Source organism: Phyllobates terribilis, unplaced genomic scaffold (genome assembly GCF_046119375.1).
Source record: "Phyllobates terribilis strain yellow unplaced genomic scaffold, ASM4611937v1 Scaffold_13__5_contigs__length_258822181, whole genome shotgun sequence".
Lineage (NCBI taxonomy): Eukaryota > Metazoa > Chordata > Amphibia > Anura > Dendrobatidae > Phyllobates > Phyllobates terribilis.
In genome coordinates, this window is record NW_027362773.1 from 100,515,528 (window position 1) to 100,586,995 (window position 71,468).

At 46.1% G+C, this 71,468-nt stretch overlaps 2 protein-coding genes and 1 non-coding gene across 3 annotated transcripts in view; 2 read left to right on the forward strand and 1 right to left on the reverse strand.

Annotated features, from left to right (window-relative positions):
* The first annotated feature begins 25,136 nt into the window (after positions 1-25,136).
* EIF4G2 (eukaryotic translation initiation factor 4 gamma 2) lies at positions 25,137-43,069 on the forward strand. Its single transcript, XM_073658297.1, has 22 exons — positions 25,137-25,365; positions 28,468-28,584; positions 29,003-29,065; positions 30,994-31,221; positions 32,145-32,306; positions 32,643-32,745; positions 33,972-34,103; positions 34,223-34,289; positions 34,385-34,536; positions 35,299-35,409; positions 35,579-35,662; positions 35,777-35,875; positions 36,006-36,147; positions 36,225-36,388; positions 36,901-37,005; positions 37,305-37,520; positions 38,465-38,680; positions 38,758-39,016; positions 39,851-40,055; positions 40,166-40,374; positions 40,463-40,584; positions 41,718-43,069. The coding sequence occupies exons 4-22, from the start codon at positions 31,142-31,144 to the stop codon at positions 41,781-41,783; spliced, it is 2,694 nt and encodes an 897-aa protein (XP_073514398.1). The 5' UTR covers positions 25,137-25,365; positions 28,468-28,584; positions 29,003-29,065; positions 30,994-31,141; the 3' UTR covers positions 41,784-43,069.
* LOC141174738 (small nucleolar RNA SNORD97) lies at positions 37,043-37,223 on the forward strand. The gene has a single exon (XR_012252979.1). It is a non-coding gene; the product is annotated as a small nucleolar RNA SNORD97 (small nucleolar RNA).
* Positions 43,070-62,257: 19,188 nt separating the features above from the next.
* CTR9 (CTR9 homolog, Paf1/RNA polymerase II complex component) overlaps positions 62,258-71,468 on the reverse strand; it is a 17,516-nt gene continuing 8,305 nt past the window's right edge. Inside the window, exons 7-25 of the mRNA XM_073658298.1 lie at positions 71,017-71,124; positions 70,693-70,800; positions 70,378-70,614; positions 69,601-69,690; positions 69,386-69,514; positions 68,970-69,153; positions 68,556-68,644; positions 68,288-68,473; positions 68,030-68,117; positions 67,581-67,729; positions 67,358-67,474; positions 66,017-66,162; positions 65,858-65,929; positions 65,641-65,776; positions 65,346-65,492; positions 64,997-65,163; positions 64,476-64,554; positions 64,240-64,355; positions 62,258-64,049 (exon numbers count right to left, since the gene is read on the reverse strand). Of these exons, the coding sequence (XP_073514399.1) occupies positions 63,659-64,049; positions 64,240-64,355; positions 64,476-64,554; positions 64,997-65,163; positions 65,346-65,492; positions 65,641-65,776; positions 65,858-65,929; positions 66,017-66,162; positions 67,358-67,474; positions 67,581-67,729; positions 68,030-68,117; positions 68,288-68,473; positions 68,556-68,644; positions 68,970-69,153; positions 69,386-69,514; positions 69,601-69,690; positions 70,378-70,614; positions 70,693-70,800; positions 71,017-71,124 (2,739 nt within the window). The 3' untranslated portion in view covers positions 62,258-63,658. The remainder of the gene's footprint in view (positions 64,050-64,239; positions 64,356-64,475; positions 64,555-64,996; positions 65,164-65,345; positions 65,493-65,640; positions 65,777-65,857; positions 65,930-66,016; positions 66,163-67,357; positions 67,475-67,580; positions 67,730-68,029; positions 68,118-68,287; positions 68,474-68,555; positions 68,645-68,969; positions 69,154-69,385; positions 69,515-69,600; positions 69,691-70,377; positions 70,615-70,692; positions 70,801-71,016; positions 71,125-71,468) is intronic.

Here is a 71,468-nt window from a genome sequence, read left to right on the forward strand (position 1 = left end):
GCTCCATACAGAATGGGCCCCATATATAGCTCCATACAGAATGGGCCCCATATATAGCTCTATACAGAATGGGCCCCATATATAGCTCCATACAGAATGGGCCCCATATATAGCTCTATACAGAATGGGCCCCATATATAGCTCCATTCAGTATGAGCCCCATATATAGCTCCATTCAGTATGGGCCCCGTACATAGCTCCATTCAGTATGGGCCCCGTATATAGCTCCATACAGAATGGACCCCATAGATAGCTCCAGACAGTATGGCCCCAATATATAGCTCCATACAGAATGGGCCCCATATATAGCTCCATACAGAATGGGCCCCATATATAGCTCTATACAGAATGGGCCCCATATATAGCTCCATTCAGTATGAGCCCCATATATAGCTCCATTCAGTATGGGCCCCGTATATAGCTCCATACAGAATGGACCCCATAGATAGCTCCAGACAGTATGGCCCCCATATATAGCTCCATACAGAATGGGCCCCGTATATAGCTCCATTCAGTATGGGCCTCATATATAGCTCCATACAGAATGGGCCTCATATATAGCTCCATACAGAATGGGCCTCATATATAGCTCCATACAGTATGGGCCTCATATATAGCTCCATACAGAATGGGCCCCATATATAGCTCCAAACAGTATGGGCCTCATATATAGCTCCATACAGTATGGGTCCCATATATAGCTCCATACAGAATGGGCCCCATATATAGCTCCAAACAGTATGGGCCTCATATATAGCTCCATACAGAATGGGCCCCATATATAGCTCCATTCAGTATGGGCCCCATATATAGCTCCATTCAGTATGGGCCCCATATTTAGCGATGTACAGTATGAGCCCCATATGTAGATCCAAACAGTATGGGCCCCATATATAGCTCCAAACAGTATGGGCCTCATATATAGCTCCATACAGTATGGGCCTCAAATATAGCTCCATACAGAATGGACCCCATATATAGCTCCATCATTCAGTGTGGGCCCCATATATAGCTCCATTCAGCATGGGTCCCATATATAGCTCCATTCAGTATGGGCCCCATATATAGCTCCATACAGAATGGGCCCCATATATAGATACATTCAGTATGGGCCCCATATATAGCTCCATACAGAATGGGCCCCATATATAGCTCCATTCAGTATGGGCCCCATATATAGCTCCATTCAGTATGGGCCCCATATATAGCTCCATTCAGTATGGGCCCCATATATAGCTCCATTAAGCATGGGTCCCATATATAGCTCCATTCAGTATGGGTCCCATATATAGCTCCATTCAGTATGGGCCCCATATATGAAAAAAAAAATCAAATGCTCACCTCTCCTCGTTGGCGGCAGGTCAGGACTCCTCAGCGTCTTCTGGCACTCTGCGGAGGATCGAGGTGAGGTAAGTATGGCAAGTGCCAGAGCCCTGAGGTAGCGGCATCGGGCTTTACCGACTCACCATGCCCATAGCGTGCCAGAGTCCCCGACGGCGAGTGGGTCTCTCCCCCCGCCCCGCTTCCTCAGAGCGTAAAGAAAATGATACATTGGTTTTCTAATTATTTTACAAATATAAATCTGAAAATTGTGTCGTGCATTTGTATTCAGCCCCCCTAAGTCAATACTTTGTAGGATCACCTTTCGCTGCAATTACTTCTGCAGTCTTTTGGGGTCTGTCTCCATCAGCTTTGCACATCTAGAGGTGACATTTTGCCCATTCTTTGTACACTTGCTCTCGCTCAGTGAGATTGGATGGAGACATCTGTGATCAGTAATTCTCGAGTCTTGCCGTAGATTCTCAATGGGATTTCGGTCTGAACTGTGACTGCGCCGTTCACACACAGGAATATTCTCTGATCTAAACCTTCCATTGTAGTTCTGGCAAGATGTTTACGGTGGTTGTCCTGCTGGAAGGTCAACCTACGCCCCAGTCTCAAGCCTTTTGCAGTCTCTAACATTTTTTCCTCCAGATTTGCCCTGTATTTTGCTCTATCAATCTTCCCATCAACTCTGACCATCTTCCCAGCCCCTGCTGAAGAAAAGCCTCCCCACATTAGGATGCTGCCACCACCATGTGTGACTGTGGGGATGGTGTTATCAGAGTGATGTGCAGTATTATTTTTCGGCCACACGTAGCGTTTTGCATTTAGCCTAAAAAGTTCTACTTTGGTCTCATCAGACCAGAGCACCTTCTTCCACATGCTCACTGTGTCCCTTACTTGGCTTTTTGCAAATGAGACTTCTTATGGCTTTCAAAAATCATTTCTTCTTGCCACTCTTCCATAAATGCAAGAAGAAATGTGGAAGACACGACTAATAGTTGTCCTGTGGACAGATTCTCTCACCTGAGCTGAGGATCTCTGCAGCTCCTCAGTGACCATGGGCTTTTTGGCTGCTTCTCTAATTATTGCTCTTCTTGCTTGGGATATCAGTTAAGGTGGACTGCCATGTCTTGGTAGATTTGCAGTTGTACCGTACTTCTTCCATTTTTGAATGATGGATTGAACAGTGCTCCATGAGATGTTCAGAGCTTGGGATATTTTTTTTATAACCTAACCCGGCTTTACTCTTCTCTACGACTTTATCCCTGACCTGTCTGATGTGCTCCTTGGTTTTCATGATGCTGTTTGCTCCTTAATGTTCTCAAACCTCTGAGGCCTATGCAGAACAGCTGTAGTTATACTGAGAATAAATTACACACAGGTGGACTCAATGTACCAATTATGTGACTTCTGGAAACAGTCGGTAAGGCTATGTGCCCACGATGCAGAAATGCTCAGGATTTTTTCCTGAGCGTTTCTGCATCTCCCTGGCAGAAAAAAACGCATGCGGACTGTACATGCGGATTGTACATGCATTTTCCTGCCAGGGACATGCGGAAATGGAGCGTTATTCACTGACATTTCCGCATGCGGATTGACAAGCGCTTTCCAAGCGATTAGCATCACTTGGAAAGTGCTTGTGACAACTAGGTCACACTATATAAATCCATGCAACCGGCATGGATTTATATAGTGTGACCCGAGAGAGTGGTAAAAATAAAAAAATAAATGTATACTTACCCTCCGATGGCCCCCGGTGTCCTTACACTCCGTTCTCCCTTGTCGACAGCGGTGGATTGAAAGACCTGCCGACGTCAGCGTCGCGTGACCCGTCACATGACTCTGACATCAGCGCAGGTCCTTCAATCCACCGGTAAGCAAGCAGGAGCGGTGCGCGGGCCGCCGGAAGGTAAATATACATTATTTTTTATTTTATTCTTTTTTTACAGATTTTTTAATGGTACCTGGGTGTGGATAAGACTCTCCTCTACACCCGGGTACCATCCGCACATTAGAACGCGCCAATTACGCAAGTACAGATGCAGTCTTGCGGAATTGCCGCGTTCTAATGCAAGTAAATGGCGGCGAAGACGCAGCACTTCCGCAAAATAATTAGTAGTTTTTTTCCGCAATGATAATCCGCAGCGGAAATTTCCGCAGCATGTGCACAGCACATGCGGATTATCATTGGGGAACATGGCAGACCTTCTACCATGAGTTTTTAATGTGTTTCCGCAGCTGCAAAAACGCTGCAGAAACGCATTAAAAACGCATCGTGGGCACACAGCCTCACACAGGATTTTATTTAGGGGTATCAGACTACAGGGGGCTGAATACAAATGCACATAAACATTTTCAGATTTATATTTTTTAAATATTTAGAAAACCATGTATTATCTCTTTTACACTTCACAAATACTTGCTACTTTGTCTTGAGATTTCACAAAAAATCCCAATAAAATACATTTAGGTTTGTGGGTGTAACGTGAAAAAAATGTGGAAAAGTTCACAGGGTATGAATACTTTTTCAAGGCACTGTATATACACTTGTGCACCAGTCTGGAATGTAAATAGCACTAGACTACAGTATCAAACAGGCGGCTAATTGGTCCGAATCTGTGTGAGATCAGTTTTTTACGTGGACAGCTCTCGGAGGGAAAAATACATTTGTGTGAACAAATCCTTAGGAGTAAGCAAATGGGAATAAACATCGAGTGAAGCAAATAAATTACAGCAAGCGGAGGTCTTGAAAACCATGAGAAATTCAAACAAAAAGTATATTGAAAAATTCTAGAACTCTTCATGATACAAAGAATAACCCTAGTTTCTGATACTAGAATACCTCTATACTGAAGCAGGGTCGCCTCTTATAAATCCTCATAATAGTAACCAGGGCCTGCCTTCACTGATTTACCTGGATGGATTCCTGTTTCATTGTGACTTTCGTTGCCGAGGAGAACACGGATATTATCATGTTATAAATATCCTCCCTGATCCTGATATTCCAGTCTCAGCAGAATAAACAGCATTGTATCCAGATGTGTCATACAAATGCCGAATGATTGCAGATTCCTGCACCTAATGTGGCCCGAAGATAATAAACCTGATGCAAGAGGTATCATAAATACTGAAGGTTCGGAAAGGATAGATAGATAGATAGATAGATAGATAGATAGATAGATAGATAGATAGATAGATAGATAGATAGATAGATAGATAGATAGATAGATAGATAGATAGATAGATAGATAGATATGAGATAGATAGATAATAAATAGATAGCTAAATAGATAGATGATAGATAGATAATAGATTGAGATAGATAGATAGATAGATAGATAGATAGATAGATAGATAGATAGATAGATAGATAGATAGATAGATAGATAGATAGATAGTGTAAGGTTGCAGCTGGACAGGTTGTGGACGGGAGGTATGTGTCCCCAAAGTGCCAAGCCTTGGTGATGTAAACCTCGGAAAAGCAGACTCCAGCACACATAGTGCTGAGAGGAGTTTAACCCCTTAATAACATCTGACGTACTAATACGCGTCTATGCCCTGGGACTTAAGAGCCAGACCCGTATTAGTACGTCATATCTTTAATGCGGCACCGCGACTTAAGTCGCGGTGACAGCATTAAAGTTACGGTGCCATCTTACCTCCTGGTAGATGGCGTCATCATCCCGGGGGCTGTCGCCGCCCCCCCGCACCAGCGATCGCTGTGATTGGCTGTTCAAATCTGAACAGCCAATCACAGCATTTCTCACTGTTTCCGGCAATGTGATTGCCGGAAACAGTGATCTGCAGCCTAGGATCGGTGCTCCTATGAGCACCGATCCTAGACTGTTGCTAGGACACCCCAGCCCTGGCCCCGGACTGCTATGATCGGTACGATCGCCGATCACATCGATCGCACCGATCGTAGCGCGACCGCGCGGTGACAGGGTGGTCATGGGGCGGTGACCGGCTTGTGACCTGCCTGTCACCGCCCCATGACCCCCTGTAATGTGACTCAAGCCCCCAGACTGCTGTGATTGGAGCGATCGATGATGACATCGATCGCTCCAATCAGAGTACCTGAATACAGGTGACCAGGCGGTCACAGGGAGGTGTCACCCCTCTGTGACCCCCTGTGGTGCGTGCTCTGCTCCAGCCATGTCTGATTGGTGCAATCAGTGTCACCAATCAGATGGCTGGGGCACAACATGCACCACAGGGGGTCACAGAGGGGTGACACCTCCCTGTGACCGCCTGGTCACCTGTATTCAGGTACTCTGATTGGAGCGATCGATGTCATCAATGATTGCTCCAATCAGATTACCTCCACCTGTCACCACCCTATCATCACCCTGTGACCGCCCTGCAGACCCTCACATTTGGTGAGGATTTCTACAGAGCGATCACATCTGATGTATCTGTGCTGGGCCTTGTAGTGCCACAGAATATTCTGTGACACCACAAGACCATCTTCTCACTGTTCCAGTCGCTGCTGCTGCCGCTGCTCCTGGATCTTCTGTTCCAGCGTCCTGGATCTTCTGCTCCAGCTCCTGGATCTTCTGCTCCTGACCTGCTGTGGTTCCTGCTCCAGAGCCTGCTGCTGATCCTGCAGAGAAGACTTTGGTAAGTCTGTTCTCCCCTCATCCACACCACAATCCCCCCTCCCCCCTCTTTTTACCCCCCCTTACCTTTTTTTTCTGCGTCCTGCAGCGGTCTCCAGCTCTGGTCCGAGTCTCCAGCTCCACTCCCGGTCACCAGCGCCGGGCTCCTGGTCACCAGCGCCGGGCTCCTGGTCACCAGCGCCGGGCTCCCGGTCTCCTGCTCTGGGTCTTCTGTTCCAGTCCTGCTGACCCTTTGGTAAGTCCATCTCTGATCTCCCCTCATTCACCCCAATCCCCCTCTTCCCACTCCCCTGTCTTTTTACCCCTCTTCCCACTCCCCTGTCTTTTAACCCCCCTTCCCACCCCAGTGTCCCTGTTAATTCTTTTGCTTATGATCTCCAGCTCCAGTACCGGTCTCCTGCACCGGGCTCCTGGTCTCCTGCACCGGGCTCCTGGTCTCCTGCACCGGGCTCCTGGTCTCCTGCTCCGGGCTCCTGGTCTCCTGCTCCGGGCTCCTGCTCCGGGCTCCTGGTCTCCTGCTCCGGGTTCCTGGTCTCCTGCACCGGGCTCCTGGTCTCCTGAACCGGGCTCCTGGTCTCCTGCACCGGGCTCCTGGTCTCCTGCTCCGGGCTCCTGGTCTCCTGCTCCGGGTTCCTGGTCTCCTGCTCCGGGTTCCTGGTCTCCTGCTCTGGGTCTTCTGTTCCAGTCCTGCTGACCCTTTGGTAAGTCCATCTCTGATCTCCCCTCATCCACCCCAATCCCCCTCTTCCCCCTCTTCCCACTCCCCTGTCTTTTTACCCCTCTTCCCACTCCCCTGTCTTTTAACCCCCCTTCCCACCCCAGTGTCCCTGTTAATTCTTTTGCTTCTGATCTCCAGCTCCAGTACCGGTCTCCTGCACCGGGCTCCTGGTCTCCTGCACCGGGCTCCTGGTCTCCTGCACCGGGCTCCTGGTCTCCTGCTCCGGGCTCCTGGTCTCCTGCTCCGGGCTCCCGGGCTCCTGCTCTGGGTCTTCTGTTCCAGTCCTGCTGACCCTTTGGTAAGTCCATCTCTGATCTCCCCTCATCCACCCCATTCCCTCTCTTCCCACTCTCCTGTCTTTTTACCCCCCTTCCCATCCCAATCCGCCTCACCCCAGTGTCCCTGTTAATTCTTTTGCTTCTGATCTCCAGCTCCAGTACCAGTCTCCTGCTCCGTGCTCCTGGTCTCCTGCTCCGGGCTCCCGTCTTCCTGCTCCGGGCTCCCGGTCTCCTGCTCCGGGCTCCCGGTCTCCTGCTCCGGGCTCCCGGTCTCCTGCTCCGGGCTCCCGTCTTCCTGCTCCGGGCTCCCGTCTTCCTGCTCCGGGCTCCCGGTCTCCTGCTCCGGGCTCCCGTCTTCCTGCTCCGGGCTCCCGTCTTCCTGCTCCGGGCCCCCGGTCTCCTGCTCCGGGCCCCCGGTCTCCTGCTCCGGGCTCCCGGTCCCCTGCTCCGGGCTCCCGGTCTCCTGCTCCGGGCCCCCGGTCTCCTGCTCCGGGCTCCCGGTTTCCTGCTCCGGGCCCCCGGTCTCCTGCTCCGGGCTCCCGGTCTCCTGCTCCGGGCCCCCGGTCTCCTGCTCCGGGCTCCCGGTCTCCTGCTCCGGGCTCCCGGTCTCCTGCTCCGGGCCCCCGGTCTCCAGCGCCGGGCTCCCGGTCACCAGCGCCGGGCTCCCGGTCACCAGCGCCGGGCTCCTGCTACGGGCTCCCGGTCCTGAAAGAACAGAGAGAACTTTGGTAAGTAATCTGATCTCCCCTCATCCAACCCAATTCCCCTCTTCCCACTCCCCACACATTTGTGCGCACATCCAGCAGCCGCCGAGTATTGATCGGTGGCATAGTTCACCAATCCACACTCGTGCTCGCTGTTTGCACCACATACAGTATTTCCTTTTTCCACACACTCTAAATAAAGTACTGACACACACGCACCACATACATAACAAACAATGTCCTGCTCATCCCAAACTCATTATTCAGCGGAGGAGGCATACGCTATTCTTGCCTCCGACACTGACAGTGAGGGTGAGGATCCCACATTTCTTTGTTTTTCCGACTCCTCGTCGTCTTCCTCCTTCTCTTCTTCCTCCTCTTCCTCAGGTTCTGCTGGCCCGCCCCGCCGTCGTCGCAGGAGAGATGTTCCAGCGCCCCCAACTACTGAGCCTATATGGACTTCGCCCCCCGAAAATTATGAGCCGCTGATTCCTGATTTCGTAGCGGAATCAGGAATCAAGTTTGACACCACCGGCCTCACAGAAATAGACTTTTTCAAAGTCTTTTTCTCTGAGGATTTTATAAACCTCATGGTGGGCCAAACTAATTTATACGCTCATCAATTTTTAGAACAAAACCCCTCTTCATCATTTTCTAACTGGTCTCCTGTAGACGCAGTAGAAATGATGAAGTTTTGGGGCCTGGTCCTTCTTATGGGGATCTTGAAGAAGCCCGAGCTTCGGCAATACTGGAGTGTTGACGTTTTGTATAACACTCCAGTGTTCCGAATGGTCATGCCTCGGACACGTTTTCAGGCCATCTACAAGTTCTTGCATTACCAAGATAATGCAAGGTGTCCTGCACGCGATGACCCGAACTTTGATCGTCTTTTCAAAGTTCGGCCGGTCATCGAACACTTCAACAAGTTTGGTGAAGTGTACGTGCCCCAAAGGGACATTTGTGTGGATGAGTCCTTAATTTCTTTTAAGGGGCGGCTTGGATTCCGGCAGTACCTGCCCAGTAAGAGGGCAAGGTATGGGATCAAGCTGTATAAACTTTGTGAGAGTACCTCAGGATACACTCACAAGTTTAGAGTTTATGAAGGGAAGGACTCCCGGATTGAACCCCCTGAATGCCCCCCTGTTCTGGGAGTGAGTGGGAAAATTGTGTGGGACTTGGTGCACCCACTGCTTGATAAAGGTTATCACCTCTACGTGGATAACTTTTATACAAGTATCCCGCTCTTCCAGTCCCTCTCTGCGCGACGTACCGCAGCCTGCGGTACTGTCCGCAAAATTCAGAAAGGCCTCCCAAAGACGCTAATTGGGCAGCTGCTCAAAAGGGGTGAGAGCAGAGCCCAATGTAGCGACCACCTGTTGATGGTCAAGTACAAGGACAAAAGGGATGTCCTTTTCTTGACCACCATACATGGTGATGGCAGCACACTCAGCACTGTACGAGGTTCCACTACACAGGTCGTCAAACCAGACTGTGTAGTGGGGTACAACAAGTACATGGGGGGAGTTGATCTCTCTGATCAAGTCCTCCAGCCATACAGTGCTTTGAGAAAGTCCAGAGTGTGGTACAAGAATCTGGCCGTGCACATTGTACAGATGGCAATGCACAATGCTTTCCTTCTGTCACAATGTGCAGGCCAGACTTCTGCGTCGTACCTTCAGTTTCAGGAAACAGTTATCAAGGCCCTGATATTTGGCAGCGGTGACAGAGAGGGCCCCAGTACTTCTGGAATTGAAGGACCAAGAATTGTACCAGGCCAGCATTTCCCAGGGCAGATCCCTCACAGCGGAAAAAAAGGAAAGTCACAAAAGAGGTGCCGAGTGTGTTATAAAAGTGGAATACGCAAGGACACCATTTATCAATGTGACACCTGCCCTGACAAACCTGGCCTGTGTATGAAAGACTGCTTCAAAAGTCACCATACTTCGATGGACTATTGAATTAATTTCTGAAGTATAACAACCTGACGAACACTGCACAGCTGACGTAGTGTTCGTCAGGTTGTCATACATCAGTTGTGTAGAGTTCGTCAGATTGTCCTACACAACTGATGTATAACACTACATTACAAAATTCAAAAATCAACTAACACTACCAAAAAGGGGGCACTTGTTAGGCATTTCACTGTTTATGCACATCAAGGGCTCTGAGAACATGACATGACGCCCGCAGACCATTCCATCAAAGTCTGCGATCAAAAGCGTCACTCCTTCCCTTCCGAGCCCTTACATGCGCCCAAACAGTATTTTTTTTCCAACACATGGGGTATATGAGTACTCAGGAGAAATTGCACAACAACTTATGGGGTGCAATTTCTCCTAGTACCCTTGTGAAAATATTTTTTTTTGCATTTTTGTGGAAAAAATGTTTTTTTTTATTTTCACAAGTCAACATTATGATTTTCTGAGAGGCACCTGGGGGTTCAATGGGCTCACCACACATCTATATAAGTTCCCTGGGGGGTCTAGTTTCCAAAATGGGGTCACTTGTGCGGGAGCTCCAATGTTTAGACACACAGGGGCTCTCGAAACGCAACATGGTGTCCGCTAACAAATTGGAACCATGTCGCGTTTGGAGAGATCCTGTGTGTCTAAACATTGGAGCTCCCCCACAAGTGACCCCATTTTGGAAACTAGACCCCCCAAGGCACCTATCTAGATGCATAGTGAGCACTTGGAACCCCCAGGTGCTTCGCAAATTGATCCATAAAAATGAAAAAGTGTTTTTTTTTCACTTATTCAATTTTACGAATCAATTTGTGAAGCACCTGGGGGTTCCAAGTGCTCATTATGCATCTAGATAGGTGCCTTGGGGGGTCTAGTTTTCAAAATGGGGTCACTTGTGGGGGAGCTCCAATGTTTGGGCACACAGGGACTCTTCAAATGCAACATGGTATCCGCTAACAAATTGTCGGCTCAAATTGTTAGCGGATACCATGTTGCATTTGAAGAGTCCCTGTGTGCCCAAACATTGGAGCTCCCCCACAAGTGACCCCATTTTGGAAACTAGACCCCCCAAGGCACCTATCTAGATGCATTGTGAGCACTTGGAACCCTCAGGTGCTTCACAAATTGATTCATAAAAATGAAAAAGTGTTTTTTTTTTCACTTTTTCATTGTTACGAATCAATTTGTGAAGCACCTGGGGGTTCCAAGTGCTCACTATGCATCTAGATAGGTGCCTTGGGGGGTCTAGTTTCCAAAATGGGGTCACTTGTGGGGGAGCTCCAATGTTTGGGCACACAGCGGCTCTGCAAACGCAACATGGTGTCGCTAACAATTTGAGCCAATTTTGCGTTAAATTTGTTAGCGGACACCATGTTGCATTTAGAGAGCCGCTGTGTGCCCAAATATTGGAGCTCCCCCACAAGTGACCCCATTTTGGAAACTAGACCACCCAAGGCACCTATCTAGATGCATAGTGAGCACTTGGAACCCTCAGGTGCTTCACAAATTGATTCATAAAAATGAAAAAGTGTTTTTTTTTTCACTTTTTCATTGTTACGAATCAATTTGTGAAGCACCTGGGGGTTCCAAGTGCTCACTATGCATCTAGATAGGTGCCTTGGGGGGTCTAGTTTCCAAAATGGGGTCACTTGTGGGGGAGATCCAATGTTTGGGCACACAGGGACTCTCTAAATGCAACATGGTGTCCTCTAACAAATTTAACGGAAAATCGGCTCAAATTGTTAGCGACAACATGTTGCGTTTGGAGAGCCGCTGTGTGCCCAAACATTGGAGCTCCCCCACAAGTGACCCCATTTTGGAAACTAGACCCCCCAAGGCACCTATCTAGATGCATTGTGAGCACTTGGAACCCTCAGGTGCTTCACAAATTGATTCATAAAAATGAAAAAGTGTTTTTTTTTTCACTTTTTCATTGTTACGAATCAATTTGTGAAGCACCTGGGGGTTCCAAGTGCTCACTATGCATCTAGATAGGTGCCTTGGGGGGTCTAGTTTCCAAAATGGGGTCACTTGTGGGGGAGCTCCAAAGTTTGGGCACACATGGGCTCTCCAAACACAACATGGCGTCCGCTAATTATTCAAGCAAATTTTACAATCAAAAAGTCAAATGGCGCTCCTTCCCTTCCGAGCCCTGCCGTGCGCCCAAACAGTGTTTTTTCCCCAAATATTGGGTATCTGCGTGCCCAGGGGAAATTGCACAACAAATTTTGGGGTCCATTTTTTCTTGTTACCCCTGTGAAAATAAAAAAAATTGGGTCTAAAGTAAAATTTTTGTGAAAAAAGTTAAATGTTCATTTTTTTCTTCCACATTCAAAAAATTCCTGTGAAGCACCTGAAGGGTTAATAAAGTTCTTGAATGTGGTTTTGAGCACCTTGAGGGGTGCAGTTTTTAGAATGGTGTCACTTTTGGGTATTTTCTGTCATAAAGACCTCTCCAAGTGACTTCAAATGTGATGTGGTCCCTAAAAAAATGGTTTTGTAAATTTTGTTGGAAAAATGAGAAATCGCTGGTCAACTTTTAACCCTTATAGCTGCCTAACAAAAAAAAATTTTGGTTCCAAAATTGTGCTGATGTAAAGTAGACATGTGGGAAATGTTATTTATTAACTCTTTTGTGTGACATATCGCTCTGATTTCAGGGCTTAAAAATTCAAATTTTGAAAATTGCTAAATTTTCTAAATTTTCGCCAAATTTCCGTTTTTTTCACAAATAAACGCAAGGGATATCGAAGAAATTTTTCCACAATCATGAAGTACAATATGTCACGAAAAAACAATCTCAGAATCAGGGGGATCCGTTGAAGCGTTCCAGAGTAATTACCTCATAAAGTGACAGTGGTCAGAATTGTAAAAATTGGCCCGGTCATTAACGTGCAAACCACCCGCGGGGCTTAAGGGGTTAATGGGCATGGATTATATGGCCAGGTTTTACGAGCAGCTGAAAGAGTTGGGGGGATTGGCTGCTCACTTACCTCCAGTCCAGGTCTTGGAAGGCCTGATTTAACACAGGTGCGCCTGTCTCAGTCTGTCTGTGTGTTAGGCAAGGTGAGCCGGGCCTTGCATGCGCGGCTGAGACCTGCTGAAGTCCTGGAAAAGCATTTCATTTAAACAGCCGAGGCCGTGCTGTATATGGACTTGTTATTTTGAGTTATGTTCTGTTATATCTTTTTGTGCCGGAAAAGGCTGTTTTGTGTTTGCTTCATGAACAGTTTATGCTGTCAAAATAAACCAGCCTGGATACTCTGACGAAAACGCTTTGTGTGCCTACTTCAACCGCAGCCGAGTGAGTACAAAACCCTACAATAGATAGATAGATAGAGATTAGATAAGAGTGAGAAATAGATAGATAGATAGAAGTGAGAGATAGATAGATAGATAGATAGATAGATAGAAGTGAGAGATTAATAGATAGATATGAGTGAGAGATAGATAGATGATAGATACGGTAGATAGATAGATAGATATGAGAAAGATAGATGATAGATAGATAGTAGTGATGATCGCACACTAAAATGCTCAAGTTCTTGTACTCGAATAGAGCAGGTTGGATGCTCGGACAGGCTCGACTCGAGTAAAGAGTAAAATGTAAGTCAATAGGAAACTCAAGCATTTTTCTGACAGACCCTACCAGGAGGTCTGGGGTGGGCTGGAAAAATCGCTGAAATAGATGGAAACAGCGCTCAAATGGAATGGGAACAGCATGGGGAAGACGCATGTGTAGCATCAGCTTCTCTGCCTTCTGCCTCCCTCAGCAGAGATGCCGACTCACTCACCGCCGCGACCCCCGTCCTGCATTTTCCACTCCTCCTTCCTCTTCCTGCTCAGCTGCTGCCCGAGGTACACGCACGGTGCGCAGGTCCCCAGGCACTGTGCTTAGGGGGCACGCGCTTAGTCCTGTCCTCTTAAAAGGACAGCGTGCACCATCCTAAAGTGTCCCCAGCCAATGACTGACAGACACTTATTATTTAAGGCACCTTCACCTGATGGGAGGTGCCTGTGCAACGTCGTTAGTCTGTTTTCCCTAATACACTTGCTAGTTCTCAGGTCCTAGTGCCTGTATCAGCCGTGCATGCCTATCAGCCGTGCCAGCCAACCTTTCAATCAGCCGTGCCAGCCTGCCTGCCTGCCAGCATACCAGCCGTGCCTGATTGCCTGTCTATCAGCCGTGCCCGCCTGCCTTCCTGTATATCAGCCGTGCCAGCCTGACCATCTATCAGCCATGCCCACCTGCCTGCCTACCAGCAGTGTGTGAATCAGCACCCGCTTGCTTTTGTTGTGCCAGTCTACCATTCCTGGCAGCTCCTGCCTTCTGTCCCTTGAGGGTCAGCTGCCATCCACCCGAGGTCAGTCCCGAAGTAGCACCTGGTTCTACCTCCCTCGTCTCTCCTCGGATCGCGGTATCGTCAGCCGCCGTGCATCCGAGTTCAGAGTTCAGACTTGGTGAGGCTTCGCTCCAGGCTCTCCTCAGATCTTGGCACAGTGGTTCCAGCACCCAGTCCATAACAGTTTGCACAGGCCATGAAATCCCCTGGCTCCCAGGCTCCCTCCATCTCTGACCTGTACCAGGAGGTCTCTCATCAGAAGGACCAACAGGACAATATCCTGTCTTACCTACGCACAGTAAACACCCGCCTGGACACTCTGACTACTCCAACCGCACCCGCATCTACTCAAGCGGCAACAACTTCGGAAGCTTCACAACAGTCTGCCAGTGTTGTACCCGGCTTTGGACCTCAATAATCTGCCCCTCCATGCTATGGTGGGGACCCCCCTCTATGTGGGGGGTTCATAAATAAGTGTACTTTACACTTCGAGCTCTTGGCCCATCAGTTTGTTTTAGACCAGGCCAAAGTGGCCTTCATTATGTCCCATCTCACTGGTGAAGCTCTGGCGTGGTTTAATCCCTTATGGGAGAGAGGGGATCCTCTTGTGTCGAACCTCCAGTCCTTCCTAGAAGCCTTCCAGAAGGTTTTCGATTACCACCACTTTATCTCACATTTCTGCTCTCAGACTGCTCCTATATTTGCCCTGACCCGCAAGGGAGCCAACCCTAAGTTATGGACTCCAGAGGGAGAGAACGCCTTTGTCTCTTTAAAACAGACATTTTTCTCAGCCCCCGTGCTGCATCATCCGGACAATAGCAAGCAGTTCTTTCTGGAGGTGGATGCCTCTTCTTCAAGGACCAGAGCCGTTCTTACTGAGAAGTCCTCACCCAGCCGCATGGTGACCTGTGGCTTCTTTTCCAAGATCTTCTCGGCTCCAGAACGCAATTATTCAATAGGTGATCGAGAACTGTTAGCAATTAAACTAGCTTTGGAGGAGTGGGGCTTCTTGCTGGAAGGAGTTACGCACCCAGTGGTCATATATATACGGACCACAAGAATCTTGCCTACCTGCAATCCGCACAGCGATTTAACCCTTGACAAGCCAGGTGGTCTCTGTTCTTCGCCCGCTTCAACTTCACCCTCCATTTTCGGCCAGCAGATAAGAACATCAAGGTGGATGCTCTCTCTAGATCCTTCCAGTCTTCCGACCAGGAGGAGGAGCCTCAACACGTCATTGAGCCCTCCAAAATCCTTACGGTCGCCACGTTGGATTTGTCTCAGCTCCTTTCCTTAAAGACATATATGGCTGAACCAGATAGGAAGCCGGTCTTGCTGTAGGGTCACTCGTCTAAGTTGGCGGGCCATGCCGGACAGAAGAAAACAGCTCTCTTCATCTCCTGATATTATTGGTGGCCAACCCTGCGCAAGGATATTGCAGACTTTTTCTCAGCCTGTCCCTCTTCTGCCCAGAACAAAACCCTGAGACAGCTTCCATTCGGTCGGCTACTTCTTTTGACCGCACCATTCACTCCCTGGCAGCATATTGCTATGGATTTCATCACCAATCTTCCAGTATCGGCCGGTTGTTCCGTCATTTGGGTAGTTGTGGATCGCTTCTCCAAGATGGCCCAATTAACTCCACTGTCCGGTCTCCCATCTGCTCCAGTGCTTGCAGAGAAGTTTATTCTACACATTTTCGTCTCCACGGTCTATATTGTTTCGGATAGAGGCATCCGGTTTACTTCTCGCTTCTGGAGGGCCACCTGCAAATTGCTAAAAGTCACTCTGGATTTCTCTTTGGCCTACCATCCTCAATCGAATGGCCAGGTAGAGCGGGTCAATCAGATCCTGACCAACTTCTTGCGGCACTTCATCAATGACCACCACAGTGACTGGGCCGAACTCCTACATTAGGCTGAATTCTCATACAATAACCATGTGAGTGAATCCTCTGCCAAATCTCCATTTATTGTAGTCTACGATCAACATGCCAATATTCTATTCCTTTTTTTCTACTACCTCCGATATTCCTGCTGCTAAATCCCTCGAAGGGTTTGCGAAGATCTGGGAAGACACCAATTTCACATTACTAATGTCCTCGGAACGAATGAAAAGACACGCAGACAAGAGACGTCTGGATCCGCCTCTGTTTTGTCCTGGGAACAAGGTCTGGTTGTCATCTAAATATGTCTGTCTGAAGGTACCATCCTATAAACTGGGTCCTCGTTTCATCAGTCCATTTGAGGTTCTGAAGCAGATCAATCCAGTAGCCTACAAGCTCAGACTCCCGGCCTCGGTATGGATTCCAAATTCTTTTCATGAGTCTCTCCTCAAGCCTGTTATCCTCAGTCCTTTTTTCAGTGATCGTGGTACCACTCCTGCTCCTTTCAGGTCAAGGTAGAGAACATTCTGGCTACCAAGAGGGTAAGAGGAAAAACCTTTTTTCTTGTAGATTGAAAAGAGTTTGGTCCTGAGGAGAGGTCTTGGGAACCCCGGGAGAACATCCATGCCCCTTCTCCTCCTGGAGAGATTCTTTGCAGGCTTGAAAAAGAGGGGGTGTAAAGGGTGGGGTACTGTAGTGCCGGCATCTCTGCCTTCTGCCTCCCTCCCCCGGCATAGATGCCGACTCGATCACCGCCGCGGCTCCCGTCCTGCATGTTTCTCTCCTCCTTCCTCTTCCTGCTCTGCTGGTGCCAGGGGTGCATGCACGGCATGCAGATCCCTGGGCACTGTGTCCTAAAGTGTCCCCAGCCAATGGCTGGGAGACACTTATTATTTAAGGCACCTCCTCTTGATGGGAGGTGCCTATACAACGTCATTAGTCTGTTTTCCCTAAGATACTTGCTAGTTATTAGGTCCCAGTGCTTGTATCAGCCATGCTAGTCAACCTGTCAATCAGCCGAGCCAGCATACCAGCCGTGCCAGCCTGCCCGTCTATTAGCCGTGCCCGTCTGCCTATCAGCCGTGCCTGCTAGCCTGTGTCGTGCCAGTCTACCATGCCTGGCCACTCCTGCCTCCTGTTCATTGGGGTCATCTGCCATCCACTCGAGGTCAGTTGTGGAGTAGCACCTGGTTCCTCCTCCCTTGTCTCTCCTCAGATCGCGGTATCGTCAACCGCCGTTCATCCGAGGTCGGACTTGGTGAGGCTCCTACTTACGCCCCTCCAGGCTCTCCTCGGATCACGGCACAGTGGTTCCACCACCCAGTCTGTAACAGCATGGATAAATCTCTGACTCCCAGGTCGCTGATGGGAACAATGTTATCAGAGTACATACAAAACCAAAGATAAAATGGATTTTACAGAAAAAAAGGAAACATTCTTTCCTGTATAATGACTTGTATATAAGGCAAAATTAAAAAGAGAAAAAAAAAACGCCTCCTCCACCCCTTAGGCTGCGTGCCCATGACCACTAATACTAGCGTTCTGGACACAGCATATTTTCGCTGCGTCCAAAATGCTGCATTATACAGTACAAGTAGAGTGGATGGGATAAATAGAAATCCTATGCCCACTGTTCTTCTTTTTTTACGGTGCGTAAACTCACCTGCAGTGTGGTTTTCCGAGACGCATGTGAATTTGTCTTGCGGGAACTACGACGTACATCAGAAAAGCCGGGTGTCAGCGAGACCCTCCGATGATGATGAGCGTTGACTTCACTGCCCAGCGCCTGTGAATAGCGGTCACTTTACTGCTATTCACAGATGCCACAAACAGATTCGGGGGACGTGGACTACATCGGAGCATCGTGGGAACATTTTGGGTAATAAATTGAACAAGGGAGTGTCTATTGTCTTTATTTCTGTATTTTTATGTCTTTCAGGTATCCTTTTCTGGACTACTTTGGATTTTTTGGATTACTTCGGACCAGCATGGAATTAATTTATTTTTTATAAATTGGTTAATGAGGGATAGTGTGGAGGAGTCTTTATTCAAACAAAGTGTTTCTCTATGTGTGTGTTTTTATTTTTTGATTACCGGGTTAGTAATGGGGGTGTCTGATAGACGCCTCTCCATTACTAAGCCTAGGGGTTGATGACAGCTGTGATTTTTCAACCCCAACTACCATTACCCCGAATGCCACTGCAGCAGAACAAAAGCTAAGAGCCAGGCAAAGCGCCAGAATTGGCGCTTCTAATGTGAGGTGCCAATTCTGGGGCTGCTGCGGGCTTGTATTTTTAGGTTGCGAAGGGCCCAATATATGGATCTTCCCAGCCTGATAATATCATCTCACAGCTGTCTGCTTTACTTTGGCTGGTTATCAAAAATAGGGGGGACCTCTCGTCATTTTTTTAAATTATTTATTAGGTTAAACCAGGCTAAAAACACATGCATAAACGCACATATAATGCATGCGCTTTTTTTTTAACTGCAGATTTACCGCATATGGGGAAATTCCGCACAGAAGACTGAGCGTTCCCACAAGAGAAATTGACATGCAGAACGCTAGTAATCCTGATCGTGGGCATGCAGCCTAAGACCCGATGACGCGATGCAGCCGACAAATCACAGTAATGCCAGAAGCCAACATGGCTACAGCAGTACCATGTATGTCAGGCAATCCTCACGTTTACTGACTGTCTAACAGCCGCGAAACATGCGATGAGGGGACTCGAGCACCCACGATACTTGACCCCAATGCTCAATCGAGCATCGAGCAGTGGCAAGCGCGCTCGCTCATCTCTGATAGGAGAAATAGATAGATATGAGATGCATAGATAGACAGATAGCTAGGTTAGATGTTTATTTATTTTGTGTGTATTGGAACAACATGAGAAAAAAACTGAGAAAAAAATTCAAATTGGGCATCATTTCACACAAAACCACAAAATTGTTGGCACCTTTCCAAAATTGTGGATAAATAACTTTGTTTCAAGAATGTAATACTCGTTCAAACTCACCTGTGGCAAGTAACAGATGAGGGCAATATGAAAATCACACCTGAAACCAGATCAAAGGGAGAGAAGTTGACTCGATCTTTGCATTGTTTGTCTGTGTACCCCACACTAAGCATGGAGACCAGAAAGAGAATTGTCTGAGGACTTAAGAACCAAAATTGTTGAAAAATATCAACAATCTCAAGGTTACAAGTCCATCTCCAGAGATCTTGATGTTCCTTTGTCCACATCAACATAATCAAGAAGTTTACAACCCACGGCACTGTAGCTAATCTCCCTGGACGTGAAAGGCAGAGAAAATTGATGAAGGGTTGCAATGCAGGATAGTCCAGATGGTGGATAAGCAGCCCCAATCAGGTTCCAAAGAAATTCAAGCTGTCCTGCAGGCTCAGGGTGCATCATTGTCAGGGTGAACTATCCGTCGACATTTGAATGAAATGAAACGTTATGGCAGGAGACCCAGGAGGACCCCACTGCCGACACAGAGACATAAAAAAAAGCTAGATTGCAGTTTGCCAAAATGTATGTGAGTAAACCAAAATCATTCTGGGAAAAGTGTCTTGTGGACAGATGAGACCAAGATAGAGCTTTTTGATATCTGAAGATTACTAAAGGATTTTGGGTGGCAATGTAGTGCCCAGTGTCAGAAACCTGGGTTTGCGTCCTAGGTCATGGGTCTTCCAGCAGGACAATGACCTTAAACATACTTCAAGAAGCCCCCAGAAATGGATGGAAACAAAGAGCTGGAAAATTATGAAGTAGCAGCAATGAGTCCGGATCTAAATCCCATTGAACACCTGTGGTGAGATCTTAAAATTGCTGTTGGGAGAAGGTGCCTGAAAATATGAGAGACTTAGTCTGCAGAAGAAGAGTGTTTAGAAATTCCAGGTGAGAGGTGTAAGAAGCTTGTTGATGGTTATAGGAAGCAATTGATTGCAGTTATTTATTCCACAGGGAGTGCAACCAAATATTAAATTGAGGGTGCCAACAATTTTGTCCGGACCAGTTTTGGGGTTTTGTGTGAAATGATGTCCAATTTGCCTTTTTTTCCTGTTTTTTTGTGTTGTTCCAATACACACAAAGGAAATAAACATGTGTATAACAAAACATGTATAACTGCAATAATTTTCAGGGAGAAATACTTCATTTTGTGAAGCAATTTCAAGGGTACCAACACTTTCAGCCATGACAGTATATCATTTATCAAAAATTGTAGAATAATGTCCAAGATCCTCTGCTTTCTGTCAGGAAATGACAACAGTATAGTTTAAATACAGAGGTTAAAAAGATCTAATACAGAGTTTGCTACAATTGTATCCGGTCTAGACAATCCCTTGGACTCCAGATTGATACATTGTAACAAACTATCAGGACGGATTTGTTCCTGATGTGTTTTGCTCTCATAGGATTGTAACAAACTCTCAGAAGTGAGAAGTATCAGGTCTAATTACATCTGAGATGTTTAGTAAATAAGAATCTTGCTTATGCTTCTTGTTCGCTAGATATGACGACTGATCAGTGTTACCCCTTATCATCTCTTGTGTCCTTGCAGATGTTCTTGTGAATTCTCTAGGGCAGAGTTTGCTCAGTGAATGAGAATGGGCATAAAGTTACCATCGCTGACAGCATTTATCAGAAATTCCCTCCATAAAATGTGACAAGGAGATGCGGCAGTAAGTGCTATGGTTTAATAGAACCCCAATTCCAAAAAAAAGTTGAGCCGCTGTGTAAAATGGAAAGAAAACAAGAAGAAGATGATCTGGAAATCTCATATAGACATTATTTTATTCACAGCAGAACATAGGACACAGATCAGAAAGTGAACGTTGGACATTTTTCCATTTCTTTTGAAAAAATTAACTTATTTAGAAATTGTTGGTGGTAAGACATCTCAAATAAATGTGTGTCCGAGCCATGTCTACCATTATGAAGAGTCCCCTCTTCTTCTTACAACAGTCTATAAATGTCTGGAAAGTGAGAAGTGTTCTTCCTCTATTGACGGGATATATCATAAGGACAGACAATGAACATGGAGGTTTTGGTCTGAAATGTTTGCCAAAAGGTCCAAAAGAACAGCAGCAAGATGGGATTAGGCAGATGTCCCTCTCCTTGTCTGTCTGTCTATTTAAGAGTAGAAAAGGCCCCTTTACATGGGCTGAAAATAATCAGTCAAATGAATGTTTATAAAATCGCTCATTCACAGTTTTTGACCCATGTAAGCATACCATTAATCAGCAGAACACAAGGTCATCAATATTTTAGTACCTAACAACCCCTTTAAGCTAAAGAAGCCAGAGGAAATAAAAAAATGCAATTCTTAGCTTTTATCAAAAATGATATGTCAGGATTTAGGGAAACAAACATAGATGACTTAGCTTTTTGAAGGAATCAATCAGATTTAGATCAAAAACTAATATAAACACTACATGCAGACGTCACATTAGAAGAACTAAAGATAGAGACATTATAACTGGTCATCGTTACTGGATAGGGACATTATAACTGGTCATTACTGGATAGGGACATTATTACTGGTCATTACTGGATAGGGACATTATTACTGGTCATTACTGGATAGAGACATTATAACTGGTCATTACTGGATAGGGACATTATTACTGGTCATTACTGGATAGGGATATTATTACTGGTCATTACTGGATAGAGACATTATAACTGGTCATTACTGGATAGGGACATTATTACTGGTCATTACTGGATAGGGATATTATTACTGGTCATTACTGGATAGAGACATTATAACTGGTCATTACTGGATAGGGACATTATTACTGGTCATTACTGGATAGGGATATTATTACTGGTCATTACTGGATAGAGACATTATAACTGGTCATTACTGGATAGGGACATTATTACTGGTCATTACTGGATAGGGATATTATTACTGGTCATTACTGGATAGAGACATTATTACTGGTTATTGTTACTGGATAGACATTATTACTGGTTGTTACTTGATAGGGACATTATAACTGGTCATCGTTACTGGATAGAGACATTATTACTGGTTGTTACTTGATAGGGACATTATAACTGGTCATCGTTACTGGATAGAGACTTTATTACTGGTTGTTACTTGATAGGGACATTATTACTGGTTATTGTTACTGGATAGAGACATTATTACTGGTTGTTACTGAATAGGGACATTATAACTGGTCATTGTTACTGGATAGGGACATTATTACTGGTCATTACTGGATAGAGACATTATTACTGGTTGTTACTGAATAGGGACATTATAACTGGTCATCGTTACTGGATAGGGACATTATTACTGGTCATTACTGGATAGGGACATTATTACTGGTTGTTACTGGATAGACATTATTACTGGTTATTGTTACTGGATAGAGACATTATTACTGGTTGTTACTGGATAGAGACATTATTACTGGTTATTGTTACTGGATAGAGACATTATAACTGGATATCGTTACTGGATAGAGACATTATTACTGGATAGAGACATTACTGGTTGTTACTGGATAGAGACATTTATAACTGGTCGTTACTGGATAGAGACATTATTACTGGTTGTTACTTGATAGGGACATTATAACTGGTCATCGTTACTGGATAGAGACATTATTACTGGTTATTGTTACTGGATAGAGACATTATTACTGGTTGTTACTTGAAAGGGACATTATAACTGGTCATCATTACTGGATAGAGACATTATTACTGGTTGTTACTGGATAGAGACATTATTACTGGTTATTGTTACTGGATAGAGACAACATTACTGGCTATTGTTACTGGATAGAGACATTATTACTGGATATCTTTACTGGATAGAGACATTATTACTGGTCATCGTTACTGGACAGAGAAAAAGATTTTGGAAAAAAAATCCTCCCTAATAGAATGGCTGATCTCCTGATTGGCCCAACATGACCAAAGTGGCTTGATACTGGGCCATTCTATGGGGCGTCACAGCCGACCTCATGCTGACTGACAGCCGGCTCCCCGCAGTTAGGTGTGGGGCAGTGGGGAGCCGGCTGTCAATCAGCGTGACATCGGCAGAGATGCTCAGTCGACAGAGCAGCCAGGAAGAGAAGGAGCTGCTCTGTTAACGTGACGTCCCCAGAAGCAGAAGAATCACCGGCATGTTCTTGGCCCCATAGCCAAAAAATGCAAGGAACCGGATGACCCCTTTACTGGTTGTCCGAGGAAGGTTCTACTGCTGAATGCACTTGGGCATTCAGGAATGGAGAATGAGCCCCAGGGATGGGGGGCGAGCCCCAGGGATGGAGGGTGAGCCCAAGGGATGGAGGGTGAGCCCCAGAGATGAATGGTGAGCCCCAAAGATGAGGGTGAGCCTCAGGGATGGCGGGCGAGCCCCGGGGATGGAGGGCGAGCCCCAGGGATGGAGGACGAGCCCCAGAGATGGAGGACGAGCCCCAGAGATGGAGGACGAGCCCCAGAGATGGAGGGTGAGCCCCAGGAATGGAGGACGAGCCCCAGGGATGGAGGACGAGCCCCAGGGATGGAGGGTAAGCCCCATGGATGGAGGACGAGCTCCAGGAATGGAGGATGAGCCATAGGGATGGAGGGTGAGCCCCAGGGATGGAGGGTGAGCCCCAGGGATGGAGGGTGAGCCCCAGGAATAGAGGGTGAGCCTCAGGGATGGAGGATGAGCCATAGGGATGGAGGGTGAGCCCCAGGGATGGAGGGTGAGCCTCAGGAGTGAGCCTCAGGGATGGAGGGTGAGCTTCAGGGATGGAGGATGAGCCATAGGGATGGAGGGTGAGCCCCAGGGATGAAAGGGTGAGCCCCAGGGATGAAAGGGTGAGCCCCAGGGATGGAGGGTGAGCCCCAGGGATGGAGGGTGAGCCCCAGGGATGGAGGACGAGCCCCAGGGATGGAGGACGAGCCGCAGGGACGGAGGACGAGCCCCAGGGACGGAGGGTGAGCCCCAGGGATGGAGGGTGAGCCTCAGGGATAGAGGGTGAGCCTCAGGGATAGAGGGTGAGCCATAGGGATGGAGGATGAGCCATAGGGATGGAGGGTGAGCCTCAGGGATGAAGGGTGAGCCTCAGGGATGGAGGGTGAGCCATAGGGATGGAGGATGAGCCATACGGATGGAGGGTGAGCCTTACGGATGGAGGGTGAGCCTTACGGATGGAGGGTGAGCCCCAGGGATAGAGGGTGAGCCCCAGGGATAGAGGGTGAGCCCCAGGGATAGAGGGTAAGCCCCAGGGATAGAGGGTGAGCCTCAGGGATAGAGGGTGAGCCTCAGGGATAGAGGGTGAGCCTCAGGGATAGAGGGTGAGCCATAGGGATGGAGGATGAGCCATAGGGATGGAGGATGAGCCATAGGGATGGAGGGTGAGCCTCAGGGATGGAGGACGAGCCCCAGAGATGGAGGACGAGCCCCAGGGATGGAGGACGAGCACCAGGGATGGAGGATGAGCCATAGGGATGGAGGACGAGCCATAGGGATGGAGGACGAGCCCCAGGGATGGAGGGTGAGCCTCAGGGATGGAGGATGAGCCATAGGGATGGAGGGTGAGCACCAGGGATGGAGGACGAGCACCAGGGATGGAGGACGAGCACCAGGGATGGAGGATGAGCCATAGGGATGGAGGACGAGCCATAGGGATGGAGGACGAGCCATAGGGATGGAGGACGAGCCCCAGGGATGGAGGGTGAGCCTCAGGGATGGAGGATGAGCCATAGGGATGGAGGGTGAGCCCCAGGGATGGAGGACGAGCCCCAGGGATGGAGGACGAGCCCCAGGGATGGAGGGTGAGCCTCAGGGATGGAGGATGAGCCATAGGGATGGAGGGTGAGCCCCAGGGATGGAGGTTAAGACGCAGGGATGAGGGTGAGTCCCATGGATGATGGGCGACAGAGCTGGAGGGCAGGGTCGCATCAGTCACAGTTACACAATCAGGGTGACTACACACAAGCAAACAAAGGAGCCCGGAAATGGGAGGCTCCCTCACCCAACAGCTCGGGTACTGGCCAGTGCACACTCTCCTATGCCCATGGCCATCCATTAACACTCTCTATTCTGATCAGAAGACCCCGAAACCCGGCTGCGCCCCCTCACAGCCCCCGCAGTGTGTGTACGCAGTCTACGCACACTACCCGTCTTCGTGAATAGCGCTGCTGCACTGCGGCTGTGCTGCGCCTCAACCCAACGCACTAGCACGGACACGCCCTCTGCTCTCTGATTGGCCTTCCTCCCCCCAACGGTCACGTCCATCATCAGTTCTTGCATTGTGACTGGCCGGAGCGTTACTATTTTCCCCCACCCTGCAGACGGAGAGCAGGTTAGGCTGAGCTCGTTGATAAAGTTTGTCCAGTGTGTTTCCCCGGGATTCGCTGAGTGATAGCGGAGGCGTCGGGATCGCGGCTGCTGCTGCTCCGTACACAGGACCCGGCCGCTCCCCTCTTCCCCCGTCCCCTCTGACCGGGTTTTTTTCTCTCTGGGATACGCTCCACACCGCGCCAGGAAACTGCCGGGACTCTAGGAGAGGTGAGAAGCGACGGCTCTCCGCCTAAGATGGCGGACACTGAGAAAATGGCGGCGGCTGGATGGGGATGGCGGGGCCTGGGCTGAGGGGCTGTGGTGGGGGTCTGGCTCTCTGCATCGCCGCACAGCACTGCGGTCATGGCCGGGAATGAGAGCGGATGGCAGCGAGATCTACGAGGCAGCGGGGGCCACAGCACCTCCCCGGCACGGGCCCTTTGTTTCCAGATGTGACCCCCCCCCCCCCCCCATATCCGGCATAATGTGGTATAATACTGCCCACCCCTCATATATTACCTGGACCCCCCCATATAGGGCATCATGTGGTATAATACTGCCCCCCCATATATAGGGCTTCATGTGGTATAATACTGCCCCCCCATATATTACCTGGACCCCCCCTATATAGGGCATCATGTGGTATAATACTGCCCCCCCATATATAGGGCTTCATGTGGTATAATACTGCCCCCCCATATATTACCTGGACCCCCCCTATATAGGGCATCATGTGGTATAATACTGCTGCCCCCCCCCCCCATATATTACCTGGACCCCCCTATATAAAGCATCATGTGGTATAATCCTGGACCCCCCCCTATATAAAGCATCATGTGGTATAATCCTGGACACCCCCCCCCCCCCCCCACATATAAGGCATCCTGTGGTATAACCCAGGGTATAATACTGCCCCCTGTATATTACCTGGACCCCACTATATGGGCCATCATGTGGTATAATTCTGCCCCCCCCATATATTCCTGCACCCCCCCCTATGTAAGGCATCCTGTGGTATAATACTGCCCCTCCATATATTGCCTGGACACCCCCCCCCCCATATCTGGCATCATGTGGTATAATACTGCCCCCCCCCCCCCAATATATTACCTTGATCCCTGTATATAGGGCATCATGTGGTATAATCCTGCCCACCCCCCAATATATTACCTGCACCCCCTATATAAGGCATCATAGGATATACTATTGCCTGGACCCCCCATATAAGGCATCCTGTGGTATAATACTGCACCCCCCCCCCCCCCCGTATATTACCTGGACCCCCCTATATAGGGCATCATGTGGTATAATACTGCCCCCCCCCCATATATTACCTGGACCCCCCTATATAAGGCATCATGTGGTATAATACTGCCCCCCCCCCCCAATATATCTAATCACCTGGCAACACCCCCCCACATCACATCTGCAGACCCTCCTCCATATCTGGTGCCGTGTGTCATCTCTTACACTGGATGTGTCCCTGGGGACCCCCTTATAATGAATCGAACTTTTATAACCCCAAGTATATACACCCCCTCCCCTGTCCATTATGTCCTTAGTGATCACTGGTTACATTACCCCCTGTCTGTTGTGGTGCTGTTAGATCTTCCTCCTCTTTCGCCTGTTTCTTCCTCACTTGTTACGTTTTCCTCGTTTCCCTCTCGTCTCCTCCTTCCTAGTGTCCAGCTCTCCGGCCTCATTAATCCCCAGTTCTGATGTGATATTGGTTGTCATGTTACTGGTTTATACTGGTCAGGCTAATCCATGGAGGCTGTACTGGGGTGGGGGTAAAGGGGTCTTTTGCTTCCTCCTCAGACTTGTGACTCCTGATATATAGGTGGTATATAGAGGATCACAGGTCCCAGTATAACGTGCAGGCGCCGATCACACGGGTGACGGGTCAGACATCGCTGCTGTATGGCCGTGGATATATTGGGTAGCAGGCGGGAAATGTGGGCAAAAAGCGTAAGGATGCGAGGCACTTGGATGTGGGCCGAGATGTGATGTCTAGACTACTGGGTCAGAGCAACTCCAAAATGGCGGGTGCTACAGACAGTGGTGGCTGTGATAAAGGTCAGGATACGCGGAGCGGTGTAGCACGCTGACCACAGTCTACCCCCGAGAGCATCCGGACAGTATGGTGTGGGGGAACCTCAGGTCCTGGCATCATGGAGGTGACCTAATCGCTGCACAGGCTAGGACCCCTGCCATGGCAGCAGGACCCCACAGGGTTATAAGGATCTGCTGCTATCGTGCCTGAATGGGGTCCTATATAGGATATTAGGTGTATCGGGGGCTCCGGGCCCTGACGTCCTCATACACAATGACTTGCATAAATGCACATTTTTTTTGTGGTGCTGACTGCGGCACTGTCTGCCCGTCCCCCACACCGCCACCTAGCACCCACGTAGTACCACTGCCAGGTATGAGACGGGGGCGATGAGGAGGCGCCCTGCTGCTCATCTGCCGGATGGTTTTTGAGGCTTTTCTTTTTCTGTCTCCTTCCTGCAGAACAAAGAAGGAGGCGTCCGCTCCGAGGCCCCGTCTGCTGGCACCACCTCCCCTCCCTCCCCAGCCATTGTACGCCCCGGCCCCCTCCTCCTGCTGCTGCCGAACCTGCGCTCCTTTGTTGTTAATCCTGCCCTTTTTAACTTTACAAATTCGGAGCATTGGCCTAAAACAAAAGCTTCATTGCTCCACAGCCCCCCTACCCCTCTGCCGCCACCTTCCTCTCCCCCCTGCATTGGACGCAGTTATACAACCAGGGGCGGGCACGTTAATTACCCGGCCAGTGTCGGCCATGGGCAGGGAAATAAGTATTGATCCATCTGCGGCCTTTGTCTGCTGCTGGATGTCGTCATGAATCTGCAAAAAAACATCTGTCCTTACCCCCCTGGACTATATGAACAGGCTATTGCTCTCTGATATCAGCCATTACAGAGCAAGGCTGGCATCTGGATGTACGTGATTCAGGGAGGCTTCTACACTCCTGTCACTCATCCCATCGATGAATGTTGTGGCTTGTCCTTGACCTGCGGGGCTGATAACAGGGAGCAATAGATACTGACAGTTTCAACAAATATTTACTGAAATGATTGTTTTTCTGTTTCTAGCGCCATATTGAAACGTTCCTGATCGAGAGGGTCTTCTTGGACCACCCTCATCTAGGGGCTGATCAGAATCCTCTTGAGATGCATTGGGGGGGTCCTGAGATAAGGAGTCGCCTGTGTGATACGCATATGATCTGATAAGGGTTGTAGTAACAATTATGGAGATGTGGCCGGTGGTCCATTCTCACTCCCCCCTTCTCTTTTTTTTGTCTTGCAGCGTGCGTCCCCCTCCCCGCCCTGCCCATTGAGTATTTATTCTTTTTTTGAACATTCTTTGTTATCAAGCCGCCAAAGTGGAGAGTGCGATCGCAGAAGGGGGTGCTTCTCGTTTCAGGTAGGTCGCTGACTGCACCAACTAATGCCCCAGCGTGGAGGGTATTAAAGTCTTCAGTGGTGGTCCTGTGTGATGGTGGGGAAAGGGGTAGAAGTCTGCTGTTATGCAGTGCCCCAATGTGGTGGTGGGGGAAAGGGGTATGAAAGTCTGCGGTGGAGGAGTGGCCCAGTGTGGAGGTGGGAAGTGTAAAAGTCTGGTGGTCAAGTGTGAAGGTGAGGGGTAGAAGTCTGGTGGTGGGTATAAAAGTCTGCGGTGGAGGAGTACCACAGTGTGGTGGGTATAAAAGTGGTCGAGTGCCAAAATGTGGAGGTGGAGAAGAGGGTGTAAAAGTCTGTGGTGGGGAAGGGGTGTAATAAAAGTCTGGTGGTGTGACTCCTGCTGGGTGTTGTGGTGTAACTCCCGCTGTTTCTCATTGCAGTGCTTCGTCGGGTGGAGGAGGTAGGGGTGCCTCTCAGCACTATCCCAAAACTGTCGGCAACAGGTAAGTGTCTGATCAGCAATTAAGGATGAGGATTGTCAGTAGCACATCTCGGTGCGCCTGTTCTGTACATGCAGTGACCTTGTAGACCAGAGCAACGCACTGACTCTATACCTACTGATGATTGACGTCCTGCTGGCAGGGTCACTTACAGAGGTGACAGTGACTGGGCTATCAATCAAGAACTTGGTAGATTACACAGAGATTCTCTGTAGATGGGAATCTGCTCTCTCGTGTCCCGCATGTACTGTTCGACACGTCTACTGGTGGGATCGCACATGTTGGGTTTGTAGAAGCTTTTGGTGTAGATTTTCGCATCAGTCAAAAGTGGATCCGGCAGAACGGAGAGCCTGTCACCTTTGTGCATCCACTTCTGCCTTGACTTTAAAGGGGTTGTCCACTACTACCCCTTAAACTAAATGTTTGGCCCCGATAAAATAAATATAAAAAAAACTATATTCCCCTCCCGTGTCGGCGCTCTCGGTCCCGGCACTGTGATGCTGTGGAATGACATGTGATGCTCGGCGCCCAATCAGCATCACTGTTTCCGCCTTCGGACAAACTGAACATGAAGAAGTAGTCCGGGCTGCAGCTGATCTGAGTTCCTCTTCATGTTCAGTTCGTACGAAGGCGGAGAAAGTGACGCCAGCGCTGATTGGGTATCACATGTCGTTCCACCGCTCCAGAGCCCCGGGACCGTGAGTACTGACACCGCTGGAACGGGAGGTGAATATCATTATTTATTTTTATCGGGGTCGGACATTTAGTTTAAGAAGGGATTCTCCTGGTGGTGGACAATCCCTTTAAGAAATTGCATTTAAGGGTGAATTCGCACGCTGCAGATTTTGTTGCAGAAATTTCTGCAACCAAAAATTTGTTCCATTCTTCAGATTATTGGGGCACTTGCTGAACTTTCGGCTGCAACGTGGGAATATATCCTGTATATTTTATGTATTAAATGTGAAATCTTATGGTGCCAGATAGTCCGTTGTACGGGTGCACTTCAGATCCTGTATTATGACCGCAGCTTCCAAACCTCCTGTCATTACTGAGCTGAGCACTACATGATCCCATGGGGATCTAAATCTGGTTAACCCCTTAAGTGATGTCTAGTGCCTCTTTGGGGGGTAATGTGAGCGGCACTGATGTCGTGTCTGCCTTTATTTGCCAATACAACTTCTCCTATACAAGTCTAATCGCTGAGGTGCCCATTGAGTTCAGGCACAAGTACTCAGTTTGCAAATTAAAAGGGTGCAGCTGTGCACCAAATACACCCCTCATTTTTTTTTTTTCCCCCTCAACTAAAATCTACAGCACATGTATGATTTTTCTTGAGGGTGTAAGTCTTGTACATTAGCTGAAAAAAAACAAAAAAACACTGGAATGGTTAAAATTGTAAAAAAAAATGTAGTGCTTCATTAAAGGAGTTGTCCAGTACTCCTACGGATCAGTCTTGCACATCAGATTGGTGGTTTGACACCCAGAAATCAGTTGTAAGATCACATGGCCATTTCCTAGTTCTGCAAATCTGCTTTTTTTTTTTTTTTTTTTTAAAGGGAGTCTGTCTGCAGAGTAACTGTTCAAACCAAGCACAGGCGCTCGGTGCACCCTTGGTGTGGCCAAATAGTTCAGCGTCTGCTAGTTTTATTTGGCCACACCAAGGGTGCACGGAGCTCCTATTATACAGACACTGAATGCACTTGTGCTGCGGTCGTTCTTGTGTCCCACCAGGGTGTTACCCTGATCATGGTGTTATCTGTTTATAATGTTCGTTTCCATGTGATTAATGGCCACCTCGAAGCTTTCTATGACCTTGTATGAGATAATGAGGGGTGGGGGGGGGTCCTGCTTTATCATCTTTATGTTCCAGAATGGCTGTGTACCTTGTGTCCCTCACTTTGGCTCTTTGTCCCACGTTTGATCGTTGGCAGGTGGACAGCTGTGTTTTGCCAGGATATTGATTGGGTGACATTACCCGCCCAGAGAAGACCGTCTGAGAGGCCCAAACGTTCCCCCACGTCCCCCAGACTCTAACTCGCCGGTGTATTTCTTTAATACATCCGCGCGTCGTGCAGTTGCATGCAGCGCGCGTTAGTTGGAGCGGACTCCGCGGGTTGTGCGCCTGTAACGCACAGTGACTCAGCCTCGCGGAAACGCTGGTGTGTATACTTCTGTACGGTGAAGGAAGACCCCCACCCCCTCTATACCTCCTCAGTGCGGTCATCTTTGCTACCGAATTTAATGGGCCGCACTCGGAGACCCCTGTAACGATGAATGAGCATGCATCTATACCCAGAGGTCGTGCAGATTACCTCGCTGCCTCATACTGATTGTATACTTTTTTTTTTTTAAGATTTGCAGAAAAATAAAAAAACTTTCCAATACACTGTGTAAAGCCAGTGCACCTATATTTTCTCACAGCAGAGGGTTTGTTACAATGTTATTCAATTTACTGACTTTAAAATCTCAAATTAAATGCTGCGTATTTATTTGTGCGCCGTGGTGAATTTTTGGGCTGGACTCGCATGACGGCCATCTTTTTTTACTGTCTGCATTACATCCCGAGCTAACATCGTCATGCATGTCTGAGGTTAAATATCTGCTCTGTTTGCAGAGCATTGCTCCAGACTATGGGGCGCTGCAGTTATTCAGGAACATCCACTCACAATACGCCCTCTCTGGGTCGGCTGGGAGTTGTAGTTTCACTACAGTTGGTCCCATAGTACATGCTGGGCTTGTAAAGGTTGCAGACCCCCTTGGACCAATGCATTGAAACAAACCCTCAGCTGTGATAAGTAGTTAGCGAGGACGGGGACTTTCAATGTCCGAATGTATAGAGATTAATAATTGCTGACCGCAAGCAGTGATCTTGCATAATATTACGTTCTGCATCTCGTCCGATCCCTCTCCTGTAATGTCCGTGTAGTACGAGGGCGGTGACTGTCGGCAGGAGTGCAAGCGTCCTCATTAGAGGGTCCGTGCATTACTGCCGTTCATTTGTGCAGACTGTAATGGAGATGTTGAGATAATGGGACTGAATTTTGGATCTTTTTTTTTTTTTTTTTTCCCCCCTTTCTTGCAGCGAGTACCTGGGGAAAACCCCAGGGCCTGGCGTTCAAAGATGGATTCCTTCACGAAGCACTAGACGAGATGTTAACTCCACAAGTAACTCCGCCAACAACACTGCGCACACCTCCGCAAGTGAAAAAGAACGGCACGATGCAATCTTTAGGAAAGTAAGAGGGTAAGTGAGCGAGACCCCAGTGTAGGGTGGGGGTAAAAAGTCAGGTGCTAGAAGTGATGGTGGTTTTGCAAAGGTCTGATGTGTGCACAAGTTCTTCTGTGGAGCACTCCTCGATGAAAATCGGGACCCTCTTCTCAGCCACAGTGGGGGACCATTTTATAACATGAATGTTGGTACAGGCGATCAGTGGGGGTCCGAGCAGGTGGGACCCTCCGATCTCTCTGACAAGCAGAATGTTGGTCATATTGGGAAATTCTAGAGGTGAATGAGTTAATAATGTACAATACCAGGACCCTCATTGCTTTCTATAACTCCTTTTTATTTTTTCTCCTACAGCATCTTAAACAAGCTTGCTCCTGAGAAGTTTGACAAGCTATGCCTTGAGCTCCTCAATGTGGGTGTAGATTCCAAGCTCATCCTCAAAGGAGTCATACTGCTTGTAAGTAAGACCGCCGTTCAACAAATGGGGCTGTTGTCTAATAGTGCACGGTGTTCACACACAGCAGAAATGTCTGTCCGACCATGCACCCGCTGCTAGAAAAAACCCAAGATGCATGGAATAGCTTTTCACTTAAAGTGGTTGTCCGGTCAAAATCGATAAGTCTGCAGTCACTGTGTGATTGCAGACTTATCAATCGCCCCCTCCCCACGCGCACAGTGCGTGTATGCGTTATACTTACTCCTGCCCAGGGCCCCTGCAGTGTGTATACAAGTGTATGGAGTGACGCTGGGCTCTGGCTGGGGTATGTATAACGCATACATACCCTCCGATCCCGGCTCAGAAACCAGCGAATTCCCGCTGCAGGCTATCGATTTGGACCGAAACGGCAACCCCTTTTTAAAGGCTTTTCAGATCTTGTCCTCTCGATCACCCTCAATCTCGCAGCACTGGTACCTAAACTGATCATAGTCCACAAATGTTTTTTTTTCCACCCCTGTTAGTTTGGATTTCCTTTGATCCATTATGGTTTCGGGAAAACCTCTGTCCTCCTGATTTCAGTTTAAAAAAAAAATAAATAAAAAAAAAAAAAAGTCCCGAAACACTGATTTCTTCACCCTCCCCAGATCCAACGCTGAGTCTCTGCCGCTGTTTTATTGTCTGAACTGCTGAAGTCACAATGACAGCGCTGCTGCCAATAACGGAGCTCTGCCCGTGCTGCGGATCAGCGCTGCAGACAGTAAGACAGGCAGCAGCGGTGGAGACTGTGCTGGACTTGGTAGGTGAGTAAAGCAGTGTGCCTGTTTTGCTTTTAACAGTAAAAACTGCAGCCATGGATGGGGGTTTTCCAAAGCTGAATCAACCCTTTTTAATGCCACCATATACCGTGAAGTGATGTGCACCATCTGATATAGTGTGGGGGGGCTTCTATTTATCTGGGGGGATATGGTGCTGGCTTACTCTGATACTCTGCTGAACTCGTGTGTTTTGGGGTAGTTGGGAGATGCCTTTTGGCTGAAGGGACGCTCATCTGACAACTGTCTTTTAGTCCGATGCTTAGAAATCCGCCCTGTATAACTAATTTTCTCGTGTTAACGAGTCACTGGACACAGAGAATAATTTGAGTTTTATTTACAGAGCTGTGGAATAAAATGTAAAAAAAATATATATATTTTTCGCGGGATAAGTCTGCTCGCTTTACTAATGCAAGATCTTGGTCTTATCAGATTGTAGACAAAGCCCTCGAAGAGCCAAAGTACAGCTCACTCTACGCTCAGCTATGTCTGCGATTAGCAGAAGATGCACCAAACTTTGACGGCCCACCAACCGAGGGTCAACCAGGGCAGAAGCAAAGCACAGTGAGTGGTCGCCTACAAATCTGCAGCCTCACGTATAGCTTTCATTGTTGTGTTCTTTTGTATTATACCTTCTATTAATTTGTAACCATGGTGCTTTTTTTAATTTTTTTTTTTCTTAGACGTTTAGACGCCTCCTAATTTCAAAACTTCAAGATGAGTTTGAGAACAGATCGAAAAATGTTGATGGTGAGTGCAGCGTGTCGGTGCATGTAAAGCGGCTCTTCAGAGGAAGCTCCTTTTCATGTCTGTAACGGGGTGTCCTTTTTTTGTGTTTTCTGCAGTATATGACAAAAGAGACAGCCCCCTCCTCCCTGAGGAAGAGGAACAAAGGGCTATTGCCAAGCTTAAGATGCTGGGAAACATCAAGTTTATTGGGGAGCTTGGCAAGCTTGACCTTATTCATGAATCTATCCTTCATAAGTGCATCAAAACAGTGAGTATGGGGACGCCGCAAAATCTTCAGATCTTGTGCTTTCATCTAGAATCGGGCTAATGGTGATTAAATCCATAGGCTGGGGAGCTAACAAGTCCAAGAAGTAGGCTGGGCTGTGTTGGATCCTTTAATGTAACTTGTCTCCTTTTGGTGACAAAAAATGCTATTTAATCGGCAGGTCAATATTGTTACAACACTGCCTGGCCGCCTTGAGGAAAGTATGGCTATCTGTTCCTGGAGCCTGCCAGCTTTCAGTCATGCACAGATCGGCTACAGGCACCACTTGCTGTACTGTAAGCACTGCCTGTCACTTGGACAGCCAGCTCTGCACAGATGCACTGCTGAGCGAGCTGTCAATCAAACTCCACTAGGGTCCAGTATAGTGAGCGATGACTGTAGCCGCTCCGTGCACGGCCTCATGACTGAAAGTCGGCGGCTCCTGGGAGGAAATAAGCTAATTTTTCTCCTGATAGCTGCACTTCCAATAATCCGGCCGGGCAGCATTGGCATGCAATTTACTTGCAGATGAACCCTATATCTACAGGTAAATGGCGTTTTCCAAGTTCCTTAAGGCTCAGTGAGGACTCGCGCTTGACACATTGGGCAGAACCTAAAATGAACCTCTGGGTTGTGCGCATGCACTATAACTGCACGTCAGTGCCCCCTATAGGTTTTTACATCTTGCATTCTGTAATCTATGATTTCATAGACTATTGTGTGAACGTTTTCTAGTCTCTTCACACTGCTATCTTCATTCATCAGCTTTTGGAAAAGAAGAAGAGAGTCCAACTTAAGGACATGGGAGAGGATTTGGAGTGTCTCTGTCAGATAATGAGGACTGTGGGGCCTAGATTAGACCATGAAAAAGCCAAGGTATGTATACGATCATTATATATATATATATATATATATATATATATATATATAATATATATATAATATATATATATAATATATATATATATAATTTCACTGTCGCTATAAAACTTCTAGGATACTAATGTTACCACTTTTGTTTTTTGTTTTTTTTCCCGTCCTCTAGTCCTTAATGGATCAGTACTTTGCCCGGATGTGCGCCTTGAAGTCTTGTAAGGATTTGCCAGCAAGGATTCGTTTCCTGCTGCAAGTAAGTGTTTTTCATGAATTTGTGTGCAACTTCATAGCCAATTTCCTACAAGATTTGTACTTTTTTTGATATATTTTACATTTCCTGCCTAATAAAATATTTTTTCTTTTGTAGGATACTGTGGAGTTGCGAGAAAACGGTTGGGTTCCTCGCAAAGCTTTCATTGACAATGGACCAAAGACTATCACACAAATCCGCCAAGATGCAGTGAAAGTAAGTGGTTCGAGCAGAACGTTTTTGGGTCCCTCCAGTGGGTATTGACCAGTCACAAATAAAAGGATAGCTTATTTTGACTCTGTGGGATCTGTCACGTCATTGCTGTCCTTTCCCATATTTTCCATAGGATCTAGGAGTCTTTATTCCTGCTCCTATGTCGCAAGGAATGCGTACTGACTTCTTTTTGGAAGGACCGTTCATGCCACCAAGAATGAAGCTTGACCGGGACCCTCTTGGAGGACTTGCTGACATGTTTAGGCAAATGCCAGGTGGGCATTTCTTTTCTTTAGTAATTCTTAACTTTTCTTACCTAATTTTTGTACTGACGGTCGTGTTTCTTCTTCAGGCAGCGGAATAGGCACTGGTCCTGGGGTTATACAGGACAGGTTCTCTCCAACCTTAGGACGTCATCGCTCAAATCAGCTGTTCAACGGGCATGGTGGGCACATCATACCTCCTGTACAGTCCCAGTTTGGTGAGATTGGAGGAAAAACGTTCATGAAAAGCCAGGTAAGATTTTGATGCCATTCGACTTCTGTGGTGACTTGTAACACGATCCAGTCTGATGCCAAACACCAAGGGGCCAATAAGCCTGCAAACATAACATTTTTGGGCTTTTAAGTCTTCTGTCGGCTACTAGAAAGTGCATATTACTGCAGACATGGGGCTATATTATTATTATTTTTATTTATTTTTTATTAAAATATTTTTTAAATATATATTTTTATTTTGTTTTTTTTAAATAGAATATATTTATAATTTTATAAAAATATATTTAAGAAATGCACTTTTATGTTTATATTTATTGTAATAGAATAAAAAGTGATATGTAGTGATATGCACTCTTATTATTTTCATTATTTAAAATAATGAAATTAATAAGTGCATATCTTACTTTTTGTACTATCTTTTAATCGAAATAATATCTATATATTAGAAAATGTAATATGTTGCATGGTCAAGGTTGAATCTTCCTACTTGATTGTGCTCATGAATATATTTTATTTATTTTGCCTTTAAAGGGACAAGGTCCTTTGTACCAGAGTCAGGGGCTCTTATCGCAGCAAGGACAGTCCAAAGATATGCCTCCTCGGTTCATTAAAAAAGGGCAGCTTAATGCGGATGAGGTACGTATCACTGACAGTGGGGATGGTTAAGAACAATACGCCCGATGATTAAGAAAAGACGCGTTATTACGAGGACAGAAACTGGCATCTCCTCTGTTCCACCCTCATCTCTTTTCCTACTTTCTATCTTCCTGCCCCCTCACCCTAATCTCCACCGCTATCTCCATTTTCTGGAGTATCCAGTGTCCTTTGAGCAAGATTATGAGATATGAGGGCATTATTATCATTCAATAATTGTGTGGGGTTTTGCTTAAAGACTAATTTAATAATTTCTCCCCTCCAAACGAATTGCTTTCCAGATTAGCTTGAGACCGGCTCAGTCTTTCCTAATGAATAAAAACCAAGTGCCAAAACTTCAGCCTCAGATAAGCATTATGCCCCCTCGCACGCAAACGCCACCCATGGGACAGACTCCTCAGCTTGGCCTAAAAACCAATCCACCACCCATCCAAGAGAAGCCTGCCAAGAGCGTGAAGAAGCCTCCACCATCGAAAGAAGAGCTGCTTAAACTTACTGTAAGTGACGGCAGTCAGGCTGAGTATGTAGAGCATTTCTAGCAAAAAGCTGGACAAGGTGAATCCAAAAAACTAAAACAATTGTTTATTGGGTGCTAGCGACTCCACTGATGGCTAGAAAGCAAACAATGGGGATCGAGACTCCTCCAACAATAGATTGGGAGGGGATGTCTGCGTCTTTGAACAGTTAGGCGCAGTTCACACATGCACTGGTTACATACAGACTTCACACTCTGATCCTGCACTAAGAATAGACATATAGCGGGATTAAAAGTCTGCACGGTGGAAAATATCACCAATCTGTAGATGAGATTAGAGGACATCTCAGCTGCAAAATTTCTGCACTGAATGCTCAGTGTGAACATAGCTTTGGGGACGCTCTAGAGAATAAGAAATTGTGTCTTCCTCCTAACAAGATCCTTTCAGAGCAGCATTATGTAGGGGCTGAGAGCCTGATTCCAGCGATTTATCGCTTGGTTTATTAGGTAGAATAATTGTGATGAATGCTGGGCTCTGAATGACCCCCGCCCCCATTACACTGATTGGCAGCTTTGTGTACACAGGCTGAATGCTGCCAGTTGGTGGGGGTGTGGCTGGACCAGGAGGCACGAGACTACTAGTCCTGTACTGGTGATCTGCTGATAATACGCAGCATAGTAAGTGAAACATCGGTGGAATCAGGATTTCTGCCCCTACATCATGCTGCTCTGACTACATAGCAAAAAAAACTGACAGATTCCCTTTTAAGAATTAAAATGTAATTTCAACAGTGTAAACGCCAGATGCAATAGCTCCCTTGGACCTCATGAACCCCCTCACAGACTAGGTTACTAGCCCAATCGCTGTGCCCATATTGGGTCCCCATCTCTTTGCCATCCAACAGAGTCTCTGATCTTTAATACTTTGCATTTCGTTATTTTACGGATGACCGTTTCCCATTTCAGGAAGCCTTTGTGACGGAGTACTTGAACAATGGGAATGATGCCGATGCCATAAACAGCGTGAAAGAAATGAGGGCTCCCAAACACTTCATCCCAGAAATGATCAGTAGGATCATCCTTCAATCACTCGACCGGTCCGACGAAGACAAGGAGCGCGCCAGCTCTCTGATCGGGGTCCTGCGGCAGGAAGGCGTAGCCACCAGTGACAACTTCATGCAGGTAAAACGGGGGATATTTCCCATTTTCAAGGTGTGCTGAGACTTTCTGTACTCCACTGACCACGTTGTCTTTTTCAGGCTTTTCTAAATGTGCTGGACCAGTGCCCAAAACTGGAGGTGGACATACCCCTGGTGAAATCTTACCTGGCACAATTTGCAGCTCGTGCCATAATTGCTGACCTGGTGAGCATTTCTGAGCTGGCTCAGCCCCTGGAGAATGGCACCCATTTTCCGTTGTTCCTACTCTGCCTTCAGCAACTGGCTAAGCTTAAAGATCGGGAATGGCTGACTGAGCTGTTCCAGCTGAGCAAAGTGAATATGCAGAAGATGTTACCAGGTGAGTGTATAGCGGCACATTCAGGTGGTCGGAAAATCGAGGTGCAAAATGCTGTAGTACAGACCTGCCATGGTCCCTTTCGGATTGCAAAATCTGCACGTGGCATGCCCTGAAAACTGCAAGGTCTAAACAGAACCTTGTGGGATATGCCATCGCTTTCTAAAATTTAGGGGACTTTCACTGATCCTGAGAATGAAGGGGCCGCAGCTTTGGCTTATGTTCACTTTCCTTAACCAGGTGACCCAGGCAATGGTCTGTGCAGAGAGCTGCTTCATGGGAAGGGGACACTTAAAGGGGTTTTTACACTGACCCAATTATTATTGCGCTTACTGTAAATTTAGGAGCAGCTGCGGTGTATTTCAGGATGTGATCACTTTATAAAATCCACCCCCCCCACTTTTAATACGATTTTCTGTAGTAGGAATACATATGGCGCACCTATCGAAAGAAGACTGAATCTTGTCTAAAATGTGAAGACCCATGATATTATTTCACAGGGCTCAGGTCTCATTGTTTGAGCATTTAATCAATTTACATAGTTATAGTATAGTACAATATGTAATTAGCATATTAACAAACCAATTGTTTTATTTTATTGTTCCAAACCAAGAGAAGTCAAATAGGATGTCCTTTTTGACCAGCCACAGAATAACACATACACTATTGTGTTGACTTGTGAATACATTTCTCTTGGTTTAACAAATCTAGACTTCTGGCTGATTTAAGATTTAGAAGTTGTCACAATTGTCGCCCCACTTTTTAGTATGACTTTCTATAGTAGTAATACATTATGTGCCGGAGAGAAGACTGAACCTTGTTCCTCCTCACCCCTAGAAATCGACCAGAACAAGGACCGCATGCTGGAGATCCTTGAAGGAAAGGGCTTGAGCTTCCTATTTCCTTTGATGAAACTGGAGAAAGAGTTGTTAAAACAAATCAAGATGGATCCGTCGCCACAAACCATCTACAAGTGGATTAAGGATAACATTTCTCCTAAACTTCATGTAGATAAAGGATTTGTGAATATTTTGATGACCAGGTGAGTCTCCGGCAGGAGTAGAAGCGGCGTCTGTCTGAGCTGTGTTCTCACTTGGCGTTGATGTTAATAGTCTTTGCGAGATCACTTTTTTGACTTTTCCTCCCATTCAGCTTTTTACAGTATATTTCTAATGATGTTTGCCCAATGGATGATGACGAGCAGGCGGCAGCGCCGTCAAAGGAGCTGCTGGAGCAGGAGAAGCAGCTGCTGCTGTCTTTTAAGCCGGTGATGCAGAAGTTCCTCCATGACCATGTGGAATTGCAAGTCAGTGCCCTCTATGCCCTTCAGGTGCACTGCTACGGTAAAAACTTCCCCAAAGGTACGGTCACCGCTCGCCTCGTCATACCTGCCCAGTGGCTGCGGTCGTGTATCTCCTGTCTCCTTAACATGTATGGTCTTGTCTTCAGGCATGTTACTACGCTTCTTTGTCCATTTCTACGATATGGAGATTCTAGAAGAGGAGGCCTTTTTGGCATGGAAGGAAGACATCACACAGGAGTTTCCTGGGAAAGGAAAAGCTTTATTCCAGGTAAGGGGGGGGGGGTATCAGAACTTTTTGGTGAAATAAAAACTTTGGACAAGTCCTGAATTTTTCACATCTCTGATTGTGAACGTGAATGGCTCCTCACACTGATCTGCATAGACTACTGGTGCTGGCACATGAGCTAGTTAGGTTCATGAACTGGGCTGCTTATTCCCTTGGACCTGCACTAGCACATGGCCCAACACTGATCCGTGTAAGGTCCATTGCAGACATGAAAATACACGTGCGACCTTAGCCTAAGTACTCACTGTGTGTAGCGAATGTTTTTCCCATTCATTAGTATGGGTGAAATCTGCAGCAAACAAAAAAAAATGCTGAAAGAATTGACATGCGAGGAAAAAATAAGCAAATTGTGCATGATACTTGAGGAATCTCATTCACTTTGCTGGTAGTAGGAAATCTTTCAGGTTTAGTGACAGCTGTGACAAAACGTGTGCACCGACCCTTACTAGTGTTAACATTAAAGACAAAAGTCTTAATTTGGCCCATGGCTGCCCTGACAGCCTATCAGCACCTTGCGGTTGTTTTGTGAGGCTTGAAAGGGTAAATTGCTACATCCAGTTCTGTAACACATCTGGGATTGTTGAGGATTTCCCCTGTAAGTGGAGATTACATTGGGCCCCAGTTACAGGGGGAACAGAGACTTAAGTCTTAGTAGATTGAGTTCAGTTGTGTAATTTTAGTGCTAAGACTTTTGTCTGTGTTACCCCCTGAAACTGGGGCCAATGTCATCTCCAGTTACAGGGGGAACATAGACTTGGGCCCTAGTATATTTAAATTCAGTTATGTAATTTTAGTCCTATCGACTACCTGGTGCGAACATATTGCAGCCCCCATGATCAGGTTAGCACTTCCTAGTTTGTATATACGATGCTCGTTCACTTGCAGCTGCAAGTTCATCCAGTACCTTTTCTGCAAAATTGCATGCAGCTGGATATGTATGTATTTTTTTTCTACATTTTTATAGATCCCTCATTACACTTTTTGCCAGTGATCTTAAATGGCAATTCCTAGTCTAGTGAAATTGCATGACTTATTTTTTTTTCTACCCGCATGGCTTGAGTCCTACTTGATATAATATATTTAATTTTTTTTTTTTTTTTTTCCTCTATTTGCAGGTGAACCAGTGGCTGACATGGCTGGAGACGGCTGAAGAAGAAGAATCTGAGGAAGAGGCCGACTAAAGAACCAGCCAAAGCCTTAAACGTTGTGCAGACATACTGTTGCTATGATGTAAACTGCGTTTCTTTTGACCTAACCACTGCGAAAACACCATTCCGCTGTAACGTTTTTATTTTATTTAATTTTTTTTTCTTTTTTTTTCTTTGCAATATCTAATGCAGAGAGGCATGTCGACTAAGGATCCTTCTGCCTAAAAAAAAAACAAAACAGGTTTTTAAGTGTAACGTCTTAATCATAGTCAGCCATGCAATATTTTTAGAGTATCTATCTGTAATGTTTAGATCCGTGTATAATAAGCAGCATGCAATAATTACACCCCAAGTTCCAGAAACAGACGCTGGTCAATGGCAAGGACTCTGCTGCCGAAATTGAGAAAGAAGGAAAAAAAAAAAAACAAACTGATTAGCAACACTGAATACTGTAGATGCACTTTGCTCAGTGATACTTGAGTCGTTGCAATATTTGGTTGTTACAGTGAATCTATAACTGTAAATCGATGGTTGTTGCCGTATAGTATATATTGCCTGTATTTCTACCTCTAGTAATGGGCTTTTTTTTTTTTCTTTTGTGCTAGATTTTAATATCTTCGAGCCTGGGCAAGTGCACAAATCTTTAAAAATGAAAAAAAAAAATAGAAAGAAAAATAATAAAGAAAAATATATATATATACACCTGGTTTACTTGCACAAATTCTGCTCCATTTTGAAAGATTGATCGCTGCCCTGGAAAGTGACGCTTACAATGTTGAGGGGGAGGAAAAAAAAATGAATTGGTCCTCGTAGTATTGAAATTGGGTCTAATTAATTTATCAGAACCTGTTCATGCCCTTGATTTTATATACTTGTATCTATAAAATAAACATTGTGATACTTGACGTGTGTGACGGTATCTGCCTGAGAGCTGCCTCCTACGGGGTTTAAAAAAAAAATCTACACTTGTTAATTGAGAAACATGCTGCGGTCCCATCCTGAGCTGCATTCATAATTCTGCTTGTTTGCAATACGTCGCAGCCATGTGGAAGATTAACTCGCTCTTGTATGATATCTTATAACATGTATTGCAAAACAATTTACTATGAACTGAATATAGCTGTGACCTATTGAGTGCAGCTCTGGAGGAGACACAAGCTATAAGACTGCTTTGTACACTCTGCAGTTTCTCTCATCTGAGCGGATAGTTGCTGAATATATTGCATTTTACAGAGTTTACATCGTGTTTTTTGTGTTCTCTAGTTACAACCAGAGCTGCGTTTTTAAAAAAAATAAATAAATCTGATTACTGTTGACAATCTTGTCACAGTTGTGCTGATGCTTTGCCCCTTCTGCGGAGATCCATAATTTTGAGCAAATATATTACATTTCTTTTTTTGTTCCCAGAGCTGCATTCACAATTCTGCTACTTGCCGTTATGACCATACCCTTGATGTAATGCTCCTGTGTAGGTCTGCGTCACCTATAATGTACAGTATGGCCTAACACACTACATCTGCTGCAGCAGATTGTACCCAATGACTGAGCCCAGCAGAATTTCAAATGCAGCTCTGGAGTATAATCTGATTTAGAAGCTCCTCTGCACATACGGGGGTACAGGACGTGACTTGTAACTAAATGAATTATGTAAATGTTACATTATGGGGGGATTCTCTGCAACAGGGAATGAATTTCTGTGTGGTCGTCATCTATAAATGTAGTGTCTGCCTCTCTAGTGATCTGACTGTCTTACACCCGGAGACTCTGCAGGCGACGGGTGACTGATGGAGTGTGTGCTGCTGATGGATCTACGTGTGCAGTGTTGTCGTTTTTTTTTTTTTTTTGTTTTGTTTTTTTTTTTTTGCTTTTAATACTTTAGATCTTATGTAAGAATCTTGTTATTAAAGTGCAATCCATTCATTTCTACTCCTTGTCCGCACCCGTCTCTTCTTTTTTTTATACAATGTTTTGGAGGGGTCTGCACAGGACTTTAGCAACTTTACATTGTTTTGGGTCTCTACGGATGTAAATGATTTAAAAAAAAAAAAAAAAAAAAAGGGTCTGTCTAATTAATCTACAATAAATTAAATTGCCTATTTTGCTCCAGGGCTGCACTCCAAGGTTAGTACAGTATCGGACAAAAGTTTAGAAACTTCTGTTCATGCATTAGTTTCTATTGGAATGTGCACTGTGTAAACTCAGGCTGAAGGCAGCAAAGCCATGCAGGAAAAGATGTTCAGAAATGTGTAACAAAGCCAAATGTGTTTTTAAGTCTTAGATTTCTCTTTATACTCCAGCATTACACCCCTTTTGCATCGCTTCATCGAGTTGTCACCTAGAATGACTTCCGACAGACTTTAAGGTGTTTCCGAGCATGTATTGGCTGCTTTGCCTTCACTCTGTGTCCAAACCATCTCATTGGGTTGAGGTTGGGTGATTGGATTGTGGAAGCCGTATCATCTGACACTGCTTCCATCCCTCTCTTGCTCGTTGCCTAAAGGGTAACTGACATGCCAGGGTAAGGAGACTTGTAGGCCATGCAATGTTCCTCTGGGAAATTAATGAGGCAAATTGCATATTTAGTCAGGAAGAGTCTTGAACTCTAGTAGCAATTTTAAGTCAATATTGATCCTCTAACAAAGCCTCCAGAATCTCAGTTTGCAGACCTGTGTTTTGGTGGTGTTGCCCATCCTCAGTGCAGAGAATGAGATCTGATTTTGGTTGCACGAGAGGCCTCTGACAGGGGTCTAGGGGGTCTTCCAGCTGGTCACTTAGCCTGGAGGTATTCTAAATCATTGTCCTGTTGTAACACACATGATGGGGCCTACTAAGGGGGTGTTATTGCTGCCTAACACTGGTGGCCATGCTGGGTAACTGCCCTGAGTTTGGAATAATTCATGAACAGGGTCACCTGGCAAGCACCATCACACCTCCCTTCCATGCTTCACAGAGGGCACCAGACATGCAGAATCAATCTGCTCAACTTTCTATGTCTCACAAAGACCTGATGTTTGGTAAAACATGAAAATTGAGACTTTTGGTACTTGTTGGACCAGTGTACAGGTGTCCACTTCTGGCCCAAATAAGTCTCTTCTTGTTTGTGGTTTTAAGTAGTGACTTCTTTGCAGCAAAACGGCCTGCACTGCACAGGCTCTGGACACTGGCTGTCGAGATGTGTCTGCATAATTTGTGAACTGTTACCGGGGATGCTAGCAGATTTCAAAGGCTGGTAACTTGATGAACTTATCCTCTGCAGCAGAGATAATTCTTGGCTTTCCTTTCCTTTCCTGTGGTGGTAAACATGAGTTAGTTTCATCAAAGCAATTGATGGTTTTCATGACACCACGTGAGGATATCTTCAAGGTTCTAGCAATTTCTAACATTCATGTCTTAAAGTAATGAGACTAACAAATTTCTCTTTACTTGGAGCGGCTCTTGCCATGTTCTGGCGGAAATAAAAACTAGAATTGGGCTCAGCACTGTATGGAGCTGTATCAACACTGACTCTGCAAAACACATCTGATGCGCACAAACACTTTATGAAGGTTGGTAATTGCACAAAGGTAGTTGTTCGCTCCGAATGACTGCTCAAACCAAGCACAGGCGCTCAGTTCACCCTGACATGGTGAAACAATTCAGTGAATCATCTCACATACTTGTTTTCCATCTATCTCCACCATTCTTTGGCTCTATAAAGCCAGAACTGTCAATTGAAGGGGTGGGAGTATAATACAGGATGTAACTCAGGATCAGTAATGTATGTACACAGTGACTCCACCAGCAGAATAGTGAGTGCAGCTCTGGAGTATAATACAGGATCAGTAATGTATGTACACAGTGACTCCACCAGCAGAATAGTGAGTGCAGCTCTGGAGTATAATACAGGAGGTAACTCAGGATCAGTACAGGATCAGTAATGTAATGTATGTACACAGTGACTGCACCAGCAGAATAGTGAGTGCAGCTCTGGGGTATAATACAGGATGTAACTCAGGATCAGTAATGTAATGTATGTACACAGTGACTGCACCAGCAGAATAGTGAGTGCAGCTCTGGAGTATAATACAGGATATAACTCAGGATCAGTACAGGATCAGTAATGTAATGTATGTACACAGTGACTCCACCAGCAGAATAATGAGTGCAGCTCTGGAGTATAATACAGGAGGTAACTCAGGATCAGTAATGTAATGTATGTACACAGTGACTCCACCAGCAGAATAATGAGTGCAGCTCTGGAGTATAATACAGGAGGTAACTCAGGATCAGTACAGGATCAGTAATGTAATGTATGTACACAGTGACTGCACCAGCAGAATAGTGAGTGCAGCTGTGGAGTATAATACAGGATGTAACTCAGGATCAGTACAGGATCAGTAATGTAATGTATGTACACAGTGACTGCACCAGCAGAATAGTGAGTGCAGCTCTGGAGTATAATACAGGATGTAACTCAGGATCAGTAATGTAATGTATGTACACAGTGACTGCACCAGCAGAATAGTGAGTGCAGCTCTGGAGTATAATACAGGATGTAACTCAGGATCAGTACAGGATAAGTAATGTAATGTATGTACACAGTGACTGCACCAGCAGAATAGTGAGTGCAGCTCTGGAGTATAATACAGGATGTAACTCAGGATCAGTACAGGATCAGTAATGTATGTACACAGTGACTGCACCAGCAGAATAGTGAGTGCAGCTCTGGAGTATAATACAGGATGTAACTCAGGATCAGTATTGTATGTACACAGTGACTCCATATATAATTTGTCTCCCCTCCCCATTGTGTTTTGACCATATTGGAGTCATACGCTACCTCTCACACTGACGTGATCCTGTGGTATTTTCGGGGAGCCTGTGCTGTGTATTCGCCCTTGTTCAGGTTTGTGAGTTGAGGCTGTGACTATTCTTAATCTCCGCCATTCTCTTCTTAGGCCGGAGTCACGCTTTTGGTTAGGATTCTCCACTTCTCCAGTCTGTAAATATGAATCAAAACTGTCGGTGATCCCTGCGGGTGACAGCGGAGATGCTGGAGATTGCGCCTGTACTGGGACCTGTTACTGGTTATTATGACGCATGGACCGGTCACCAGAGTATTTCAGTGTCTACTTGGCTGCTCAGTAAAGTAGCCTCAAACTAAAGGCATATTTCACACATCCTTTGTTCTTTTTTTTTTACTTCATAAAGTGATCAGCAAGGGATATTCCTGTTAGGACAAGCTGGGAGTTCTAGTTCCACAATAAGGTATGATTGCTCCTAGAAGTGGTGCTGGCTGGTGGCTGTGAGCCCACGTTCTATTAAGCCTGTGTCAGTCTTGGTTCTTAGTTGTTGCGTCCCTGACTCATCGCTCACCCACTATGTTTATATATATATATATATATATATATATATATATATATAGATAGCTCTACGCTTCTTTTGTCCCAGGATCTGTCTTCGGTTGTGTAACGGTCACAAAGTGTCCTGGTAGGGGGAAGCGGCCGCAGCTGGTGATCCTCAGACTCACGAGTTCAGTGTGCCACGGTTAATACCTTCATTACAGCCAAGGAGGAACCTCCTGGTCAAGTAATTCTCTATCAACCCCAGCAAACACCTTTTTGGTTCTGCCAATATGGATGGCATTCGGTTGCCTCTTAATGTCGTCTTTTGCCTCTCTAGAGGGGAAAAATCTTGCCGGCTATATGTCAAGAAAAGCTGAGGCTAAGTGCCAGAATTGGCGCATCTAATGGATTCGCCATTTCTGGAGCGGCTGAGGGCTGGTCTTATTAGGCTGGGAAGGGGCCAATATCCATGGACCTTCCCAGCCTATTAATATCAGCCCCAGCTGCCTGCTTAGCCTTTGCTAGTTATTAAAAATAGATCTTGCTTGCTATTTGTCAAGAGCTGAGGCTAAGCGCCAGAATTGGCGCATCTAATAGATGCGGCTGAGGACTGGTCTTATTAGGCTGGGAAGGGGCCAATATCCATGTGCCTTCCCAACCTATTAATATCAGCTGCCAGCTGTCTGTTTAGCCTTTGCTGGTTATAAAAAATAGAGGGGACCCCACGTCATTTTTTTCATTTAGTTATTAACAAGTACAACTATACACGCAAGGCACTGCTCCACTTTGACCTCCACCTCCTGATTCAATATTATTATTTTTTATTCTATGTTCTTTTTAAGTAATTTCCCTATTCACATTTGTTTGCAGGACAATTGTCCTGCTCTTACCCCAATTTTGCTTCCTTTTGTAGCTCCCTAGCCCTTACTACTACCATTTTACAGCCATTTTACAGCACCAAAGTTCAGGTCCCCATTGGCTTCTATTGGTTTCGAGGTCAAGTTTGGGTCAAGCCTGAACTGAACTTTGGACTAAAGTTTGGCCAAACCCGAACATCCACAGGTCCGCTCATCCTTAGTATTTACCCTTCTTTGCAATGACCAGCACATGTGCATGGATTGGAGCTTGGAGGCATGGTATGGCAATAAGTTCAGCTGAATGAGACCTTCCAAACTCAGCGCCCTGCCTGTCTGTATATCAGAGACAGTCTTGGCCGAGATCGGTTCCTCAAGGGTAGGAAAGTATCTTTTGGGATTGTTGGGTAGATGCCTGTTACAAAGGTGATTCCTGAGCTATGAAGTTACCACGGATGTCGCAATTCCCAACTAGAGGATGTAAAGTGGAGTCCTTACTCATAAAAAATGTGAGAAAACTCTGCCTCAACCCTTCTAGAGAATGTCTTGTCCATGAGAAGAGATTTATGAAGGTGTAAAGCCCGTCAAGGGAATGGTGGACCCTCCAGGGGGACAGACATTTAAATGGGGGGTCTCGCTAGTGGAGTCTTGCACTGACCCCAGATCATGGATGTCTGAGTAGGAAACAAATGGATCCATGCCTAGAACATATGTGGACCGGAGAATAATAGGTGAAATCCTTCTTCTTCAAGTGCAAAATGCACCGAACATCTAAAAGCTGCTGATGCATCAGTTTCACAGAATAGTATGATGTCAAAGCCTCTCCTATTATCATGGTCGACTCGTGAATGAAGTCTAGATGTGTCACTGCAGCCCCCTTCACATGTCCGTGTTTCAGGTATGTGTGGCATCCAATTTTTTTAACGGCTACCACACGTACCCATTATAATCTATGGTGCTGTGCACATGACCGTTTTTTTTACCAGAAGCACGGATGACAAGGGCAAATACAAGTCTATGGGTCCGGGTAAAACACGTACAGCACATGTATGGCATCCGTGTGCTGTACATGTTTAACAATACAATAGGCCTGACAGGCACATCTCTTTTACTTTCATTTCTCCTTCCTCACCAGATTGTGAGGAAATCCCCTCCCTCCAGGTAGTCTCCTGTCTCTAGCAGCTCTATGAAATCTCATACCACAGCTGGATTGCAGAGCTTCAGGAGGACAGATATAACTGCGCTAATCTCTCAGGCTCATTGTATGTGAACACGTCACACTCAATAAGGTTGGTATTTTATGTTTTTATTCATCACAATTGTTTATTTAGCTTGTTTTATGAATGTATAGCACAAAGTGTGAGGATATTTCATAGAAATAAGGCAGATTAAAAAAGGCATATACAGTAGTTCCCTAACACATATTCCTTCTCTTGTTTCAGATTATCTGCTGAAATGGAGAGGAAAATGTACAATTTATCAAAAACCTTGATGTTGAGGAAGTAGCAAACATGCTGTTAGATGATGCAGACCCCACACTGAATGAGGATTTAGGAGAGGAAAGTGAGATTGATTCTCATGATGAGGTGGAAGTATGTGAAGTGGATTCTGAAACAGAGCAAGATGGTGACAGTGATGAGGATGAAGATGTAGAATCTTATTATATAGGAAAAGATAAAAAAAAACCAATGGAACAAGAAGCCACTCCAGAAAAAACGTAGGGAACCTCAAAACATTATTACTCACCTTCCTGCAGTTATAGGAACTGCAAGTAATGCAAAAACTGCAGTTGAATGCTGGAATAGTTCATTCACAGATGACATTCTGGACTCTATTGTCACATATACCAACCAATATATAGACATTATAAAGGACAAGTTCATCTGCAACAGAACCATCAAGGCCACAGATGAAATAGAACTGCGTGCTTTTTTTTGGATTACTATACCTTGCAGGAGCTTATAGGGCAAATAGACAAAGTTTGGAGGAGCTTTGTAGTAAAGATGGGGATGGAGTTGAAAAATTTGGCCTTGTTATGTCCATAAACAGATTCAAGCTTCTAATTCGTTGCCTTCGGTTTGACGACAGAACTACCCGAACCGAAAGTAAAACACATGACCGACTTGCTCCAATTCGTGATATATTCCAAAAATTTGTTGAAAACTGTAAAAAAAAAGCTATTGCCCTGGGGAGAATCTCAGTATTGACGAAATGCTCCCTAGTTTTTGTGGTAAATGTGCCTTTCGTCAATATATTCCATCAAAGCCTAACAAATATGGAATAAAAATGTATGCCCTTGTTGATGCCAGTAAGACCTACACTTACAACCTGGAAGTTTATGCAGGAAAACAACCAGAAGGTCCTTACTGTGTCAGCAACAAACCCAGTGATGCTGTAAAAAGACTGGCTGAGCCCTTATTTGGATCGGGTCGCAATATAACAGCTGACAATTGGTTTTCAAATTGTGATCTGATTGATTATCTGAAAATGCAGAAGCTTTCATATGTCGGAACTGTAAGAAAAAATAAAAAAGAATTGCCTACACAGTTTGTAAGTGTGAAAGGGAGACAACAGTACAGCAGTATGTTTGCATTCCACAATGGAAAGGTTTTGGTTTCCTATGTACCACAAGCAAAAAAAATTGTACTTCTTCTATCAACACTTCATGATGATGATGCCATCGATCCTGGGACTGAGGCACAAAAAAAACGGAGATAATTACATTTTATAATGCAACCAAAGGGGGTGTTGATACAGCTGATCAGATGCGCTCAACTTTCAACGTCAGCAGAAACACCAAACGCTGGCCAATGGTCATATTTTTTGCTATGTTGAATTTGGGTGGTATAAATTCACAAGTCATTTACCTTGAAAACAAGCTTGAACCACTCCGTAGACGATTCTATCTGAAAAAATTGGCCCATGAACTAGTGCTTGGAGAGCTACGCAGGAGAAGTATGAAACAATCGGTATTCCCTCTCGCCTTCAAGTTCAGCTCAAAAGATTCGGCCCAGAAGATGATAGTGAAAATTCACCACCTGCACCACCTCCCAAAAGAAGGAGATGCATCACCTGCACCATAGAAAGCGGACACAGAAGGCTTTCTAATTATGAATGTCACAAATGTCATAATGCAATCTGCCTGACACATGCAAAAATTATGTGCAATTCTTGCTCTTTGCTCTGCAAGTGTAATTTTTCTGGGGAAATTTCAGGATCTAATTCTGATTGAATATGTGTTTAATAGTACTTAAGGTACCTTAAAATTAAGTTTGTTTCCATAAATTTTCTTTGTAGAGTTTTTTGACAGAGTCGAACTGGGGACTATTTGGCGGGAGTTTTGAAATGTTTGTATTTCAGAGTTATTAGTTTTATGTTAAGTAAATGGGTTTTTTTTGCACCTGATTATGTGTAGTCTCTTTTATTACATCCCTATGAAGGTCACTGATCACTTTTAGAGCACTGAAATTGCAAACATTAGATATTATAGGTATTTTTCTAGCCTGCGCCTGACAGTCACATTGTATGTGAACTCGTTAGAACCGATATTGTATGTGACGGAGGGTTAACATTGCAAAGTATAAAAGCTTTGGAATTGATGTTTCTTAAGCCATACCAGAAAAAAAAAGATGGCAAACTGATCTAAAATAGTGATGACACCGGAACAGTTTTTTTTTTCCGGCACCGGTATTATTCGGATGTGTGAAGGGGGCCTAAGATGGAGGTTTGGCTTGTGCTATGTAGGTATATGTTCACAAAGGTAAATAACCTTGCACCTTATTTTTTCTAACTACAAGGAAACTTCCCTCCCCATCTCAGGGGGTGCTGAGGAAAGAAGAGGCTGCTCACACTGCTGTCCTCCCTGTATAACTGATCTAATACTGGAGATACCAGAGGTGCAGGTATACGAAGAGGCTGCTCATACTGCTGTCCTCCCTGTATAATTGATCTAATACTGGAGATACCCGGGGTGCTGAGATAAGAAGAGGCTGCTCACACTGCTGTCCTCCCTGTATAACAGATCTAGCACTGGAGATTCCAGAGGTGCAGAGGTAAGAAGAGGCTGTTCACACTGCTGTCCTCCCTATATAACATATAATAGTGGAGATACCAGAGGTGCAGAGGTAAGAAGAGGCTGCTCACACTACTGTCCACCTTGTGTAACTGATCTAATACTGGAGATACCAGGGGTACAGAGGTAAGAAGAGGCTGCTCACACTGCTGTTCTCCCTTTATAACTGATCTAATACTGGAGACACCAGGGGTGCTGAGATAAGAAGAGGCTGCTCACACTGCTGTCCTCCTTGTATAACTGATCTAATACTGGAGATACCAGATGTGCAGAGGTAAGAAGAGGCTGCTCACACTTCTGTCCACCCTGTCTATATGATCTAGTACTGGAGATATCAGGAGTGCTAAGGAGAAAAGAAGAGGCTGCTCACACTGCTGTCCTCCTTGTATAACTGATCTAATACTGGAGATACCAGAGGTGCAGAGGTAAGAAGAGGCTGCTCACACTGCTGCCCTCCTTGTATAACTGATCTGATACTGTAGATTCCAGAGATGCAGAGGTAAGAAGAGGCTGCTCACACTGCTGTCCTCCCTGTATAGCTAATCTAATACTGGAGACACCAGGGGTGCTGAGATAAGAAGAGGCTGCTCACACTGCTGCCCTCCTTGTATAACTGATCTAATACTGGAGATACCAGATGTGCAGAGGTAAAAAGAGGCTGCTCACACTGCTGTCCACCCTGTCTATATGATCTAGTATTGGAGATATCAGGAGTGCTAAGGAGAGAAGAAAAGGCTGCTCACACTTCTGTCCTCCCTGTATAACTGATCTAATACTGGAGATACCAGAGGTAAGAAGAGGCTGCTCACACTGCTGTCCACCCTGTCTAACTGATCGAATCCTGGATATAGCAGAGGCATTCAGATAATGGTATATACATTTCATTCATCTGCTGTATTTAATCCCTCTGAAGCCTGCATCCCATCCTCATGTCTGTAAACTTATAAATTGGTATATATATTTCATGCTTTAATCCCTGATGCTGTAAGGTCATCTCACTTACTTTTACAGTTTGTGATCCATGTTGAGCTGCAAGATTGTTTGTTTGTCTCTGCATTTTATTGCCTCCTGCTGTCTTAAGTTAGTTTATTGATAATGAGTTAAATTAGTGTTAGATCGAAGAACATACCTCCTATATATTTAGACCGAGCTAAGGGGAAGCATTTATGCAGATTTTATCGAAGTGCCATTTTTTCAGTGTGCCAGGGCAGGAGACAGGTAAGACATGCAAGACAATCAAAGAAACTTGCAGCAGCCAGGATCATATTCCTTTCCAACCACTACACCAATACCTCCACCCTGTGCCAGTCATTGCACTGGTTGCCCATCTGATATAGCGCTCCATGCTTCAGTACCACCGTACATCTTCACCACTATCTCAGTCTATCACTCTACCTGTGCCCTCCATTCTGCTAATGACCTAAGAAGAACATCCTCAATAATCCGAACCTCCCACTCCCATCTCCAAGACTTCTCACGTGCTGCGCTAATTCATTAGAATGCACTACCCAGGACAATTCGATTAATTCCCACTACCCACAATTTTAAGTGTGCCCTAAAAACACATTGCTTTAGACTGGCCTATCGCCTCACCACACTTATCTAATTATCCCTTTTTTGCCCATAAAAAACTTTCTTCAAAATCAGGACTATCGTAGTATCTGTTCACACACCCTCCATCACTTATTAGCCCTCTGTGTCTGTACTTGTACAGAAACAGGCTGGTGACCGATTCATACAGCGTTATTTGAATCCCCTTATGTATTTTATTGATGGTCGGACTGTACAATACAAGCATTTTTTAACCATTCACCCTTCGTGCCTCCCCCGATTTCCTCATAGATTGTAGCTTGCAAGCAGAGACCTCACTCCTTTTGGTATATGATTTATATGTTACTCTGTATTGTCTGTACAAGTCCCCTCTAAAATGTAAAGTGCTGTGGGATATGTTGGCTTTATAGAAATAAAATTTATTATAAGAGGCTGCTCACACTGCTGTCTACCCTGTCTATCTGATCTAATACTGAAGATACAAGGGGTGCAGAGGTAAGAAGAGGCTGCTCACACTCCTGCCCACCCTATCTGTTCTCATATTGGAGATACCACAGGTGCTGAGGCAAGAAGAGGCTGCTCACACTGTTGTACCATGTCCATCTGATCTAATACTTGAGATAAATTTTACAGAAAAATAAACAGCCTTACCAACACCAGGTCAGATAATCAACGCACAAGCAGGATGCAGCAGACCCCCAAGATAAAGGCGGGTGCAGCACAAGTGCAAAATACTGATGAAGCAACCACTCAAACCTACCAATTCAAGAAGGAGGTGCTTGCCTAGAATTAAAAATGCACACCAATGAGGCTTGCATAGGGTGCCAGTCACACAGGTACGGGTGATGCAGTGTGTCTGGCTTACAGCCTATGGATGACACGCATACTCTTTAGTGATGAGCGAGCATGCTCGCTACTGCTCAGTGCTCGCCCAAGCATCTCACTGCTCAAGATGCTCGGCGCTCGCCGAGTATTTCCGGGGTTGCTCAGCGGGAGCTCAGGTCCCCTCCCTGCATGTTTGGCGCTCTTTACAGAGCCAATGAACAGGCAGGGATTGTCTACCACACACACACTAAGGCTGTGTGCCCACGATGCATTTTTTAAGCATTTCCGCAGCGGCAAAAACGCTGCAGAAATGCTTAAAAAACGCATGGTAGAAGGCATGCCATGGACCCCAATGATAATCCGCATGTGCTGTGCACATGCTGCCGAAATTTCCGCTGCGGATTATCATTGCGGAAAAAATCGCGGCACTACCAATTATTTTGCGGAAGCGCTGCATTTTCGCTGCCATTGACTTACATTGGAACGCATAATATCCGCATCACTGCATCTGTACATGCGGAATCCAAGCGTTTCAACGTGCGGATGGTACCCGGGTACCTGTGAAAAAAAGAATAAAATAAAAAATAAATATGATACTTACCTTCTGATGGCCCGCGGTGCGCTCGTCTTCATTTGCCGGCAGATTGCGGTGGACTGAAGGACCTGCGCTGATGTCATAGTCATGTGACGGCAGGTCCTTCAGTGTAACGCGATCTGCCAGCAGCCAGGACGGAGCGAAGCAAGACTGCGGGGGCTATCAGAAGGTAAGTATAGATTTATTTTTTATTTTTTACCATTCTTTATGGTCACACTATATAAATCCATGCCTGTTGCATGGATTTATATAGTGTGACCAAGTTGTCACAAGCACTTTCCAAGTGATGCTAAAATCGCTTGGAAAGCGCTTGACAACCCGCATGCGGAAATGCAAGTGAAGAACGCTTCACATCCACATGTCCCTGGCAGGAAAAACGCATGTACAATCCGCATGTACAATCCGCATGTACAATCCGCATGCATTTTTTCTGCCAGGGAGATGCAGAAACGCTCAGGAAAAAATTCTGAGCATTTCTGCATCGTGGGCACATAACCTAATGGCGAAGCCATGTTGGTTGTGGGCATTACAGTGATTGGCTGGCCGCACAGCGTCAGCAGGTCTATATCAGACCTGGCGCCGCCATGCTCGTCACAGTCACTCCGGATCAGACAGTGTAGGGAGAGCTGCTGCTAAGCTAGGGAGAGATTCGCTTGTTTCTAATTAGTGTAGGTAGAACAGAAGTATATTACACATATCCATCTCAACAAACAGTCCTTCTGAGGACTAATCCAGCTGCAGAGATATCAGTGCTAGGCAGGCAGTATATATAGGCAGGCAGGCAGTGTATATAGGCAGGCAGTGTATATAGCAGACTGCAGTGCACATAGCAAGAGGGTCCATTCCAGTTTTGTTTGCTGCTTTTACAGATATTTGTAGAAATTGCCCCAGGTATCAGGGGCCAAGAATATATATATATATTTTATCTTAATCCTGATTATTTGCTTAAAAAGCAATCCAGAGAACACAGTTTTTCCGTGCCATTTGCTTGTTGGCACTGCAGAATACAGCCAGGTCCTTTCCATATTAGAGCGCTAAAAATACAGCTATTTAAAACCGTGGTTTGTCCGTCACACGGATCACATATAATTGCGCTGAAAATACTGCCATTTCTGGCCTCCATTGAAATTTTGTTTCAGTGTGTCAGTGAAGCTATTGACACCAGTTTGCTGTTCACAATAGTTACCTACAGGCCAGGTATTTAAAACTGTTGTTTGTCCGTCACACGGATCACATATAAGTTCGCTCCAAATTCAGCCATTTGTAGTGAGCGTGGAAGATATTGTCCTCCATTAAAAATTGGCAAGGCATGTCAACAAGGGACGGGGAACTGGACGTGATGGTGATGGTGCATGCAGAGGCCGAAGCCGTGGGCAAGCTGAAATTGTGCTACAACAAACACCGACACCTTCTCGCTCGACCTTCCTGTCCCAATTCTAGGGGACCGCAGCACACCACTAATGAACCCAGAGCAGTGTGAAAAGGTTATTGGTTGGATAGCGGATAATGCTTCCAGTCACTTAGCCACCACCACCACCACCTTGTCTTCCACACGGTCAAGTCTCAGTAGGTGACAAATTGCTCAATGCGGAAGAGTTGTGGACAGCTCTGAAAGAGCAGGAAGATCTGTGGCTGACACCGCTGAACCTACAGCCAGGCATGGTCGTGTGTGACGATGGCTGGAACCTGGTGGCAGCTCTGAGGCAAGGCCAGCTCACACATGTACCATGCCTGGCTCATGTGCTTAACCTCCTTGTTCAGAGGTTCCTCAAAACCTACCCGGAGCTGCCGGATCTGCTTGTCAAAGTACTCCGCCTGTGCCCATTTTAGAAAGTCAGCTACAGCTTCTGCCGCACTTGCCGTGCTTCAGCAGCGTTTGCAGCTTCCAGCTCACCGACTGGTGTGTGATGTCCCCATGCATTGGAACTCTACACTTCAGATGTTGGGAAGGATTTGTGAGCAGAAGAGGGCAGTTGTTGACTACCAGCATCAACAAGGCCGTCGGTATTCAGTTCAGACTCCACACATAAGACCTCAGGAGTGGACATGGATGTCAGACTTCTGTACCATTCTCCAAAACTTTGAGGACTCCACCAAGATGGTGAACGGCAATGACGCCATAATTAGCTTCACCATCCCGCTTCTCTGTCTTCTGAAACGCTCTCTGCTCACAATCAAAGAGGATGCATTGCAGGCGGAGCACGATGAGATGGAGCAAGGAACCATACAGGGTGATTACACAAATCCCAACGTGGACTGGGTGACAATGAGGAAGAGGAGGAGGAGGAAGAACTGGAGCTAGTTTCATGCGCTATAGATGGTACTACCTGCACAACTGTCATACAGTCTGTTCAGCGTGGATGGCCAGAGGACAGAGAGGAGGAGGAGGAGAGCATGGTCAGTCATCCTCTTGGGGAGGACATGGCAGTCTTGCCTGTTAGCAGTCTGGCACCCATGGTTACACTGCCTTTCCTGTGAACCTTGCATTCTCCAAATTTTGGGTGACAGTCATTACTAGTTGGTGACACTTCTAGACCCAGGCTACAAGGAGAACTTTATATCACTTATTCCTGAGGCGGACAGGTCTACAAAAATGGGGTAGTACCAGAAGGCCCTTGTTGCTGAACTATTAAAAAAATTCCCATCTGAAAATGCTGGCGCCAGAGGGCACACTTTGGTGGACAACCAAGGAGTACAGGCGAGAGAGACACAACTCTAATCCAGCAGAGGCAGTGGAACACTGTCAAAGTTCTGGGAGAGTTTTCTCAGACCCTCCCATCGCACAAGCCCTGAGGTGTGGGGTACTCTCACAAGGAGTGCAAAGTTTGGGAAGATGCTGAGGGAGTACCTTGCCGACCGTACCAACGTCCTCCGTGATTCTTCTGTGCCTTATAAATATTGGGTATACAAGCTGGATACGTGGAATGAACTGGCGGTCCGGACCTGCCCTGCCGCCAGCGTTTTATCAGAGCGAGTTTTTAGTGCCGCTGGTGGAATTATAACTGATAAGCGCATTTGCCTGTCAACTGAAAATGCTGGCAGGCTGACTCTTATAAAAATGAACAAGGGCTGGATTGGGCCAGACTTCTCAACACCACCGAATGATAGCAGCGTAACATAAACTCAAATCCAGTGTCTTTACTTGGGAGGTGTATTCCCATGCACCGTTTCACACCCACACACATGGGTATACGCTTCCTGATTTTGGCTATTTGCTCTTGTCCTCCTCCTTCTCCTCATCCTCCACCACCATATCACCAGGGTGACCGTGGTCTGTGATGCAACACTCGCATAATTTTTTTAAAGGGAGTTTATGATGCCCGTAAAAAAAATTTTTATACAGTATGTTCATGTATACCCCCCAGGGGTAAATGTTTGTCAGCCCATACACTTAGTGCATGAGCATTACAAGTATAGGAGACCCGCTCCTTTCTAATGGGAACATTTTTTTATGAGGCCCTCCTCCACGTCTCTTCCAAGGGGCATTGGAGTGCCTCCCAATTTTTTTTCAGCCCTTGCATTAACTGCATAAGCCAACACAATGGGAGACCCACTTCGTAATAATGGTAACATTGTTTTCAGGAGGCCCTCTGACCTCCACGTCTCACATTGTTTTCAGGAGGCCCTCTGACCTCCACGTCTCTTCCAAGGGGCATTGGAGTGCCTCCAAATTTTTGGCAACCCTTGCATTCACTGCATAGGCAAACACAATGGGAGACGCTCTTCCTAATAATGGGAACATTTTTATTTCACGAGGCCCTCCTCTACGTCTCTTCCAAGGGGCATTTCTTCAATTAAAAACGCATCGTGTGAACATAGCCCAAGGTGTGGAGGAGTATTTTTGTTTTTGGTTATTTATTTTGCCTTATATACAAGTCATTACCCTGGAAAGGATGTTCCTTAACATATCTCCCAGGAAAATCCATTTTGGTTTCGTTTTTGTATGTTTTATTGTGAGTCCGTAAAAGTGGCGTAATACCTCTGACCACGTTGTTGACAGCAGTGACCTGGGAGTCAGAAATGCTTCCAGGGGTCTTCCCCATGCTGTTCCCATGTCATTTGAGCACTGTTCCCATCAATTTGGGCAATTTTCAGGCCCTCTGCAGACCGCCCGGGGGAGCCGCCTGAAAAATGCTCGAGTTTCCCATAGACTTACAGTACAGACCAAAAGTTTGGACACACCTTCTCATTTAAAGATTTTTCTGTATTTTCGTGACTATGAAAATTGAAAATTCACACTGAAGGCATCAAAACTATGAATTAACACATGTGGAATTATATACTTAACAAAAAAGTGTGAAACAACTGAAAATATGTCTTATATTCTAGGTTCTTCAAAGTAGCCACCTTTTGCTTTGATGACTGCTTTGCACACTCTTGGCATTCTCTTGATGAGCTTCAAGAGGTAGTCACCGGAAATGGTTTTCACTTCACAGGTGTGCCCTGTCAGGTTTAATAAGAGGGATTTCTTGCCTTATAAATGGGGTTGGGACCATCAGTTGTGTTGTGCAGAAGTCTGGTGGATACACAGCTGATAGTCCTACTGAATAGACTGTTAGAATTTGTATTATGGCAAGAAAAAAGCAGCTAAGTAAAGAAAAACGAGTGCCCATCATTACTTTAAGAAATGAAGGTCAGTCAGTGCGAAAAATTGGGAAAACTTTGAAAGTGTCCCCAAGTGCAGTTGCAAAAACCATCAAGCGCTATAAAGAAACTGGCTCACATGAGGACCACCCCAGGAAAGGAAGACCAAGAGTCACCTCTGCTTCTGAGGATAAGTTTATCCAAGTCACCAGCCTCAGAAATCGCAGGTTAACAGCCGCTCAGATTCGAGACCAGGTCAATGCCACACAGAGTTCTAGCAGCAGACACATCTCTTCAACAACTATTAAGAGGAGACTTTGTGCAGCAGGCCTTCATGGTAAAATAGCTGCTAGGAAACCACTGCCAAGGACAGGCAACAAGCAGAAGAGACTTGTTTGGGCTAAAGAACACAAAGAATGGACATTAGACCAGTGGAAATCTGTGCTTTGGTCTGATGAGTCCAAATTTGAGATCTTTAGTTCCAACCACCGTGTCTTTGTGCGATGCAGAAAAGGTGAACGGATGGACTCTACATGCCTGGTTCCCACCGTGAAGCATGGAGGAGGAGGTGTGATGGTGTGGGGGTGCTTTGCTGGTGACATTGTTGGGGATTTATTCAAAATTGAAGGTATACTGAACCAGCATGGCTACCACAGCATCTTGCAGCGGCATGCTATTCCATCCGGTTTGCGTTTAGTTGGACCATCATTTATTTTTCAACAGGACAATGACCCCAAACACACCTCCAGGCTGTGTAAGGGCTACTTGACCAAGAGGGATAGTGATGGGGTGCTACGCCAGATAGCCTGGCCTCCACAGTCACCAGACCTGAACCCAATCGAGATGGTTTGGGGTGAGCTGGACCGCAGAGTGAAGGCAAAAGGGCCAACAAGTGCTAAGCATCTCTGGGAACTCCTTCAAGATTGTTGGAAGACCATTTCCGGTGACTACCTCTTGAAGCTCATCAAGAGAATGCCAAGAGTGTGCAAAGCAGTCATCAAAGCAAAAGGTGGCTACTTTGAAGAACCTAGAATATAAGACATATTTTCAGTTGTTTCACACTTTTTTGTTAAGTATATAATTCCACATGTGTTAATTCATAGTTTTGATGCCTTCAGTGTGATTGTACAATTTTCATAGTCATGAAAATACAGAAAAATCTTTAAATGAGAAGGTGTGTCCAAACTTTTGGTCTGTACTGTACATTGGGCTCGTAGCTCGGGTCGAGCACCCGAGTATTCCAATGTGCTCGACCCGAGCATTTTAGTGCTCGCTCATCACGAATACTATTAGATCAGACAAGCAGCGTAGCACCATGTAAGTGCACCCCCACAAGGACAGATACCCCAATTCACCCAACCAAAACTTATGTACATGGCTCCATCCTACAGAAAAATGTGCAATAAAAAAGATGAAAAATGATATATAAAATACATGAAGTATCAGTCGATATTTTGGCAAAAAACGCAAGCTCGCAATTCACGGCAAGGGTCCTCACACTTGCGAGTCCCTACACTAAACTCAAAAATGTCTCACAAAGGACTAAGAAAAAACTCACTGAAAATACTAGACATTAGAAGTGCTGAGGTAAGAAGAGGCTGCTCACACGGCTGTCCACCCTGTCTGTGATCTGATTACCCTCTATTCCCAATGTAGAAGGGTGGAACAAAAATAAAACCATGGTTTGATCTGCCTTTTATGGACACTTTTCTAAACCTGATTAAATCTGTACCTGCAGCAAAGGAAGAAGCAAACAATTCTCTTAGTGTCCTAGTGGCAGCTAACAACGTGAGTGCTTCAGTGTCCTTCATAATGACATTGAGGAAAATTTGCCATAAATGTCACCGCATGGTGTGCCCATAAGGCAAAATCCATAGTGAAAATCCACAGCATACATTCTCTAATGATTCTAAGTTACATCATCCATTATTGATGATGGTGCAGTCACTGTGTACATACATTACATTACTTATCCTGTACTGATCCGGAGTTACATCCTGTATTATACTCCAGAGCTGCACTCACTATTCTGCTGCTGCAGTCACTGTGTACATACATTACATTACTGATCCTGAGTTACATCCTGTATTATACTCCAGAGCTGCACTCACTATTCTGCTGGTGCAGTCACTGTCTACATACATTACATTACTTATCCTGTACTGATCCGGAGTTACATCCTGTATTATACTCCAGAGCAGCACTCACTATTCTGCTGGTGCAGTCACTGTGTACATACATTACATTACTTATCCTGTACTGATCCGGAGTTACATCCTGTATTATACTCCAGAGCAGCACTCACTATTCTGCTGGTGCAGTCACTGTGTACATACATTACATTACTGATCCTGTGTTACATCCTGTATTATACTCCAGAGCTGCACTCACTATTCTGCTGGTGCAGTCACTGTGTACATACATTACATTACTGATCCTGAGTTACATCCTGTATTATACTCCAGAGCAGCACTCACTATTCTGCTGGTGCAGTCACTGTGTACCTACATTACATTACTGATCCTGAGTTACATCCTGTATTATACTCCAGAGCTGCACTCACTATCCTGCTGCTCACCCTAAATTTGTCACTTTACATTTTAAGCTGTCACGTCAATGAACTACAATCCCCATCATACCTTGTCAGCTCCCAGAAAACACAATAGAAGATGACAAACAATATTCTCACAGTATTTATTAAAGAACAACTTTTTACAGTTTAATGGAAATCAGAACATTTTTCCCTTTAAATAAAGTTTCCACAGGGATACATTGAGAACTAGAGAACGTTCTAAGAAACATTTCCACCAAGTGTCAAAAAAAGAAAAAAAATCTTTAACAAGTAACTCAAAGACTACAAAAAAGAAAAAAAGGAACAACTGTATCTTCCCCCATGGATGCCGACATTTCATTTTTATTAGTGGGAGATTGGCGGGTTGTCAGCCCATAAAACTCAATAGGATGCTTCATTTACAGAATATCATCTGTAATTCTTCCAATACATCCTAAAGGCAGGTGATTTCCCAGCAAGGAGTCTGCAGAATCTTTAAGGAGTCAGTGGACATTCACCAGCTTCCCACGCAAAGTCTTCTTAAAGGGATATTGCAGGCAAAAGCTTGAAGCTTCTAGTCTACAGTCACCTTGGAAAGTTGGTTTATGTACAGCAAGTCCCTTTGAAGGGTTCATAGATGGATATTGTTGTATAGTGCCTGTACACATGAGCACTTTTGCAATTTACATCTTATTAAAATTTGCAGCCGTTCTTGAGATCTTTATACTTTTCTTTACAGCTTGTTGCCTAGGAGACTGACGACCACTGCTGCTGTCAGTCTATCTTGTAACCACTGCAACGAAGCTGGCCGGGATTAGGAGACAACACTGCACTCCAGAAATACTGGCTGGCTTCAAAAAGCGCTTACAAGCTCAACAGAAAAGAGTTTGTAATCGCTGCACATGTTGATGGTCGGTCTCCAAGGCAACAATCTGTAAACAAAACCAAAAAAGCGTTTATGTCTCAAGAACAGCAAAAAAATTGAATAAGCCGTAAACGGTAAAAGTGCCATCTATGAAGAATGACCCTTTAATAGGAAAGCTCCATTATGAATAACAGAAAATATCATCATTTCTTATGCTCCAGTCACATTCAAAGCTGCAATCATTAAAGTACCAGGTTGTAAATGTTCAGCCGCAGCTATATAAAATGCAGCTATGGATGTGACTGGAGGAGACGAAGGAAAGGCTAAAGATTTGCACTTACTTAACATTACAACATTTTTAACTTCTTAAATGGAGTTCACAAGTTCATCTTTGCTTAAAAAGAAATAAAAAAAATTCTGCACTTTATTTTTGATAACCCCCAAAAAAGTTAATTAAATTTAGAGATCATCCCTCTAAAAAAACAAAACAAAACAGCAGAATGATGGAAAACTGCTGAAATAACAGTCGCAGTTATCAAGTCAGGCAAAATAACACTGGGATTTCACAAGGCGCCAAAAGAGGCGAAGTTTACAGCTCAAACCTTTGTCCAGAATTTTAGAAAATTTCCACTTTTTTTTAATTTTTTTTTTAATATTTACAATATTTAAATATTGAAAGTTTCACAGTTAGTCGCTGTCGTCATCAGATCCGCGCTCGGACTTTTCGTTGTTGGACGCTTCTGGTTCGGACTCGTTTCCGGATCCCCTGACAGATCCCTCGTTGCCGGACTCTCTGTCTGACTCTGGGCTCCGGGAAGCGGCTCGTGACTCGTTATCCGACGCCCCGGATCTGCTGTGCCGGGCGGACTGGATCGATTCGTTATCGGATCCAGAATCTGTTCTCTGCCTCTTCCGCGCCCAGCTGGTGTTGTCGTCAGATTCGTCGCCTGACTGTGGGGATCTCCGGATGCTGCCCGCGTCACTTCCAGATTTGTGTCCTCCGTCAGAATCGCTGTCGGACATTATGCGTTTCTTGGCGGGTCGGGTGTCGATGTCTGAGTCGCTGTTTTGGATGTTTCTAAAAAAAAATACAAGAATTTTTTTTTTTTTGATTGTTGAACACTTTTTCACTTGAGCGATGTCTGGCACTGGTTATAGGGACTATGCCAACTACCCCACTCCATAGCAAACAAGTAGATGAGCAGCCAGGTCAGAGTCCCTGATACTGGAGAGCACCTCTAAATCTGATGTAAGTTAGTTATTCTTACCCTTCATCGGCAATTTTAAGTTTGTCCTCGTCTGAAGAGTCGTCGCTGGAGGAGATCATGGCTTTTGACTTGATCTTGCCTTTCATGGAGGCCGGAGTTCTTTCCACTTTGGCTGGCTGAGGACATAAGATATAAGAAGCTGAGGTGGGAGCGGCCAGGAGGGATGCACAGTGTAACCACATGGGGGCGACATGTTGCGCTGGGAGCAGAAGCAGTGCGCAGAGAGTCTTATGTACCTGTTTCTTTGGTGGTCTCTTTTTGGCACGGGGACGTTGCTCTTCATCATCATCCGAGCCGTCGCCAGACTTCTGTGGCCTGATGGGAAGAGAGTGGGCGAGAAAGCTGAGTGACTAGTAATACTGCACCCATAGGGCCGGTCACACAGCTTTTACACGTCTGAAAGGACAATCCGCCTGCCGGGAAACATCTCTTGCTCCCAAACCAATGCACAGCGCAGCAGATGTGCTGATCACAAGGTACCCAGCTTTCCCATCCTAATCATCGTATTATAATTATGGAGAGCTAGGATGGAAATATAATGAGGAGAAAGAGGTCTGTGGCTGCTAAATGTGAGGAACACGTTGCAAACATCTGCAGGAGACAACAGGCGCCATATTGGTGGTCACACACCCAGCGTCTCCGAAGACTGACAACTAGGTAAGGGATAGACATCAGGAGGACTAGAGGCTTCTCCAGGAGACTCCCCATATTCCCTAATGCCCTATACAGAGGGTTACATGTGCATCGCAGAACTCACCTCTTCCTTCGCTTTTTCTTTTTCTCTCCTTCGTTCTCATCTCCTCCCTCCTGCTCTCCTCCGCTGCTGCTTCCGCCGCCCTTCTTCCTCCTCCTCTTTTTTGGAGGCAGGTCCTCATCAGAGTCATCGTTGACAAACTCCTCAAACTCCCCGTTCTTTTTGGATCGCTGTAGGGGAAAGAACAACATGAAGATAGTCATGTACAATGCTGCCCAGAACCTAAAGTTCCCGTACAGCAGAGCCCACGGTACTGGCACAACAGAGACCGGTGCTGCCCAGGAGTCACGTACAGCAGGGCCCGGGATCAGGTGCCATCCAGGCCTGCATGACGTCACCATACAAGACTCACCCGTCCACCACCGCCTCCTCGCTTCTTCTCTTTTGGAGTCTCCATGTCTCCAGTGAACTGCAGGATGTTCTTGGTCTTCTCCACATATTGTGCCCTTTGCTCCAGGAGTTTCTTCTGCTCTTCGATCTCTTTGAGACGTTTCTCTTCCTGAAAGTTTATAAAGAAAAAGAAGCTATGGATCAAGGAACGGCCGGTAACTTACCAACACAACAAGCCCATCACTCACCGTCACTGTCACCCTCAGCCCCCAGCTCTCCTCTTAGTTGCTATCCTGTGTGAGGCCAAGGACACCCACCTGTTCCTTCAGCAGCTTCTGCCGCAGAACCTCCTTCTCCTGCTCCTGCTTGGCTCGCAGCTCCTTCTCCTCCTCATCCTGCTTGCGAGCTCGAGCCACGTGATACTGAGCCTGACTCAGAAGGTCAGAGCATTGCCTACAACGGGGACAACAGCATGTTAAGGTGAAGGTCCACATCCTCGAGTAGAGTTGTGTTCCTCATCCCTGCAGCACGTACCTGGCCTCAGACGCTGCGAGCGCCAAGTCAAACCTCATCTTGTCACCAACTTTACTCAAGTAATTGAAGTATCTGCAGGAGAAACAGCAGGAGGTCAGATATCGCAGACAAGACATCACCGATGTGGCCGTGGTCCTCAGACGCAGGTGTCCCTCTCACCGGTGGGCGAGCTCCAGCTCCTTGACAGCGTTCAGGACTTCCTTCAGGTTACTCTTCTCGTCTTTCAGCACTGAGGTCGCCAGCCTCTGCAGGACCAGGGCCACATTAAACATGAGGACGGTGTCATTAGGGGCCACGTGCCGAGCCTGCAGGGTCAGAGGAGGAGTCCAAGTCAACAATCAAGATCTTCTAAAAGATTTTCTTGCTGTCAGTGTATATGCTTCCATTCAAAGACTGAAAACCCGTCCTGACCTGGGCCTGCTCACACCACGGCATGGCTGATTAAGACGTCTCGGACAGGGACTGCACCTGATTTAAGGCCCGGTCACACTAAGCGATGCAGCAGCGATCCCGACAACGATACGACCTGTCAGGGATCGTTGCTGCGTCGCTATGTGGTCGCTGGTGAGCTGTAAACAGGCAGGCTCACCAACGATCAGGGGAGCAGCGACATCGTGGAAAGAATCTTTCCACGATGTCCTGCTCCCGGTTACCAGCCTGCTGAAGCAGGAGCAGGCTGGTAACTATGATAAACATCGGGTTACTAAGTGCGTGTGTGCCCCTAGTAACCCGATGTTTACCATGGATACCACTCTGCTACGGTGCGCGGGAGGTTACCGTTCACCTTAGCAGAGTCGTATCCATGATAAACATCGGGTTACTAGGGGCATACCCGCACTTAGTAACCCGATGTTTATCATGGATACGACTCTGCTAAGGTGAACGGTAACCTCCCGAGCTCCGTAGCAGAGTGGTATCCATGGTAAACAGCGGGTTACTAAGTGCGCGCGTGCCCCTAGTAACCCGATGTTTACCATAGTTACCAGCCTGATCGTTGGTCCCGCTGGTCGCACACAGCGATGTGTGCTGGCCAGCGGGAGGCCAACGACCAAAAAATGGTCCAGGACACTTTGCAGCGATCAGCGACCTCACAGCAGGGGCCTGATCGCTGCAAAGTGTCACACATAGTGACATCGCTGGTGAGGTCGCTGTTGCGTCACCAAAACCGTGACTTAGCAGCGATCTCGCTAGCGATATCGCTATGTGAGACGGGGGCTTAAGGCCGAATTCAGAAACCCAATCTGGGTACAGACCGAGATTTCTGGGCCAACCGTGGGTCTCCTGAACCAAATTCAGCTGCCTCGTAGACATACATGTCAAGGTCAGGAGACCTGTAAACTACGGTCTGGACTCTGATGTCCAAATTCGACCTCAGAAATTATCAGGACGGGTCCACTGAGAACCCAAATGAGTGGAAGTTTGCTGGCAGTGAATAGAAACTGATGAAGGAGAAGTAAGGAACTGAATGAGTCCCATGATCCAGGACGTATCGGCGCTCACCTTCAGCAGGATCTGCTTACACTCCTGCAGTTTCCCGCATTTGAACAAGGCTCGGGCCAAGTAGAGCAGAACCTCAGTGTTCTGGTGCTTGTAGAACTTGCGCAGACAGTTTTCATACTACAGAGGTAAAAAAGAAGACAAGTCACCTCCGAGCTCCAGCTCATTCATCGGAGGCGGCCCAGAGACGACAGGCCAGGAAAGAAAACCCCGAGACTCTGCCTACCATCTGCACTGCGCTGATGTACTGCTTCTGCTCCACGTAGATATGGGCCAAGTTCAGCCAGACGTCACTGATCTCTGCAGTGGCCTCTCTGACCTGGGCAAAGACGTCACGGGCTTCTCGCACATATCCTTTGTGCGCCAGCACGGCCCCTTACATAAAAAGGGTAAATCTGTGACCTTCTATAAATAAAGCATGTGCCCGCCACTGACCTGCAGTCTACAGTTTAGATGCAGAATTAATCTCCAGATCTGGAATAAAGCCACTAATGTACACAGTGACTGCACCAGCAGAATAGTGAGTGCAGCTCTGGAGTATAATACAGGATGTAACTTAGGATCAGTTATGTAATATATGTACACAGTGACATTAAGTAAATATGGGAAGAGGGGGATAATGTCTGATCAGCTCCGTCTCCTGTATCAGGCGTTAGTAATGACCTCGGTACGTACCTATGCCGTTTGCGGCATACAGATTCTTGGAGTCATTTCTCAGCACCTGTTTGTAGATCGCCAGCGCACGATCCTGGTGACGCTTTTCCTGTGGGGGGGGCGGAATAAACTATGATCTTTGCTAATAAAGACGATATGCAGCTTCATATGTGGGGGGGGGGGGGGGGGGGGGGGGGGTTGTACTGGAATGTAACAGGCTGAAAATCCAAGGATCCATCTGCCCAATCCAATGCTATGGGAGTCATAAGATGCACTTACCTTTTCCCGATCTCGGGTGGGCTGGTGCAGTGTCTGTAGCCACACGTTGCCCAGCGCCAGCATAGAGTAGGTGTCATTTTGGGTGGATGGTTGCTTCAAAATCCTTTCAAACTTCTTTTGTCCAGGTCCCCATTCCTGCTTGGCCAAGTGGAGGTTTCCAATCAAGGACCAAGCGTCGGGGTGATCCTGAAAGCAGCAATGGAGATCGGTTTACGACTAGGCCCGAGTCTTGACCGCTGAGACTCGGCAGGTGGCCACCAGACTCTACCTGGTTAATCTGAAGAGCTTCTTTAAACCAATCTGAAGCTTCGTAGAAGTTTCCTCTGTCTCTGGCCATGGCTCCCAGGCGCAAGTAACCTGGGCAAAGAAGAAAAATGTGGAAATCTGTGACTTCTCGATACCACACCACTTGGCGAGAAGTCTACAAGGCGCGAGGACAGCAGTTGTACATGATGCAATGGCTGAAAGCAAAGAAAGCTCCAACCATAGAAAACTGACTGATTTGATGCCGGAGTCAATAGTGTCCGCAACATCTAATCTGTTAGAGGGGGCTCCTTGTGTGCTGCGACTTGATCACAGGGTACTGACGGGACACAATGGCGCCCCCTAGAGCCCCCTGCTATGTTTTTACTCCTATTAGACAAAAGGAGAAGAGACAAGATCACGGCGACCGTAAACTTACAGTCCACATAGTTGGGATGTTCCCTCAGGATGTTCTTGTACAGCTTCTCCGACTCGTGGAACTCGCACAGAGCCTCATACAATCTCGCCAGGTTATAGTTAGTGGTGACGGAAATGGCGCTGTAGTAATGTTCGTCGTGTTCGGCTTCAGCTTTAGCGCGATCCAGGGACACCAAGAAGTATTTCTGTAAACCCATAGACATGATATATGATCCAAATGCAACTCAGTTTTCCCCCTGGAATGACCATACACCTGAAATGTTGGCGTCAATTTTGCATTAATTTAGAGGATCACGCAACTTATTTATTTTGTGGTAGAAAGTCACAATCAAAAGGTCTGAGACAAAAAGAAACGGTATTTTTTAGTTTGTGCTAAATTCATGAAAAATTTGGTGCAAAAAAACAAGAAAAACATACCTTTGCTTCTCCAAGGTTGCCCAGACGGTAGTGAAGAGCTCCCACGTTATTGAGGATCTCCGGGGGAACATCCGCCTGCACCTTCTCCTGTAGGATCCGTGTGGCTGTGCCGTAGGCGGACAGGGCGTTCTGTGGGAAAACATGAGATGGTTGAAGACAGTCAGGCATATAAATGATGCACCTCTCCCCCGTCCTATATGGGCAATAATCCTTACCAGGATATCTGTCTGCTCCAAGATCTGAGCGAGCTCAATCCATGCCTCCACATCATCCGGGTACTGCTCAGTGACCTTCTTCAGGTGGCTCTGGAGAGAGAAGCAGTGACCGATTAAGTAAGAGGATCTGGATGTTATACAGGGGTTCTGGACTCCCCCTTCAGAAGCTAGAATGGAGGGGTACTGTGTACGAGGGTTACACTTTATATACATGATCTGTACAGGACAGGAGCGATGGGATTAAAATATCTCCAAAATACTATCCCAATATGTAATAGGTATAATAATAATAATAATATTAGCAAATACCTCCAATTACAAATGTAGTATAGATCTTTTGATTTGCATTGTTACTTACCCCAAGTGCAGTGCATTGCAGTAGCATAGGTATCCATGGTTACGACCACTCAGTGACAGTTAGCTAGTTGCTAGTGGTTGTAACCATAGATACCTAAGCTACTGCAATGCCCTGCACATGGGGTAAGTGGCAATGCAAATCAGAAAAACTATACTACATTTCTAATTATAGACATTTGCTAATATTATTATTACATCTACTACACATTGGGATAGGATCTTGGAAATGGGAATACCTCTATCAATTTTAGACAACTGCTGGTTGAACAATGGTTTGCACGGCAGCTTTCTGACATACTGGATATTTATCTCCTTTAACATCAGAGACCCCATACACAGACTATAAGCTCATATTAGTGTAATGTGTATGGCTGCCGGACCACCAGCACCGTCTGGGTCTAGGACATGCTGCTTCCTCACCTTTGCGATGTCCCTCTTCTCCTGGTCCTCGGAGGCAGCGTACAGTGACCCCAGGATCTTCATGGTCTCGTAGTTGTTGGGATAGGCCTTTAGCACCTTTTCGAAGCACTGAGCTGCGTTCTCCTTATCGCCTCGGTATATATACATCTGTCCCAGTCCGAAAAACGGCAGCACAAACGAGGCGGCGGCAAACTGCGTGGCCTGATAGTAATACTGAAACGCCTGATCATAATCCTCCTGAGACAAGACGATACCCAGAGTGAGGGACGGCACAGACCTGATGGATCCCCCCAGCCGTCACAGCTGCCCCCATACCTGCACGTGGAAGGAGCGGGCCAGCTGGTAGCAGCTCTCAGCCTGCATGGCCTCCACTTCAGTGTTGTGAAACGCGTGGAGAGCCAGATGCTGAACTTTGCTGTAATCCTTGAGGAGAATGAACCGAAACCATGAAAATACTGCACCATACAAGTCACAAATACTTCATGTCCGGACCCCCCTTTATTGGAGATACGTGATGATTTAAGGATATTTTACATCACTCGTGCCACAGAAGAACGCGTCGGTCGGCCTCCACCCCAGCTGATAACGGGAAACTAAAGATTCTGTGTCTTTTCACTAAACACCGCAAATAAGTCTCACCTTCTTGAAGAAAAAGTGATTGGCCAAATGATTGAGCACCATAGGGTTGCTGGGGTCAATGGTGTACGCTTTCGACAGCAGCTGGACGCCATTTTTTATGGAATCGGCCTGCGTAAAATAAACATGATTTTCTTTAATTAACGTTGCAACAGATTAGGAGAGAAAATAATAAAAAAGTGAACTTAGATCCCACCGACAACGTATTTCCTACACCCAGGACTCATGTATAAAATCAATTAAATTTAGTGATAGCAGCGGGAAGTGAATGCTTGCCAACGTCACGACATGGTCATGGCGTTGGCCTCCAGTGGTGCACGCCCAGGCTGAGATCTCGATCTGTGCATTCAACGCCTCCGTTGACCATTTTACCGAAGTCCACCACAGTGAAAGCAATGTAAGTGCGGGGCCCCCGCTGACATTTTGTGACAGCCCGGGGTCCGCCGCAGCATCAC

Coding starts and splice junctions, on each gene's coding strand:
- EIF4G2 (XM_073658297.1), top strand. CDS start 31,142: ATGCAGCGCGCGTTAGTTGGAGCGGACTCCGCGGGTTGTGCGCCTGTA. Junction 34,537..35,298: donor TTCATAAGTGCATCAAAACA/GTGAGTATGGGG, acceptor TTCATTCATCAG/CTTTTGGAAAAGAAGAAGAG. Junction 38,681..38,757: donor CCAGTGACAACTTCATGCAG/GTAAAACGGGGG, acceptor TGTCTTTTTCAG/GCTTTTCTAAATGTGCTGGA.